Source organism: Asterias rubens, chromosome 16 (assembly GCF_902459465.1).
Source record: "Asterias rubens chromosome 16, eAstRub1.3, whole genome shotgun sequence".
Lineage (NCBI taxonomy): Eukaryota > Metazoa > Echinodermata > Asteroidea > Forcipulatida > Asteriidae > Asterias > Asterias rubens.
Window position 1 is genome coordinate 11,040,000 of NC_047077.1, and position 55,296 is coordinate 11,095,295.

The window sequence follows — 55,296 nt, forward strand, 5'->3', positions numbered from 1 at the left end:
TTTCGAAACCTTCATGTAACAGATGGAAATGTTTTTGTTTTTCTGATCATTGGGTGCAATATTTGGGTGCCAGTTTGGTCAAACTTAACATGTACCAGAAGCAAAAAATGCATCTGTAATAATAATCCAGTAGCCAAGTTTTTAAATCATCAATCTTAACAACAACATTTTCATCTTAAATTTAACAAATTAACCCTTCTTAAATTTAAGATGAAAAATGTTGTTGTTGTGGTTGTGGCTTGGACATTCTGGCTGCAACATTTGGGGCTTAACACTTCCGAGACGCACAAGTGCCGCTGTAAAGTTACGATTCCATTGAGCAGCTCTCTAAACCCCAAATCTTCCCCTTTTCTTAAAATGTAACAGAAAACAAACATTTTTGGGGTTGAACAAAGAATTGACTAGAGTGGGATTCGAACCAACGCCCTCCGAATTAACGTGCCGGCGCTCTACCAACTGAGCTATCTAGCCCTATATTGGCGGTGTCCCTATTTTGTCAATATCTTTGTTCGGGGGTGCCGAAAACAAAACAAAACAAAAAAAATGTGTACAGTTACTTACTTCCAAAGTCTTGGGTCCACATATCATTGTCTGTAGAAGAGGGGGAAATAAAACAAAATATTAGAACATTATTAGCTCTATTACTATTTAACACAAGGACTTGGAAATCGGAAATGCGTTTTAGGACACGTTGATAATTCAAGGCATTTTTGTGTGGGTCATAGTATTATGTAGTGTACTCTTAGAGACTCTTTACAAACACATTCGTTTCATAACTTATTCAATTGTTTGCCTTTTTGCTAAAAAATCATTTATATATTACCTCTTTAAATGTTTTAGCTATAAATGTAAATTATTGTGAGTTCTGAATTGCACACGCTTTTTATAGCATAAAGGGTTAAAAACAAGGCAACGCTCCCTTTGTAATTATGATCAGGGTAACCTATGATAAAGAGAGGACATTGACATCACATTGGAAGGGTGTTCTATACAACTAAAGGCAGTGGACACTATTGGTAATTACTCAAAATAATTATTAGCATACAACCTTACTTTGTAACAAGTAATGGGGAGAGGATGACGGTATAAAACATTGTGAGAAACGGCTCCCTCTGAAGTGCCATAGTTTTCGAGAAAGAAGTTATTTTCCACGAATTTGATTTCGAGACCTCAGATTTAGAACTTGAGGTCTCGAAATCAACCATAACGCACACAACTTCGTGTGACAAGGGTGTTTTTTCTTTCATTATTATCTCGCAAGTTCGATGACCGATTGAGCTCAAATTTTCACAGGTTTGTTATTTTATGCATATGTTGAGATACACCAACTGTGAAGGCTAGTCGTTGACAATTACCAATAGTGTCCACTGCCTTTAAGCATTATGAGCAGGATAAAACCGTCAGGTTTGGTTCAAATCGTTGGTCAATCCTTTTTAAGAAGCTAAGTTCACTGTTCCATTGAAAGGCGTACAACCAACATCCATTTTCAAACAACAACACAAACAAGCTTCCCTTAAAAGAAAATCACATCTGTGAAATAGTTTTAAGAGAATCTATATAGACAACTTGAAACAACATAGGCCTAGATTGACAGCCTATGAACGCAAGAAGAGAAAAACGGTGCAGCGCACCAAATACCAGACATCTGTGTTAATTTGAATGACGTGTAAAAAACAAACAAGATCCACCCATCTCAAGAAATGCCACCAGACGACTGCTTCTTACTTTGCTCTTTAAAACTTACATCCAACTCCATCCAACACCAAGACAAAGAAACAAACATCGCACACAAAAAACCTGAACCAACCACGGGAATAAAGTAGCAGTAACACAAACAAGTTGCAATGGGTTTATAAAATGTGCTGGAGTGTTATGACAGATGTCCGGAGACAAAACTCGGATGCAGCGTCTTGGCAGGTCTCGGTGTACCGTCAAGAATGCTCTCTTTCCGGTATGAGGTAAACGAAGTAGGGAGGTCAGAACCTCGGGCTATTATTGAAAAGGGACGAGAAAAAAAGAAGAAACTAAATGGAGGGATGGATGTTTGGAGAGAGCTCATTGTGAAAAAGTATCCATGGGGTTTGATTTAAATAAGCCGTATAATGAGACTATATAGTATTAGAGCCGTCTGCAACCTTTCATTCATTGCTGCAATTGTGTGATTTGGCATGAAGCAGAAGTTACTTGAAATATTTCTATGCTGAGCAAAATTGAGTGGGACACCCGATACAGAAGCAATGTACAATTTATGTAATTTTTGACGGTAACTTTTCTGCTCAGCAAGTTTTTTGCGGAACTTCTGGACACGCATTGCTACCATCATATCACACAAAAGAACTGGGGCAAAATTCTTAAAGTCTGTAGATACAAATTAACTCTTTCCGTATTCTTTAGTTACTAACGGATGCTAATCTCGTACATAGCGAACTACATAACAAGACCTATATATAGGTCGCCTCGATGCAGTTTCTTGCTCACAAAGTACATGTACAAATAAAATGCGTTGAGAAAAAAAGTTTGCTACATAAATTTGGAAGTCAATTCTTATCTAAGTTAGATGTTGTGACAAGCGCAGTACACTTAACATGTAGGTCTTTAGACGCATAGATCACAATCATTTCAAGGCGTGACTCGACATAATTCCAAACCGTGGCTCTTTCGATCCATACGTCACAATTACCGCCTCATGACCGATGTGTTCTTTTGTTACCGCTTTGTTAATTCGCTCAACACATCCCCTATAAGGTGGTGATACGTCATGGTGTGGCATTTTAGTGGTGAGCTGACTGCATGTTAATGACATAATAAGGGTTGAATTTCGTTCGGCTGCATAAAGCACTTTCATCATTGTCTCTCCAGTTTGGAGTGCAAATTTGATAGGGCTTCCGAACAAAATATAAACCGATCAAAGACAATGACCAAAATACTCAAAATGGAAGACTTCATGAGCACCGAAATGTCTCAAAGATGAGGAGAGCCTATTCAGTCATTTCATTACAATAAAGCTAGGTTAGTTTTATTCGTGTAAAGATAGCAGGGTATTTGTTTGCGACGATCAGCCAGCCAAATGAAGTGGTGCTGCACAGGCGAGGCGTTCAGTATTCAGGCCAGATACTTCACGGAGGCAACGAAGGCGATTGCCTCCATGACCACTGGTGGTCATTGCCTTGGTGCCCTCGAAATGCTCCAGAAGAAATTTACAATTTCCTTAAAAAATTAAAGGGTGCCCTTTAACAAAGAGAAAACGCCTTTGTGCCCTTAGCTTGGCCTTTAACAAAGAATCATACTCGCCCGAGTATTTGTTTAATATGATAGTTTGATGCGAAATTATTAGAGATAATATCAGGATTGGTAGAGCTAACAAAATAGTCACAGACAGTGTTCATGTTTTTCTGTGATCACAAAAAAATACATTCCGTAATTAACCTGTGAAACTGTGAAAACCGTTGTGTGAATCAATAGACAATGGTGAAATAATCTGCAAAATTGTCACCATGAAACACGCGCTGCTTCTTCGGACAGGGTCTTTTGTGGTAAAGTAAGATGTAACCACCTCCATGGATGTACCGGTGTACCGCGGGTAGGAATCATGGAACGGGCGAGTCTAGGCTTTAAAAACATTTCAACCATAACTATAAAGACAGACAATAACAATATTGATAACATCATTTGACAAATTAAGGTATCGTTTGTGTTTGCTTTTAAGCGAAAAATTGTGTTATCTTTAAATAAAACTGCTGTCATTTTCCGTTCTATAAATTCTGCTACTGCGAGACAATTACTTTCAACGCATGAATCCCCACAGCTGGTCGAGATCTGATAAAACCTGGCCAAGTCCACAGTCAGGATTTGACTTATATAAAAACCCAGCCATTTTAGAGGTCAAACATGCAGAAATAAAAAAATAGCGTAAAATGTGGAAATTATTTCCCAACGTAAATGACGTGATGGCGAAGACATGTGGATAATTCCCAGCGCGAACGACGGGGAGGGAAAAGATAAGATTATCTTGAAAAGTGACATTTTCGTTCAGAAAAGCAGGACTTTAGAACCAAGAACAAAGATTGTTTGCACTGATAAATAAAAACAATAAAATTTAGGAATTTTCCATCCGAACACAAAACAAAATGTGGCAATAACTATCTTGTAAAATAACCACTATAACAAAAAAAAACTAGATTTTAAGGAAAATCCGTTAAAATATTTGTTTTACAAATTTTATCCGAAAAAGCTGACTTGTCTTTAAAAAAAAATGGTAATGAAATTTTGTATCTTTTCTGTGCTTCAGCTTGTTCTAAACTCATTTACTAAATACGATTTATCTATTTATTTTTCAAGAATGGAAATTGCAAATATGATTGCGTGGAAGGCTAGTCGCAATTAAAAAGTTAGTTTCTGATTTAAAAAAATATATATATCATTTCACAACCGCTCTTGTCTTGTTTACCTTAGTAGTACCTACCGGTAGGTTCAAGCACACGGTTCAAGTACACTGTGTTTTTTTTATACGATTTGTGTGGCTGCTGAGCGTGGTTGGGATGGGAAGCGTACAGCAGCTCACACACCAGGGATGGGAACAGCTCCATGTGCTTTTTAAAAAAAAGTGGCCAACCGGCGCTCCTTCGTTAGCGCAGTTGAAAAGCGCCTCATTAACAAGATCTTAATAAATTACTGTATAAACACAGTTGAGTCCAATTGGTACAGTCAACAATTCCCGAGAGCCCTCGCTCCTCCTCAAACAGGAAAGGCCCTCAAGTGGCCAATGAATAGCCATCGTTGTCAATTGGTGTTAACTGTTTGGAGAACAATGTGATTATAGCCGACTTCAAGGGCGTGTAAATTGTTATAAATTACCGGTAATTAGAGGGTCCTCAAGCGTGCGGATTTGTTTTCATTGTTGTTGGGTAAACTAGGGGTTCTTTTAATGATGTTTTAAAACAGTCGGGAGTTGGAACATAATTTCCCATAAGTACTTTTTTTCTGGAGAATCCGCATGAAATTAATTAATTTGTGTACATATGTTTCATTTTTAATTCAAGTTCCATTTGCCCCAAACGACACTAAATGACACTCTTGGTGAGAGGCTGCAAGAAAAAACACATTGTGACTTAAATATTGAGTCTTAGAGCCATTGGACCCTTTCGGTAAACAGTGTTGTCCAAGGCCCACACTTTGTGTACCACAACTTCTATATCAAATAACAAACCTGTGAAAATTTAGGCTCAATCGGTCATCGGAGTCGAGAGAAAACAACGGAAAAACCCACCCTTGTTTCCGCGCGTTTCGCCGTGTCATGACATGTGTTTAAAATAAATCCGTAATTCTCGTTAACGAGAATTTATATTGTTTTGCTGTTTTCTCAAAAAGTAAAGCATTTCATGGAATAATATTTCAAGAGAAGTCTTTCACCATTGCCTTCTGTAAACCCTGTAAGTTAATTGTAAATCTGTGAACTTTTTTTTTTTTTCTGAACCGAAAGGGTCCAATGGCTTTAGAGACACTGGACACTATTCATAATTTTTAAAGACCAGTCTTTTCACTGTGTGTATCTCAACATATGCATAAAATAACAAACTTGTGAAAATTTGAGCTCGATTGGTCGTCGGAGTTGCGAGATAACTATGAAAGAAAAAACACCCTTGTCACACGAAGTTGTGTGCTTTCAGATGCTTGATTTCGAGACCTCAACCAAGACATCTAAAATTGGAATGTTTCAAGTCAGCTTAAATTTAATGATTATCCAGTCAAACTCTGGTTTCCTTTCGGTTCACTTCTCAACGGTTTTATTTATCACGACACAAGTTTTCTTTCTTTCCTAATAATACTCTTCAAACAACATCGTCCTCTATTGAAATGGTGCCAGAGTCCACGTTGTCTATGGTTTTGTCTTCGAGGTTAAAGGGAAACGGATTTCTTTATTTTGAAGTGTTCAGTACTTTTCAAGTGTTCAGTACTTTTTTTTTTTTCAATATATACATTGAAACCTTTCTTGAACTCCGAACGATGTTTTCGGTGTTGGTGGCGTGTGTTTGCGAGATAAGGTTTTGTCCTTTATTTCTTTTCTCTTTTTCTTTTTTCTTTTCTTTGGGGGGTCGACATGGAGACCATTGTGCAAGCCTCTATATAGAATAACGTGTGTTTAAAGCACTGGAAACCTTAAGCCGTTACCAACGCGACACCAAAGGGTGTTGTACTTTTGCAGTATCACACTAAAAGTTCATCAGCCTATAGGCATGGTTGCATCTTCATGTATTATGAAACAAAACTAATCTAGGAAATGTAACCTTGTTATTTCCTTCTATTAAACTGAGATTATTCCGTTTTGGGAGATAACTTATCGAGAAAATGCTGAATCTTTGAGTTTTTTAGGACATGTACTGTCGTGCTAATGACCTATCGGCTGTAGTGTCAGTCTGAACGTACTGTAATCGCTTTAAGAAAAATCAAACAAAACTATATATTGGCCTGACGTCTCGACCCTTGCAGGGTCTTTCTCGAACGCTAAAACATACATGAACAGAAAGAAAAGTTTAACATAAGTATGTGGAAACACAAGAAGAGAAAACGATGCAGAAAGCGCACAGAGAAAAAAAAATGGAAGGAATATACATGGTTTGACCGCAAGAAGTTGGAAACACAACGAACAAAATCACCGGGAAGAGAGAGATGAATGGGGCAGGCTAAACTGGAGAATATAGTGAGGATAGAAGGAGAAGGCAAAGACAAAGATGAAAGCTATACAGACAAATTGAAACAAATGGGTTTGTTTTCTTATTTTGATGTGGGAAACATTGTTCTCCAAGCTTGTTCCAAATCCGAGAAGAAAATAAAATCAAACGGACACGTCGTAACCTTCGAAATTTGATCGTTAAACATTTTTGCTGGAAACTGTAAAACAAAATTTGTGTATGACCTATACGTGTACATGGTTTTAACAGACTCGTTTTTCATGAAAGTTCGAGTGAGTGTTTTCTCTTACAATAACGAATGCCGATGTATATTAAACGAATCAATGCCACCATCACTTAATTTATATGTTGAGGTACGGCCTAAGTTTCCTTCCTCCATGGCCTAAGTACCGTTTTCAACATGTGAAAAAGAACTGTAAAAGTAAGCTTACATCAGATGCATTACCGACTCCGTTTGAACAAACCACGCCCTGTCCACGCTTGTTCCCCCTAATCTAGCTATATCGCAATAAGTAATTAAATTCGACATTCATCAAACAAGCCACACAAAAATCACAGTGATTTAATTAACAATACTATCTCTATACAGTCAATGAGGCCATCGCAGCAATCGCACTCGCACCACAAAATACACCACAACGGGGCCCGTGTATCAATATAGTGACATTTCAACTGTTTTATCAAAAAAATTTACATACACTTTATCTGTGCATTATCTGGGCAAGTTTGCCTTAACATAAGGACATGGATATGTTTTGTTCCGAGTTCACCGACTACATGACTCTTATCGAAAAGTCTGAGATAAAAACCCCAAAAGGGACTCTCTAGGTTAGGCCCTCTCGTAGATACGTGTTACCCCTCGAGAGTTGTACTACGTCAACCACCCATCCCGTGCCCCCCCCCCCCCCCCCCCCCGCCGCAAGTGAGAAAAATGATGTCTTGGTGACGGTATAAACAAGAATATATTGTGGACATTGTTGTGCCGTGTGTTTGTAAAAAGCACTGAAAACTAACTTGATAACGAGAAATGGAGAGCTGGTGATATAATATAAAACAATGTGAGAAACGGCTCCCTCTGAAGTAACATATAGTTTTTTAGAAAAAGTACTTTCTCGCTGAAATGTTAAAAGAATTCAGGCCTGAAGCCTTATGTTAATATAATAGGCATCTGAAATCACACAACGTTTTGCAACAAGGGTGTTGTTCTCTTTGCTTTTTCTCGTGTAACTTCGAAGACCTAATGAGTCCAAATGTTATTTTATGCAAATGTTGGGATAGGTCGATACCAAGTGAGAATACTGACGTTTGACAATTACCAAAGGTGTCCAGTGCATTAAACAATATTACCGAGTTTGCTTAAAGTGCAACATGCTTAGTTTTTCCCTTTTCCTTTGATTTTCCTTAACTTTTGGAGAAATTGAAACAAAAACTATCAATACGGGAAATGCCACTTAATTTGGAGTTCATAAGCGAAAGTGAAAGGACGATATGGATATTTAATTGTGATTTGTATTTTATTTTTTTTTATTTTTTATAAATGAACATGGGATTATGTTTGGTTGAGGCGTGGGCTTCATCTTTCAATTTCAAAGAGAGGAATAAGAAAATAAACATCAAGAAATGAAAACATATAAACAAAGAGAGTTTAATTTAAACTTGATGAGTAATCTGGTCAAATAATCATAACGAAATGTAATACAAAGATTCTTTGCAGAAAGTCAAACCGAAAATTGCGAAAGAATCACTTCAGAATACCAAAATACAAAAAAGGGGGGAAACTTGGTGTATCACTTAAAGGAACATGTTGCCTTGGATCGGTCGAGTTGGTCTTTAAAAAGCGTTTGTAACCGTTTGTTATAAAAAGCATATGATTGGAAAGATATTTTTTAAGTAGAATATAATGATCCACACAAGTAACACTCGAAATTGCGTGGTTTTCCTTTTACCTCGTCGACTAACACGGTCCGCCATTTATGGGAGTCAAATTTTTGACTCCCATATATGGCCGACCGTTTTAGTTCGCAAAGTAAAAGCAAAACCACGCAATTTCGAGGCAAACTTGTGTGGATCAATTGTATTCTACTTTTAAAACATCTTTCCAACCATATGCATTTTATAACAAACGGTTACAAACGCTTTTCAAAGACCAACTCGACCGATCCAAGGCAACGTGTTCCTTTAAGAGAATACCCCAAAAGGAAATTGGCGACCACAGAAGGCGTGTTCCGGACTGGAGCAGGAGTTCGCTCAATCCTGTGATCGTGTCTGAATCCGGGTGTTCCGACAAAGCGAGGACATCCTCCCCAAAGACTTCACAGAGGAAATGCTTCAATTAATGAAAATGCCTACTACAAGCACTGGTGCCCTTGAAATGCTCCAATCGAAATCGTTTACACTAATTCCTCATAGGGTTACCTTTTACCCGGAAGAACATGCCTTGGTGCCCTTGCCCTTTCAAAAATGAAGCTTACATGCCTGTTCCTCGCTTCTCCTTTGTACATACAAAACCAAAGGGGACAATAAGAAAAGTAGATGTCCAAACGAGGTCGACAAGTGTAGGGTGTAGGCCTATAACAACAGTGGTCGTAAATGATAGACCTTTTTATGAGTTTCCGTGCAGTCAAAATGAATAATAATCGTGCACTTACAAATTGATTTTCACTCTCTCCATTATTTACTGTAAATTAATTACAATCACTTCAAACCCAGAAAACAATGCAAAACGGTATTTGAAAGCCTCTGGCCAACCTCAGACCTTGGTCCATGTGTGGTCCCGCATCATAAGACCATCACGGAGTCTCAGCACCGGGGAACAAGGTTGACTGACAACGTCACTCATTGCCTGCAACATCCGGGTAACATCAAGATGGCGACCGCGCACGCTCACTTTTTTTTTCTAGAATACAGGGGACCCTCACACTGAACAGAGTAGTGAGTTCCTCGTTTGTGATTAAAGAACTCATTACAAACACCAATCACGTCACCCATGTTTTTATTTTGTTAATGGTTCCAAACTGAATTCCAATATAACAGTCCTTTCTCTCAGGAGACCAAACCTCGTGATACAAGTATATGTAAGTTCTTCAACCAAAGCCCTCTTGGAAGATTCTTCCAAAGCGATCGATTTCTTGATTTCCTTGTTTTTCTGTTCATTCAATAATTCAGCTGAAGTACTTTACTATTAAACAGAAATGTAAAACGTTTTGGTTGGGTGGGTGCTTGAGAGTGTTGCCATTTTTAACGAACGCTTTCAGAAATTTGTTGTTTGTTGTTTTTTTTCGGCTCGTACACTCTATCCACGAATTCATACTCTAAATTTGAAGCGACTAATATGCGGGTTTCTCCACGTCGTAATAAAAGCAACAGACTAGTTCATGTTTTCATTCATCCATGGTTCACTGTGTACAGAGTTTCTCTACCGATAATCCTCAATTCGATTCGCTAAGTTACGCAGCGTGATGACGTACTGCCCACATGACCAGCAATATGGTTTCACTCAATTCGGAGACAACTTCTCTTCAATGTCAATGTATCTGAAGTGAAAAACAACACCCAGTCTGTGTTCGGACAAACTCTCTCTCCATCCAAAGTGACAGTTGCCATAAAGTGTCTGTCTCTCCCGGCTGGCCATGTTGAAGGCCTCCGTTTGTTCCCAGTCTCCGTGGCGGGCGCCTCCCTGCGGTCGCCCGGCGGTTCCACGGTGCCACGCCACGGTGAAAATATCATCAGTTGCCTGGATCAATCACAGCTCTCCCACTACCCCCTGATAGACAACCAACCCAAGCCAGGGCTGTAAATTAAAACACACTACGCCACTTTCAGCACTAACCACGCGTGCCAAATCATCTTGCAATTAGTCCTTGATTACTAATGGTTTACGAGTGAAACAGAGAGAGAGAAGAAAGATCGCGAAAAGAGACTTTGCAAGTGGCCTAAGCGAGGAATATCCGGACTGTTTATATAACCCTAAAAAGAGAATGATCTAATGCCGGGTTCCAAGCGAAGATAACCCCCGGGCATTCAGAGAGCTTTCCACCCACAAGAATGTCACGGCATGTTTACTTTCAACGCGTGGTTGCGTTTCGTAACAGGAGGTACTAATTTTCATGGGTGGATTGTAACTTTATACTTTTTTATTTGGTCAGAGAGAGTTGCTCAAGAGAGAGCCCAGCCGGTGAGCCCCTGTCCGTAGGTGGAGTGACAGTAGTGTCAGTTTAACACCCTGGAACTGCTAGCCTGATTACTTGTGACTAGAGCACAACACCAAGATAGAAGGAAATTTGATTAAGCTTATCTTAACGAGAGGGTTAGATAACATACTGTACCCAATTGTGCTAATCACAACAGATTAAAATGGGATGCCATTATACGCAATGGACACTTCATTCCAACAAAATCGAATAATAATTGGCACATTCTAAGGACCATGTAGCAGCTAACGGACCTATCATAAAATGACCGAAAATCAAAATTTGTAAACTTCCTGTTTCGTCATTTTTGAGAAAATATAATTAGCTGTTGCAAACTGATTACCGACCAAAAGGACTTGTGGTATACGTGCAAAAAAAATATTTAATGGTCTGACTTTTCGACCGTAGCAGACCTTTCTTTTACCATCTTTTACCCTTCGAGAAAGACTGGGTAGAAACGTCAGGCCAAATAACGTGGGTTTTTTTTACATTCGGCATTTTTTTTTCACGGCCACAGCAGAGTCAATAATATTATACAGAAACACTACACAGAGAATAATTACAGTCGTATATAAAATTTAAAAAAATTATAATTTCAGTTTCTGTTTAACCGGTTAATTAAACCATCACACAACCGAACACAGTGGATTTACAATTACACAACTTGTAAACTTGCAACAGATTTCGTAGATTATGATGATTAAAACAAATAACACTCGAAATTGTTTCAACACTAACAAGGAGAAGTCCAAAAACAGCAACAATGTTGAGAGATTTGAGGGCAATGTGCCAGCCACTTCAATGCCCTTGCTATGTTTTTTTAAAGCACGTTTATTGACAAAAATAGAGGATGTGGTTTGATTCGTTCTTCTTCCACATACACACACCGTTAATTTAAGGGTTTTGATACCTTTTGTAGATCAAATTGTTGACAATGACATGAATCCCTACTAACTGTGAATGAAGATGTATGTCATTTAATTTATCTGTAAAGGTTTCACCTTCATTAGCCGTCAATTTTTTTGGAAAAAAAAATAACAAATCAAAAAGCAATGTTTTCAGAAGAAACGGTCAAACGTAGTCTTTGAGAAAATGGTAATTTCTCACTGAAATTATTCAAAGACTTCAGGCAACTGAAAGCACACAAATCTGTGCAACAAGGGTATTTTGTCTTTCATTATTCTCTCGCAACTTCGGTGACTAGGTCCAAATTTTCACAGGTTTGTCATTTTATGCATCTATGTTGGGCTACATCAAGTGAGAATACTGGGCCCAATTTCATGGAACTGCTAAGCACAAACATTTGCTAAGCATGACATTTCTTCCTTGATAAAAACAAGATTACCATCAAAATGTCCCCGTGATTTTCAGGATAAGCAAGCAATAGCTAAATACCAGTAACAAGCAATATGCAACAAATGGAAATTTGGTTGGTAATCCTGTTTTTTCAGAAGAAATTTCATGCTAAGGAAATTTGTGTGCTTAGCAGCGCTATGAAATTAGCCCCTGGTCTTGGACAGTTTACCAAAGGTGTCCAGTGCCTTTAAGGATAGGCGAGAGCGCCTTCCACGGCCCGTCTTCAATGTCAAGTGTTGCCAAACAAATTACCATCTAATGGAACGATCATGAGATTCTCCAACAACATCTGTCAGTCAAGTCAGAGACGTTGTTTACAACATCCGCCATTATTCACTTCAGAACATTTGACAAGCTCAGAGGCAAAAGAGTCACCGTGCTCAAACCACAAACAATACGGACCGCATACCCGGAAAGTATAGTCTCGAAGACAAAACAAATTATTAGTAGGCGCAATCACTCAAAAATGAAAATTTGAACTTGTACTTGTAGAGTACAGTACACGATCGATGGGCAGTGGATTCCTTCATGTGTAAAATCAACACAGGTGTGATGCACAGCTACAGTAAAGAACATTATTGATCAATTAGTTGTTTTGGTGGTTGGGTTGTTTTGGGGGAAAACATTCTCCTGAGAGTTTGTTTTACATTTTACTTCCTGTTTTGGTCAGCAAAACTTGTACTTCAATAGCTGGTACAAGCGCTTAAAGGCAGTGGACACTATTGGTAATTACTCCAAATAATTATTAGCATAAAACTCTTCTTGGTGACAAGTAATGGGGAGAGGTTGTTGGTATAAAACATTGTGAGAAACAGCTCCCTCTGAAGTGCCACAGTTTTCGAGAAAGAAGTGGTTTTCAACGAATTTTATTTCGAGACCTCAAGTTTAGAATTTGAGGTCTCGAAATCAAGCATCTGAAAGCACACAACTTCGTGTGACAAGGGTGTTTTTTTCTTTCATTATTATCTCGCAATTGTGATGACCGATTGAGCTCAAATTTTCACAGGTTAGTTATTTTATGCATATGTTGAGATACACCAACTGTGAAGGCTATTCTTTGACAATTACCAATAGTGTTCACTGCCTTTAATAGTCCGAAACAAAGCTAAGCAAATTCACCTGCTTGGTAAAAATAATAGCAATGGCTTGACATGTTGTCTTTGAACTCGTGCCCATTTCCTTGTAACTGCTAAAATTTCGACGTCATTATTTTCGCAGCGACAGTTTCGCAGGAGTTGAACAGTTCAGCTGCTGTGAATATTAATATAATTTGTTGCGAATTTGTGACGTCATTCGTATCGTATTTTTGGGAAATAGTGTACTTTAGCTTTACGGTAAAAACCACACCGCAAGCTGGGGACCTTGGTTTCGAAAATGCCTTTGAGTTTATACAATTTTCTGACATGACAAAATGGCCGAGATAATGACACCAATCGGATGTGTCTGGTAACTGACATAAACTATTATTTATTTAATACAAGTGTCTGGCCGTAGTTCACTTAAAGAAAAGGACACACGTCTTAATTATTTGTAAATAATTACAGTACTCGCACGAACAATTTGCTTTCGGGAAAAGAACTTCGGCATTTGCACAGTCAATAATTATAACATCAATAAACAGATCTGATCTCAAAAACTTCAGTAAACATCAACAAGTTTGACTGAAAACAATTTTGGCACACGATTGTCTTTTTCCCCTATGCACGATCAGAAACACAAAAACCCAGTGACCTTTGACCTGAGTAAAGGTTGGCCTTTTAGGAGTTGGACATTGCAGTGTATACTGTAGAGTCCACCGGTGTGTCATTTATTTCAGTGTTGCACAATGGATTCCGCTACTTATAGGTCAACACTGAACGCTTAAACAAACACCTCGAGAAATTAATTTCTAATTTTTAATGACAACACGTCGACTCTGCTGAGAACGCTCTAGAAAACATATTAACCTTTTACTAATAGCCAAGCCGGAGTGACCTGATTTCGCAATAGAGAGAGAACTTCAAACGCAGAAAGAGATAAGACTAAACAATATTGTCTGACAATTCAACTTGTAACATGTCATATAAATTCAGGCATACAACTGAAACTTAAAAAAAAAAAAAGGAAAATCACAAAATGGCAATCATGAGAATATAATATAAAAAAAAGAAAAATTTAGCTGATCCTATGAAAAGTTGCATTCATTTAATTGTATAATGTAGCAGAGTGAGCCCCGGTGTCTTTGTTAATATTACTCATAATAATTGTTACCATAAAAACCTAAAACGAGCAATGGAGAGCTGTTGACAGTTTAAAACATTGTGAGAAACGGCTCCCCCTCTGAAGTTACGTAGTTTTCGAGAGAGAAAAAAGTAATTTATCACTGAACGAGGTTAAGCACCTTAGTTTTTTTCTTCCATCATAAAGATATATACAGTATATTTTGATATAATGTCAGTCAAGTGAGATGCATGTTGCGGTAGGATTGGCAGTGCCCGTAACGTCATCTCGAAGGAGTAGGGGTTAACCCCGGTGTTTCAGGTTGACATAGCAAGCACACTTGTTATCTTGTTATCCATGTTTCTCGAGGCTTGCTAGCAAGGATTAAAGGCAGTGGACACTATTGGTAATTACTTAAAATAATTTGTTTTTGTGCACAATGAATGCAAATAATGAGAAGCAAATGATGATTTTTGATTATTAGCAAAAGAAACATTTTGTTGAGAATTTTGCTCTGCAACATACACTGTAGGGAAATCGTTCACTGTTGAGAGTTTTTTAATACTTCAGCGGGAAATGTTTGGGAAATGTTTGAAAACATTCTTGCGATCACTTTAAACTTACATCACAGTTTCATAATTGTTACTGACATACTTTGACAGCACAGAGAGACGAAGCTATAGCTAAGGGTTCGTTGCACCCGCAGGCAAGGTTAGCGGACGGTGCCCCTTCACTCAAATGTTCTGTCTTTTGGGGGAAAAAAACATAAACATTTTTTGTAAGACATTTGCAAGGGTACCAAAGTGTCACTTTGCAAATCAAGGTGGATATTATCCTCGTACAAAGAATCAAAATAATTAAAGACAGAGACAAAAATGTAGCTTTGGCGCTACCCCAAAGGCGGCTTGGGGCAAATGACCGCCCCCCCCCCCCCCCCCCCCAATACAGTCGCGATGACATCGAATAAAAAAACTGTGAAAATTTGAACTCAAATGGCCGTTGAAATTAATTGGGAAATTGCGTGAAGTGAGAAACTACTTCTTTTGAGCTGTTTCTCACAATGTTGTATACTATCAACACAGCTCTCCATTGCTCTTTTCCAAGTAAGTTTTGCTAACAATTATTTTTTGAGAAACATTGATGTAATTTTGAGTAATATACCAATAATATCCAGTGCCTTAAAGCTCGTCGAAGAATCGTGGTGCTAAAGGGGGCGTTATGGTGCCCTGCATGCATGGAACCCCGGGATCCAGGGGTCAGAATTTGAACTCAGCAAACAATCACCCAGGGGTTAATTTAGAAAAAACAGGGGGTCGCGCCTGCCACCAAGGTTTTTAAGGATTATAAATGACTGTTACTCCCATCAGGAAATATTGACTCAAAATGTTTGTCACAAAAAAAATATGGGGCGTTGGTAAATAGAGTACACACAGAGCAAGTAAAATGGCTACATTTCTAAAGCGGTGTTGCTGTTGTGTTCACCCTGACTGATGATGGTTGCACATAATACAAAGTTAGGTGTATAATGCCGCTGGTAAATGCCGCTACCTTCTCGCTGTATTTACTCTTGATTCGGGATGAGATAATAAAAAGGTTTTAGGGATGTTAAGCCTGGACTTGAGCAAACTTTGAGGCCGATAAAAGAGGTTTTTATCAGGCAATTCGGCCATGGGAATGGGGGATTAAGCTGTAATGCTGTGTGTCTATAGTCATTAATCCTGGAGATGGATTAAATATGGTGATTAGAGGGGAGGACTTGGGGGTATAATCGCCCGAAACAATGGACTTTGCGTGAAGGATTTTACCAACTTTATAAATAGTCTTTAATTTTTAAAATTATTTTTTCAAAGGTGCAACGAAAAATTATCACGAGGTTTGCAGATACCTGAAAATCTTTGAAAAGCAAACAGTTACAAATTAATTGTTGATGATTCTTTTGTTTTGGAAAAATCCGGGAATGTCAAATTCTTTTAGCACACTTGTTGTTCCTATACTGAAGCAAAACAGTATAGTTTTGCTAATAGAATAGATATTCAAATTGATAGAAACATTTAAACTGTTAAATCTTATGAAATTGAGGGTACAATATATACTTCGGAATAATGGTTAAAAGGTACTCTTTTTTGCAGTATGCTATGTTGTGCAAATTTGTATAGTATAGCGGTATATCTCAATATAAGTGATTATTATTTATCAATACTATTCTTGATATACCTCAATTATCAGTGCTATTCTAATGGTATCTTCAGTAGCTCATTATATCTTCTTGTTTAGTGATAAAATCTACCGTACTCAAGTGTAGTTAATATACCATTTATAACTACATGATATCCCTATACGTATAAATCGTTATTAGCGTTACTCGCTCATGTTGAGATTATAATTATTTTGGAGTCTGGTGCCTTTTGATGTTTCAAGACATCAGTTACTTATTTCATTTATCTTAATATGTACCTCGTTGTGTGGTTGTTATTAGCAGGAGGGGCACTTGTGGGGCAATGATTCTGAGTAAGGGCTGCTGCCCCTGCCCCTGGTTTTACGCCATTACCGATTTGGGAGATCTTCAATTCAAATGCCATTTTATCATCTGATAAAACAAACTGATCAAAATCCTTTATTATTCCTAATAATTTAACTACGAAAATAGAATAAGCTGTTGGAAACTTCACTTACCAACCAAAAGTTCATTAATCAAAACATAGTTAATGACCTGACCCGCGATCTTTCTCCAATACTTTTTGTTTTATTACAATACCAAATACATGTTGGGTTTCAGTGTAAAGTTAAAGACAGTGGACACTATTGGTAATTGTCAAAGACCAGTCTCACCACTTGCTGTATCTCAACATATGCATAAAATAACAAACCTGTGAAAATTTGAGCTTGATTGGGCGTTGGAGTTGCGAGATAACTATGAAAGAAAAAACACGAAGTTGTGTGCTCAAAATCGTGGAAAATTACTTCTTTCTCGAAAACTACGTCACTTCAGAGGGAGCCGTTTTTCACGATGTTTTATACTATCAACCTCTCCCAATTACTCGTTATACCAAGTGAGGTTTTATGCTAATAATTATTTTGAGTAATAACTAATAGTGTCCACTGCCTTTAAATTGGAAAGCTTTAGGACGATTGGTTTCACAAAAACCCTCTTCACAAAATCATCTTCTGAATCAAAGTCCATTGTATAGTTTCCCTATACTGAACACCTTTAAACTGAAACTAAATTGTGCCTTTTGTGGACATTTTATGTATGCATGTAAACATGGATACTCTAGCACTGGGAACATTTTATTATACGTGTTGTAAAATAATCCCTCAACAAACTCTAGACATCATTCTTCCACCATGAAATGTGTCAGACATTTTTATTACAGACCTAAAAAAAGTATTAACATTATTTTACAGGATTTTTGTAGTCATAACTGAAACAGAATTCGAGGTTTTTTGTCTAGAAGATCATAAATCATTTTTTTCATAACACATCGATTTTTTCGCGGTATTGTAGTTATACGATCCTATAAGCTTAAATATAGTCCGTGGGATAATCATCAAAAAAGGGTCTAATGAGTTTTGTAGTCAACCCTCTGCAACTATACCTGAATTTTCCCCACAGATGTACTTATGGTAGTCCTGAATAACATGTCAAAGTCGTCAAGGGCAAAACTTGCACAGTAATGAGTAATTTTAATTAGAAAATAATTGTAGGAAACTATAGTCCCAGCTAATGTTCTATACCCTCCGCCCAGGTAGTTGTTATAAAGCAGGACAGTTCTTTTCAGAACTGAGAAGTCTCCCGAACATCCGATAAATCTACTCCGCGGTAGTAGAATAAAGAATGACAGTTCTCCAAGCACAAATTTTAACACAAGCAATGTATACAAAATTTAATGTTTACTGAAACAAAATGAAAAATTGTGTTCACGTTTCGACCATCTCCTATTATATACAGAGTCTTTACAGCTTGCACTTGTCGATATGTTCATGGAAGTATGGACATAAGTGAGTATCGTATAACAATTGAAAAGAAGAAAACAAAAGCTATTAAACCAAAAGTCGAAACGCAAGTTCCTTCACCATTCTTGCATTTCTATCATATAGGATGGCAACAGCTATAAACTCGTTTTTGTTGTGGACTAAATAAAAACGAAATAAACATGAAATATGAAAATCCAATATTCAAACACAAGGATGGCTAACTGTTGGTCTTTAATCAATCGATTTGGCGATCAAATGTAAACAGCAGAACATGTGGTTTCGTTTTAGACATCCAACTCATTGTATGTTCCCCTGCACGTGTAATATCGATCGAGGTTGCCCATTATCGCATCTCATAATCACAAATCGCGACCAATCACAGTTTTATTGTTTTGTATGAGATATATCATCAAAGGGAAGTATACATAGGCTAGACGTTACTGCTATTATTCAGTCTAGATCTTTGACCAAATTTCATATCATGTCATATCAATGATATGAAGAACCTAATCGTTTGGGTCTTTAAATTGTGATTTATCGGTCAATAACCAACTGAGTGCGCCAATAAGTGTCACTTATAAGTATGGCATAGTATTGTTTGTAATGATGCAAATCATGTATAGGTATCCAATCAAAGCACATGGATGAAATACTATTTGGAAGTCAATTAACAAAACATACCAGAAAAGGATAACGGCAGGTGTAAATAACAGCAACAAACAAACAGCATATAATATAGGCATAATAATCAAAATCGGATTGTGTATTCATATTTTAAGTCTTCCTGTGTGCGTGGACAATTCGCTCCGGATTTTCGGCCAAATCTCAAAAACGCGATCACATTTTTTTAAATTAAATGTTCCCTTGTTAGTTTTACTGAATGCCTATATCTAAAAATTAACATATCAAAACAATGGGTTTTAAACAAAACGAAGGCTTTAATAAGCCCATCGCAGTAGAGTACTTATATTCAGCCATAAACATGTGACCAAGCACCAAGTGGTTTAAAGTAATGTCAAAGCCTTCATTGTGTAAAGCCTGAAACAAGCAACTGAATGAATCGTCAAGTACTCTTAGCAAATAATACAGCAGTTATTTCCCTACTAAGTTAAGTTCGAGTACATTAAAGGGGCATTCCATCCGCCAAAAATAAACCAACTCTCGAGAACGCCAATATACACACAAAAATGTGCAGAGATGTGAGTATCGGTTAAACAACAAAGACTCTAACCCTATCCATTACCAAGCTGACTAATTCAACCCCAAAATAAACTGGTTATAGTTTCGGCTTTGACGAAACACGGATGGAAATTTACACATCCGAGCCCGAGCGACTCGGGTAAGCCCGTTACAAACATTCGCTCATTAGAGTAGGCTATATAATCAACGGGGAAATCCGTACAAAATGAAACTAGCACGGGACCAACAACATAACATTTTCCCTTAAAGGCAGTGGACACTATTGGTAAGTGTCAAAGACTAGCCTTCACAGTTGGTGTATCTCAACATAATATGCATAAAATACCAAACCTGTGAAAATTTGAGCTCAATCGGTCATCGAAGTTGCGAGATAACAATGAAAGAAAAATAACAATTGTCACACGAAGTTGCGTGTGCCTTTTAGATGGTTGGTTTCGAGACCTCAAGTTCTAAATCTGAGGTCTCACATCAAATTCGTGTAAAATTGCATCTTCCTCGAAAACTATGGCACTTCAGAGGGAGCCGTTTCTCATAATGTTTTATACCATCAACCTCTCCCCATTACTCGTCACCAAGAAAGGTTTTATGCCAATAATTATGTTGAGTAAAATACCAATAGTGTCCACTGCCTTCAACACTAACCATGGAGGCAATGCACTAGCAGCGGCCCGCTGCTGGCCGAATGCTAGTTAAAACAGCCGGGGACCAGTCAGAACTCTCTCAAAGTGGTCCGGATGGACATAGTTTGAAAATTATTTGTTGAAAAGCTGCGATATTTCATATTTCCAACAGGCTGTTGGCTATTGTGAAATGACAAACTATACTCGCTGGTCCTAATTGGCTGTTCACTAAAAAAAAAAAAAACGAGTTAAGGGCAAGCCCTGACGCAATGGCAAACCATGAGAAAAGAGGGAACCATGCACATTCAGTACATGGACTTAGTTATACGTGCAGTCCGGGTACTAAAACAGTCCGAGAACTATATCTTACATTACATGCAATTTGTTGTTTTCATGTTTTGGTTTAGAAAACTGTTGTTAGCAAATAATAATAACTTAGTTCTAAATGCACCCCTAACCTTCCCGAATAATTTCATCAATATGCAAGTTAAGGATTCTGTAACAACCTAACCACTCCCTCGTACACTTTCCTTGACTACATAATAACCATCTTGAACCACAGTCGACCTCTCCCTGTCTGTCTCTCTCTATTTCCAATCAATTAGGACACAGGTGTGTCTGCAATAACCCTGTGATATTGATAGCCATGTGAAAAGTCACAAACAATGCACTTCTTGGACAAGTTCCAATTGCTCTTTAGGAACAAATCAAAGTTTTTTGTTTCTCTCCAAAACAAGCCCTTGAAAAGGCAGTCCATTGAACCGCTAGCCAGCCAGGCTGGTTCACCGACCCCAAAGGCCATGTGGTCTGGATATCATCGTAAAGGTAAAACAAAATATTCAAACCAAAGGTTATGGACAATGGATAGCCACCGCAGGGCTGTAAAGTCCTCTGGACAATGGGCAGACTAACAAGAAAGTCATGTTGACCATCATGATCAGCATACTTGCATAGTAGATGGTCAAATTGAATGTGGGGGATTGACCACTTGGTCATGTAAACCATACGAAACGAGACGGACCATGGGCCTAATTTTATAGAGCAGAAAACAGGCCTAAATTTTCATCTTTAAAAAAGGGCAAGGCCATTTTAATTTTGCAGAGGGCACTTTCATTGAATAATCTTGTAAGTCAATAGGGAACCTTTGAAGGGGCACCAAAGCCAAGACCGTGTAAATTCCAGGTCAGAGAAAATATTGCCTAAACATTGTCGACAGTATCAGAAAAGCAAACAAGCAAGTTACCAGTCAAAGATACCCCACGTGAAATGGTATTTTACTTGGTAAAAGTCGTCTTCTGATAAGCATAATTTTGTTCTGCTTAGCTAGGTTTTTTTTCGGGCTAAACAGCTCTATACAATTCGACCAGATCTCACCTTCACTGCAGTTGTCTTCATGAGGTATCACAATTTGTATAACTTCTATTCTAGGCTACGACCAGCAGACGTTCGTGGACAATACAAGTTTGCTTAGCTAATCCAAGCCGGCTAAGTGCGAAGTGCCCAGCTTAGCGGCACTCCACCCTTTGAGTGTTGGTTACTACTATACAAGCACCGTGACTTCACGACATACCGCTAAGACCTTAATCCAACTGTTCAGTAACCAAGACATGTATTTAATTCTATTGTGTGTCTTTCTTAAAGGTCCTTGCTTCAAGCTGACTTCTTACTTAACGAGGTGAGGCCTGGGGAGGCGACCCAAAGAAACCGCCTTGTAAAAAGAAACGGGACTTAAAATGTGTGAAATGGCCATGTATTGCCGTCTTACGTTGACATAGTATTTAAGTTCCAAATCAATAACATTCTCTTTGAAAAAAAATCACAACAACAACAGTTTAAGAGCAGGTTAAACACGGTACGTTGTCATCAAACATTTTTAACATCCACAACCTTCGTTGTTATTACTTTTATTGCACTTTGAGCAAAGACGAAATGTTAGCTCGATAGAAGATGAGCCGAACAAGAAAGAGAAAGACACTGGACACTATTGGTAATTGTCAGAGACCAGTCTTCTCGCTCGGTGTTTCTCAATACATGCGTTAAACAACAAGTCTGTGAACATTTGAGCTCAATTGGTCCTCAAAGCTGCGAGATAAAATGAAAGAAAAAAACACCCTTGTCACACGAAGTTGTGTGCTTTCAGATGCTTGATTTCGGGACCTCAAAATCTAATTCTGAGGTCTCGAAATCAAATTCGTGGAAAATTCCTTCTTTCTCGAAAACTATGTCACTTCGGAGGGAGCCATTTCTCACAATGTTTTATACTATCAACCTCTCTCCATTACTTGTTACCAAGTAAGGTTTTATGCTAATAATGTTTTCGAGTAATTACCAATAGTATCCACTACCTTTAAGAGTTACTGGTTACCCTCAGTAGTTTGTAGAAAAAGCCAGGGTCTTATAGTCGAACCCTTTCGATATGGACTCATTAAAACAACCAAGCATAACATTACCAAGAACTGCATGTAGCGTGTAAAAACTTTCGAATCTCCCGGGCCGTGATTGGTCCGGATCCCAGGAACCTTGAGCCAAGTTCCGGGTCCGGTTTTAACCGGATTCTGGGTCATTTTTGTACTTCAATTCCGCGTTAGATTGACCCAGAAATGGGCCAGGTATTATGCAACGGACGTTTTTTAGAGTGTGTATTTGGACAAGATTTTACAAGGGTCCTTGGACACTACAAACATGGTTGTATTTTCACACTAGCAAGGGTCCCTTGCTAAACTGCACTCGTTTAAAATAAAAGGGGCTTATGAGTGAGGGTACATGACAACAGGAGAAATCTGCTGATTCGAAATTGAATGAAGTTTAATTTTTTGTTTTCCTCCACGGTTAAAATTAATGTCAGGTGTTTAAAAGACAGTGTTAAGAATTGCTGGGGAAAAAGTTGGCGGTTTTGATGATTTTTGAAGAATATTTATTTTATTAGTAACATCATAAATGTCTCCTTGGTCTGTGTTTATTTGTGTTTGTATGGAATTTTGATTTGAGCTTTGGGTAAATTGAGACTTTCTTCTTACCTGGACTGGGGCGTCTTGCGATCATGTTGGGGTGTAATGCCACGGAGCTATCGAAAGGAGCCGACCAGGAGGCGATCTCAGGGCTCACATAGTACGCACCAAGGCCATTATGGGCCGTGGCAGCATGCCGTGCCGTCAGGGGGCTCCCCGTCGAGGTGATCGGCGGGCTGGGTGGGAAGGCGAACCGCTGACCCACGGGTGGATGCGAGGTGGTCGTGGCGGCATACCCACCGTCTGTTTGTTGGCTCCACACGGCAGCTGCGGCGTGGCTGCCTCCCTGGATGGCTTGCTGAGGGGAACCAGCCGGGGCTGTGGCCTGGAGGTACTGGGAGTGTGCGTGAGGCATCGAGAGCACAGCTGGGCGGGTTGTAGGTACGTAGACCGGACTACCGGCTGAGTGCAAGAAAGCCGAGTTGTCGTAGGAGTGCTGTATGCCTCCTGCTGAGACACTCGGGAGGTTGGTCATCTGGGACTGATACATCATGGAGGTGTTGTAGTGTGAGTCCTGGTGGTGGTGATGATGAGGGTTAATAACAGTCTGGGGTTCGGGGATAGCTGGAGGAGGGTTCTCGCTCCTCAGGAGGTTCTGCTGAGGTTGGTTATTCGGTGAGGGCTGGCGATCGAGGTGACTGAAGAAAACCTCAACGTCTTCGCTGTGAAGGAGCTCAGATGGCTCTGCAAGGCAAGCTGAGGCGCCTCGGTACAAGTCAGCGTTGGAGGAGGCACTCGTCAAGAGGTTGTGGTTTGAGGGGATTTCGGGAGGGGTTGCTGATCCTGGTTGTTGAGAGGGAGGCGTGGGTGATGGGGTAGCGCAAGAGGCACCACTGACGGAGCTGTGACGATCGCCTCGCGATGAAGAGACAGATCCGGGACTCCGGTCAACCTCGTCCCCGCTCGATCGAGATTCACCCCCGGAACACTCGCTCTCTGTTTTCACTACTCCTAGGTATGGCTGCTCTACGAAGAGAGACTTGGTGCTAAGTGCTCCTTGATGGGGCCAGGAGGGGTCAGTTTGTTCCATGAACATCCATAAGGGGAACGATGCACACCCGTAGAATAAATGGTCTGGCTAAATGATCAGTGCTGAGGAGCTAGTGTGTAGCGTCCGAGTGCCTGCAAATCCAAAAAGGAAAAACAATAAACTTTTAGAATAAGATAACAGGCACGATACTTCATAGAGGCAACATGCAGAGGCAATTGCCTCCATACCCACTGGTCATTGCCTCATGGTGGCCTTTACCAAGGGAAACTGCCTAGGTGCCCTTTCCCCTTCAAAAACGAAGCATATACAGGCCTGAAACATACACCAGTGAAACCTCACTTTTCATACAAAGTTGTCGCTAAATCACACTCGTGCAAGTTTGAGTACATCACTATCTTTTTATAAGAGTATTAAAAGTCGTCGGGATTTTATGATTTAATTTTTAAAAAGTGAGTTAGAGTTGCCTGGGAACGCTCCCCCTGCAGATTCTTTGTAAAATTGACCGCACTGCAGCCTTTGGGTGCAAATGCCATTTTTTATTACAATAAACCATTTCAAATCAAACCAAAAATCAGACTGCAGCATTCATCAAAAAAGAAAGACCCCCTTGATCAGGCCTGCTGTCACGACCCTCAAACACACCTTACATGATAGTTGACACTGAAGTAACCTATAACATCACCCATTGACACCCTGAATAACCCATAACATCACCCATTGACCCCTCTCACACCCGACTCTTGAGCCCTAACCCACATGGGGACAGGTATCGGTATGCCTTTAAGTTGTTTTTGTTGCTCGATGTTCATAATCAATTAATTTCGTTTTCTTTTTCATCAAAGATTACAACTTCATAAACAGGGCAGTTTAAGATTGCCCGGACATTTATTTAATATGTACTTTTTCCCAGTACGACTTCTGTGTGTGTCCCCCCTACCCCCCCCCCCCCCCCCGCCCTTCCCTAGTACTCCCATCTCCTCTCTACAAGAACCTTCATCCGTGTGGCAGAAAATAAAACACGTCTCCAACACGAGCAAAGTCACAACACCGCGGAGTTTGAGCAAAGCCATACTGCTCCGTGTCGCGCGAGAGACTCCAGCGGGTATTAACGCCTCTCTCCCCCGGGGTCCATCGGCTCGACAGTGATGAGATTAACCCCGTTGAACCGAGGGGTTGGCCCCCATCGACACTTGACTAATGCAGGCTCTCGACCAACGTAAACTTTGTCTTATTTCGGACTACTAAAATATAAAGGGGCCACAATTGTGGTGTTTTTAAAGGCACTGGACACGTTTGGTAATTGTCAGGACCAGTATTCTCACTTAGTGTATCCCAACATATGCATCAAATAACCGAATCAAATCTGTACAAAATTTGACTCAACTGGTCATCAAACTTGCAAGTGAATAATGAAAGAAAAACACCCTTGTTGAACTCTTGGTGCTTTCAGATGCCCCAAAAAGGCTTCAGATCTCAAATCCTTTATTATTTGAGTGAGAAATTACCTCTTTCTTAAAAAACTACATCACTTCAGGTGGAGCCGTTTCTCACAATGTTTTATACTATCAACAGCTCTCTGTAGCTCATTACCTAGTAAGTGTTACGCTAATATTTATTTTGAGTAGACCAGTCACCAACAGTGTCCAGTGCCTTTAATTGTGGTGTCTTTAAGACGTTGCGACAGTGACTTTCGGATGAAAACCATGCGTTAAGGGCTTGTCAGAAAACAAGGCATGAGACACAAGGAACTATTAGTCCACTTCAAATATGTCTTAAATGGTTACAGACCCGCTCTGAGCTTCTAGGAATAACATACTCAAGTGGGTCTCAAGTTTTTACACAAACTAAAATAGTTTACAATGCCGTAAATAACTCAGATTCTGTTATGTTCCGAGGACACCAAATGATTCAAGCCACTCGCGAGAAATGGAATACAAGTGAGCACGAGAAACATAAATGTTTTTAGTTAGTGCGCGGTGTTTCCCAATAAGGTGTGATTCTTTAAAAAATAAATCTTAATACCAATTTCAATCAAGTGCAGTTTTAAAGGACATTATTATACCAAAGATTGTGGAAACCGGAACTGTGAATGGATGAGAAGGGTTTTCTTTTAAAGGCAGTGGACACTATTGGTAATTACTCAAAATAATTATTAGCATAACACTTTATTTGGTGATGAGTAATGGGGAGAGGTTGGTAGTAAAAACATTGTGGGAAACGGCTCCCTCTGAAGTAACATGGTTTTCGAGAAAGAAGTAATTTTCCACGAATTTGATTTCGAGACCTCAAGTTTAGAATTTGAGGTTTCGAAATCAAGCATCTGAAAGCACACAACTCATTGTGACAAGGGTGTTTTTTCTTTCATTATAATCTCGCAACTTCGACGCCCAATTGAGCTCAAGTTTTCACAGGTTTGTTATTTTATGCATAATGTTGAGATACACCAAGTGAGAAGACTGGTCGTTTACAATTACCAATAGTGTCCAGTGTCTTTAAGCAGGAAAATAAATCATAATTAACAAACAACACATTTGTAATTCTAAATGGTGCTTAACTCCAGAGTACATCACGGTCAAATTGTCATTTTTTTCTATACAGTAGCTTCATGTTATCTTTTTGCAGAAAGGCCTTACACATGTGTTTTTATGTACGGTTTGAAGTCCAACTATGGATGACCTTCTTTTAATGTTCGGATCCCAAAAGTGAATAACAGATAAGTGAACAAAAATGTTTAAATACTAACCGAAAGAGCCCGGTTCATTGTCGTTCGACTGATAGTTATGTACATAAGGTAAATAATCTACGTGCTCCGCCCTTCACACGATGACAATGTACCCATCTTTGCACCCCAAATTTACCGAGCATTGACGATTTTGATAATCACAAAATAGTGGCAGACAGTGGTCATGTTTTGTGTGATCACTCATATACAATGGAATAAAAAGAAAATGTGAAAATGTTGGCTTAACTCGTTTGGCAAGTCAGGAGAAAATAACTAAAGTTAAAACCATGTGAACTTGTCAGCGTGTATAAACACAACGCCCATTCATTCTCACTTGGTGCATCCAAACGTGTGCATGAAACAATAAATCTGTGGAAATTTTTACTCATATGGTCATGGAAGTTACTAGAGATTAATGTAAGAAAGTACAACCTTGTTGCCAAAATGTGTGTGCTTTCAGAATCTGATGCATAAAAAGGCTTTAGACTTATTTCAGTGAGAAATTACCTCTTTCTCAAAAAACTACGTTACTTCAGAGATGGAGAGAGCGTTATTTTTTTCACAATGTTTTACACTATCATAGCGTATGACACTATCAACAGCTCTTCATTGCTCGTAGTTACCAAGTAAGTTTTCATGCTAATAATTTTCAAGTAATTACCAAACGTGTCCAGTGCCTCAAATGGTCATTTGACTAAAATGCCACTTCAAAATCATCGGGGAAGTTGTTTCACAGGATATTCCAAATTTGATGTTTTCCCCAAAACACAAAAACATTTCCACTTCATTTTGAGGTCATCTTACCACCATCCCGCGCGTCAGCAGAATGAACAGCCAAAGTGGATGTTATTACATAACATCATCCGTAGTGGACAGGATAAACGTCCGGACACAGACGGATGCAATTCACACAATGCTGTAGAGATCACGCTGTGACACTTAATTATGAGGAAATGTCGACCATGAATTGTAACAAAGGGATGCATTGTTGTAATAAAACAAAACAATATTTCCTTATCTTGTTCTACCATACAATACAACACAATACAATTGACTACAAGGAACGCTTATATCATCCAGCACTTTTGCTTTAGCAAATAACTTGGACAAATTTTGTGCAAACTGAATGCCAATATTGAGTAGTAAATTTATGATTTTTTAGTAGCAACTGAAATATTTTGCATAACATTTTGCTCTGCTGTACAGTAAAATACAAATATGTTTTATGTACCGCCATTTCATCAAGATCACAGCCGTGTCAAACAATGTATTATACTTAACTATCAACAGCTCTCAAATGCTCGTTACCAAGTCAGTTTTTAAGTTAATTTGTTTTGAGTTATTACTAAACGTGTACCTTCCCTTTACGCAGCATTTTGTTTGTGTTAAGCTCCATGAACTTCAACCCCGAAACTTACTTATAATCACAAAACTGGTATATGGACATGTAAAATAACACGGGGGTTATCATCTGTGCCTCCCGACTGGTACACTAAAAAAAAAATCACCCATAATGTTGCTGGCTTTAACTCCGTGTAAACTGGTCAACAAAATATTAATACAAAATATTGACAAAGCTGTAAGTTATTTTTTTTTTTTTTTTTTATTCTTCTTGGGTTAAGTTTACCCAGCACTCAATGGGAGGAGACTTGGATCTTTTCGTACGGTTTGACCACTCCACTCTGATCAAACACAAATTCTATGTCATGAACCATGGAGCATGAACCAAGCGCAACCGGTGGACCCGTATTAGTACAATGCCCCACATCGTGGTTGTGTGTTTGTTCCCCAACAAAAGAGCTGAAAATAACGAGTGTAACGTGATATCCTAAAGAGTCAACACCAGTTCACTTATTTTGAAGAACAGCAAAATTGAAATCAGTTTTATCTTTAACCTTGACAAATTTGTCAAGAATTTTTTGTTAGGTTTGTGAAGTGATACTTGTACATAAAGAAACCCCCACAACAAGGGAACTTTAATGTAACTGGATGTCTGATCGGGGTTTTTGTGTTGCGACTTTGATGTGGAGGGGGAGGATTTATGGGCGGGGCAGGGGGTGGGTGCTAGTTTTGGGGATGCCGGGGCCTATATTAGAGAAAGTATGGGTTAGGTGTCTTGGGGGCGTGGGTTTAGTCTTAACCCTTGAAATATACCTTAAAGTGTCATTGTTTTTGCTTAATATCTATAAATGCTAATTTTAGGCACCAATAAATGGTTTGTTTGTCAATCATGTTTGGCAAGTCATCTGCTTGAGCATGAAAGGGTACAACTGATCTTGAAATTTCGAAATAAATATTTTGATTTCGATGGGTGAACAACAAAACAAACGCAAACCTCCGCCAAAAAGGTGGCCGCAAAGATGCCGAAGCTGGTAAAAAAAAAAGTCCAACAAGTGGGGAATTTTACCGAGAGCAGACGTAACCACACAACCGTCCAGTGCAGGCATTCGACGGCCCAGTCATCCCGGCACCGCTAAGTAAACCCCGCACCGGCTGCGCCCGGGCCTGTGGTTGGTTAGAAACACACATTTTGGGATACCGTTCTGTGCCGCTCTGCTCTACACGAGTCCACAAGTCAAGTGGTTTGGTCTACCCCCCCCCCCCCCCCCTCGTGGGGCTTGACGAGAGAGAAAAAATGCTAGCAATTAGGGTACATTATTTATGAGGTATAATATATTGTTGCATTAAGTATACAGTGGGAGGGGCGTTGTAGTTGTAAAGGTGTAGTGATAAAAAAAAAATGGTTAGGCAGAAGTTTGGCTGTAACAAAATTTACGGGGAAGAGATAAGAGCGTGTATGAACCGCAACAACCCCGGTGCACACAGTCCCTCTGGGCACCTCTGGGCATTATAGCACACGCTGCTTGTGCCGGGTTTTCGAAATAATTCTATCCCGTTGATAGACGTGTTTAAAGGAGTGTTTTGCAGATGTGTTTTACTTACGAGGAACTTTATCCGTGCTAAGAAAAATTGACACAACTTGTTTTGATCCTTGCTGGATATTTAGACGGAGTGTATGTATTAAAGGTATTGACAAAGGGGTTCTGTGTTTACCCACGGAGCTATGGTTAGCAATATTGTCGTTGATTTCAAGTGATTCTACTATAATTACTTCGAGCTAAGAAAGTTATTGCGTCTAAGGCATCCGTATGTGGTGATCTGTTGGTGAAAATAACAAAACCCAAGTTGTATCAAACCTCTGGTTTGAAATTGGTGTTGTAGTATCACGTATATAGCTCGCTTATAATGCATAAACATTCGAGTACTTCGTATAACAAATCCAGATTCTCACTCGCCTTGCAAGGCAACAGGGAACAAACCGTTTACCTACTTTGACTTTGAAATAAACTTATTGCCATATTGCCGAGTTTCACGATCTCCAACATTGTGAGCACCATTGGAAACAAACTATATGACTACAGTGGAAATGAAGACGAAGCGATATGAATGAATGCACTCTTCCAAAAACAAATCCACTTTCGAACATGTTGATGTAAGAACCCCTTCTCTCCCCACCCCAAAAAAAAATAAAAATAAAAATGTGTTTTTTTTTCCAGTTAAAACAGTTCAGGACCGGTCCAAAATCTATCAAATAGTACCGCTTGTAGCTCTGTGTTTTAAAGGATAAAAACTACAACACCTCAGCAAGTAATATTTTCAGGGAAGCTTTCTACCATCAGTATCCTAAAACTGTGTGAGTTTAATGTTAATCTGTGGACATTGTGTTTTTTGTTCTACAAAAAGTACCCAGAACCTTTAAAAAGTATCATTCACATAATCATGAATAGGATTTAAGGCATTGCATGGCGAGGTATCAATATTCAACTTGAAGTAGTATAACACCATGCGTATAACGGTGTGTATATTTCTAAAGTCTTGCTTCAATTTTGAGATATTGGAAAAAAGCTGCGGGTGGACAAGGGATTTGTGATTTGCCCAGTGAACTGACTGGTAACAATTAAAGGATGGACTTATAAAAGGCTTACATCCAGAAATTTGTTGAGCGTAAAACCTTCACTAGCTGCATTAACGAAAACAAACATTTCGTCAAAAACACGTCGAACGATAATCTCCGTATAAGTCAAGAACCAATCTGACAGACGAAAGAACAGAGGAAGGAATCTAATTTGAAGTGCAAGACGCTACGCCCGGTTTGTTTAGATGAAGTGTAACGGAGTGGAGATGATTTGGGTGGATGTGTGGGGCCCCCAAACTCGGATCCAGCCGGCTAAATTGTCCAAATTGCCGTCATTGTTATGTTTAGTGTTTAGTATCCCCACCGTGCGCGGCTTGCATGCAGCTTTGTCAATATACACGCAACACCTTAAGTCAGAAATGTTAAGACTAAAAAGAAGTGTATGAGTCGATACTTAATAATATTCATTGTTTTCGTTGTGTAAAACATGAATGTAACAGCTCGCCGCCTCTCAGAAGTTCACTTAACATCATCCACGGGGACAGCATTTGAAGAAAAAAAAACATCTATATAAGTTGCTTTGACCATAACTGCCTAAATCGAAAAACGAAAAAATTAATAATGTAGGCCTATCCTGGAAAAAACGTCAACTGTTTTTTGTTCTTCATAAAGGTAGCAACACCTACCTTCATGGTTCTTTCCACTTAAAATGAATGATTTAACTTTACGAACTATTCACATAATTTGGACGGATGGTGTGTTTGCTGAAAATAAGACGGTAATACTTCGGCTACACTCGTTCAAAATTTCGTATTATACACGGTAAAGTCATTGCTAGATCAAAACTTCGCTAAGCCGAGAATCAAGTTATTGATGCAGTGAGGCCTTTCCAGTGGCTGATGCCATGTTCTTTGGCTGAACACCATTCGTCTAACTTTCAAAAGAAACTTCACCTCCAAAAGAATGATAAACACAAAAAGCCAGTAATCCTTTTGTTTCAGATTTGTCCTTCTCCTTTAAGTTATAATAATTGGTAGAAAAAGAAAACTCGCACAAAATTTTCCAAATTTTAAGCCAGTTTCAGGCACCGAAAAGCCAGGCACCGAAGACCGTTTCAAACCCTCAAATAAATAGTTGAAGAAAGTCTGCAATAATGAGGGCCTTCTAGGAGTGCTGCAATGGTTTTTGAATCGTCAAGATTTATTATATATAAATACTTTTTTTTAATGATAAAAATTACAGATGTTAGTTTTAAAATGTAGTATGAAATTCAGTATTTTTTTTTAAACAGACCGCAAAGTGTTTTTCTGCGTGACTTATACAATAAAAATTAGATCATTACCATATACTGTTTAGGAGGGTCTTGCACCCGAGCTACAACGTAAAATGTTACCAAAAATTTTCATTTGGAATCAGAATGACAAAATTTAGAATTTTCGTAACTTTTGCTTTTGTTGTCTATAACTTTTCTTTAAGTAAATACAACCAAATAGCCCTTTTCAAAATCAACGTCAATAAAATTACAGATTGTGCTTTTTAAAACTTTTGCATACTTTACATTATTCTTTTAAAAACCCATTGACGAAGAAAATACACATACGTTATAAAAAGTACAATAAGTGACGTTTGAAGCTTTGCATTGACTAAGAATTTACTATTAATAATTATTATGTGTAGTTAATTCTTAAAGACAATGGACACTATTGGTAATTGTCAAAGACCAGTCTTCTCACTTGGTGTATCTCAACATGTGCGTAAAATAACAAACCTGTGAAAATTTGAGCTCAATTGGTCGTCGAAGTTGCGAGATAATAATGAAAGAAAAAACAGCCTTGTCACACGAAGTGGTGTGCTTACAGATGCTTGATTTCGAGACTTCAAATTCTAAATCTGAGGTCTCGAAATCGAATTCCTTGAAAGTTACTTCTCTCTCGAAAACTACTCCACTTCAGAGGAAGCCGTTTCTCACAATGTGTTATACTATCAACAGCTCTCCATTACTCGTAATCAAGTAAGGTTTTATGCTAATAATTATTTTGAGTAATTACCAATAGTGTCCACTGCCTTAAAGTACAATACACAAACTGGTTATAAATCAACCGGTAAAAAACGGTCTGAAAGGCATTGAGAAGATCGAGAGAGCAGAAGAAATTGAGATCGACTGCTCAAAAACTTTGAAAGTATCAGATTATTTCTGACTAAAATCACATCATCTTTGGAACAAAAAGTCTGATTTATTTTTCATCTCCCAATAATGGAAATATCAGAAGAAACAGAAGAAAAACTATAATCTTTTCAAGCCTCGAACGAAGATTTTTACAACATACTTTCAAGACATGCTTCTGAAAAATCCTGAATTTGAATGAATGATGCACACTTTGAAAACGATTCTTATTATGTAGTGTCCGTATGGCTTTGTTTCTACCTGCATGCGACGGAAGACAAAATGTTTGCTAGTTTTCAAGAACGAGCTATTAAAACGAGCGTTACAGTTCATGTAACACAAGTTGTCAAGAGTTCAGGCCTAGCAGTATGAACAACCATAGAGAAAGGACCATGGAACAACCAAATAGATTGGAATGTTGGCCCAGCAAAATTTTGTTACAAAAATCCCGTAATCTATTTTTATCTTTTTGTTTTGCAAAGAAAAGATAAAAGAAATATGGTTATCCTACTGGACGTTAAAAACTTTTAATTTGTAAATAAACTCCTTCGACACAAATCAAGTGAATAAATAATAAATTGTGAATGATAATGTCAAAAATACTTCTCTTGTTACTTGTAAGTATATTTTGTATATTCCTACCGCCAGAGAGAAGTGTAACTTTTTAAAACAGTCTAGAGTGTTTGACAACTACTTTGGTTTTGAGATAAAGTCTTCGATTGGAAGCTGTCTATAGAGTGGAGGGTTTGAATGAGCTTGAAGTTCCAAGAGGGCAACGCACGCACTATTTTGAGGACAAAAGTTGTGGTATCTTCCAATTCTAAACATCCACTTGGCTATCTAGTGATAAAACCACCACCAAGGAGGTTGATGATAAGCACCGTGCGGAAGTACGCCCGGCCCACCGGCACTGTAGCAGCGAGTCGCGCGTGCTTGCTAATAACCCCAGAGATTACGGTGTATTTTAAGGGACTATAGACTCCGTGTGTGTGTGTGTACCAAAGACTCGCAACCATTGCCCGAGTCTCGCTCTATCACGGCCTCGTATCTCATCTTGTCTATAGATCCCAATGGCCCATAAAGATCCACCGATACCAAAACCGATATCTCAAAATAAAGGTACTTACAAATTTACGAATGTCAGATAGCTGGATAATAGAGTCGGACGTCGGGAGCTAGCAGTAGGCAGGGCGATCCGGCACAGGTTCCACTCACTTCAGGAGAATGAAGAAACTAATACAACCGTCTGACTTTTTTTTTTGCGTAAAAAAAGTGAGTGCTGATGGAAAAATACTTGTTGAACTTGGAGTTATTATTCTCTCGTGACCGCTTGTAGGGCTATCTCTAAAGTTAATGCGAAAAGTGTGTACTGGGTACAGCTGGCATGTTCCTACTTGATAATTTATACACACAAGTCACCGGTGCATGAGCAATCCGCAATTGAATAAACATTACACCGTGTACCGCTTGTCACTGCACGCAAAGAGGGCTTGGGGTGGGGGGATCTGCCAGTGCCAGCAACTGGTTGAACAATCGTCGCTGGTAGCCGAGGTATGATCGCTGGTGCACGTTGAGGTCACCAGCCACTGACCACGACTGGGTTAGAGCGGTGATGAACTCGGCATCCGATTGGTTAATTTGGGGATTGGTTGCTCAATAAAGCAACCGAACGCAGGACTACGGTTTGTAAGTGCTCATAACCACAATAGAAAGGGCAGGCACTCATGTCAAACTTGTCCGCCTGCAAGAAGAACGTACGTTACTAGCTCTATGCACTGTGGTTGTAGTACAATCATGGAGCTATGGTTCAACCATAGAGAAAGGACAAAACTAAAATAATATAGCTCCATACTTGGTGTATTGAGAAAGGAAAATACATAGGCCTATGAATATGTACTTTCCTTCCTCCCATGGTGTAAAAGGCATTCTAGCAATGTGTAACTGTAAGGATCATTGAGTTTTTGCTTTGATAAGTTGGTAATTCATTTAGCAGGAAGGTTGCATTACAGCTGATTCCTTTCTTCATATACTTATTGTTGGTGAAAGATGAAAGTTTGATTGAGTTGAATGCATAAATGAAGAGTAGCCAACGCGAAAACAGTTTTTTAAGGCACTGGACACTATTGGTAATTACTCAAAATCATTGTTAGCGTTACTTGGTTACGAGCAACGGAGAGCTGTTGATATATAATTATAGTAGTTTTTGAGAAGGAAGTAATTTCTCACTAAAATATTTGAAATGACGCAATAACTAACTGGGGCACATTTTCCAGTGCCTCTAATTGCGATTCCAGCGTGCCCTGATCCGATGGCTCCGCCCGGGCCTGAGTCATTCCACACGGTCGAACCATGGAGGTCTCAAATACCCATAGTCCCCGGACGAGTACTGAACGAAGTCCACTTTTTAGGACCCTCCGAGTTCAATTGTTCCCCTCTCTCTGTTTGAATGCTTTAGTAGATCATTAAATTATTAACCTGTCCTTATATGGTCTAATTCGCCAACCACAGAGGGGACTGGGTCGGATTAGGCACCACGTGACCACCCGGGGCCATGTTTGAGGTGACGTAAGATTGTTTATTGCCACCCCAGCAATGCTTGCTCCATGCTTCTCCCAAGCTCAGCTAAATCAAAATGCATTATCGGTGTTTTGACATGCTGAATGGAGACAGTTTGCCCAAACCCATTATGGGTCATAAAGTGGTAAAGGGGGCGGTACAAGCTACATACAGGTGTAACCAGGGTGTGAAGGGGGCATGCATTATAACCCCCCCCCCCCCGCGTATTAATTCACCATTGAAGATAACGTTGTATTCCACCACCGGTGTTACACCCACTCCCCACTCCCCTCAAACTTCATGGTGTATTTCAACTTATGCATAACATTATCAAAATATTTAAAGACAGTGGACACTATTGGTAAATGTCAAAGACCAGTCTTTTCACTTGGTGTATCTCAACATATGCATAAAAATAACAAACCTGGGAAAATTTGAGCTCAATTGGTTGTCGAAGTTGCGAGATAACTATGAAAAAACAAAAACCCTATAATTATGTCAGACGAAGTTGTGTGCTTTCAGATGCTTGATTTCGAGACCTCAAGTTCTAAATCTGAGGTCTAGAAATCAAATTCGTGGAAAATTACTTCTTTCTGGAAAACTACTTCACTTCAGAGGGAGCCGTTTTTCGCAATGTTTTATACTATCAAACTCTCCCCATTATTCGTTACCAAGAAAGGTTTGATGCTAATAATTATTTTGAGTAATTACCAACAGTGTCCGTTGCCTTTACCCTGTGAAAATTTGAACTCAACATGAGCCGTCGAAGTTGCGCGAGAATAAGGAAAGAAAAACACCTTTGATTGTCCCACAAATTTGTTTGCATTCAGATGCTTGCTTAATTTAGTCAGACATTTTAGTACAAATTTACTCGGTAACGAGCAATGGAGAGCTGTTGATCATTAAAACATTGTGAGAAACGGCTCAATCTGAAGTAACGTAGTTTTTGAGAAAGAGGTTTCCTCACTCAAATACTAAAAAAAAACTTCAGGCGTTAAGCCTTTTACCGGGCATCTGAAAGCACACACTATTGTGCAACAAGGATGTTTTTCCTGTATTGTATTCCCTTGCAACTTCGATCACCAATTGAGTCCAAACGTTCACCTATTTGTTATCTTATCCACCAAGTGAGAAAACTGGTTTTTGACAACTACCAAAGGGGCCTTTAATGTCATCCATATCTAAAGCGAATGTTATTAAAATGTCAAAATATGAGACAGTCAATTCGCCCTCCGGTTAGAGTCAGACACAAACATCATGTCACTTATCATTGCAAATCATTCTGGACGTTGTGCTTTTAGACCCGTGTAACACCCTTCTGATGTAAGTGAGACGTAAGCAAAGAGCCCATTTAAATTATTGCCATTAAAAGTTTAGACTGATCTTCCTGTCGCGCCTAAAACGTTTAATGTTTTAAGACACTAGACACCTTTCGGTTATTTTCAAAGACCAGTCTTTTCACTTGGTGTATCTCAACATAATATATGTACCAAATGACTAACCTGTGAAAATTTGAACTCAAATTGGACGTCAAAGTTGCGAGATAATAATCGAAGAAAAAAACACCCTTGTCACACGAAGTTGTGTGCTTTCAGATGCTTGAATTAGAGACCTCAGCTGAGGTATTGAGTTTAACTGATTTTAGGGAGAAATTACTTCTTTCTAAAAACTATGTGATTCAGAGGGTGTCGTTTCTCACAATGTATTATACTACCAACAGCTCTCCATTGCTCGTTTGGGTAAGTTTTGATGCTAATTATTTTGAGTAATATTATTTCCAAATGTGTCCAGTGCCTCCAAAACAAAATGGAAGAAAGTCTGCCTTTTTTGTTTAAAGGCAGTGGACACTATTGGTAATTGTCAAAAACTATCCTTCTCATTTGGTGTATCTCAACATATGCATAAAAAAACAAATCTGTGAAAATTTGAGCTCAATCTGGCATGGAACTGGCGAGATAATAATGGGGGAAAACACTTTTGTCACACGAAGTTGTGTGCGTTTAGAAATCAAATTCGTCAGAAAGGTTTTGTGCTAATAATTATTTTGAGCAATTACCAAAAGTAGTGTCCACTGCCTTTAAAAGGTAAATGTTGAATCATGGAGTCGGTGTTGACAGCATAATGCTGATTTACAAGCAAAATGATCCTGCAACTTCATGTGAATGTTTCAGCTCTTAGTTTAGAAATAAACGCGGTATATTTCCTTAGAATGTCGATTCCCGCATTCTGGTTGCAGCATTCAGACGGACATCATGAACATTTGAAATTACAATCAACCCTATCAGAAATCTGTTTGGATATTAAAAGCAAATACATGTATCTAGGTTCGTAGAGCGCCTGGCCAGAACGGCGTCGGTTCTAGTCCCGCTGTGGGTAATTTTTTCTTTGCACAACCTATCTTTTATTTCAGAGATTCAATAAGCCACCAGTTTCACATGTGGTTAAAGCCATTTGACCCTTTCGGTACAGAAACAGAAAAAAAAGTTCACAGATTTACAAATAACTTACAGTGTTTACAGAAGGTAGTGGTGAAAGACTTCTCTTAAAATATTAGTCCATGAAATGCTTTAGTTTTTGAGAAAACAGTAAAACAATATCAATTCTCGATAGCGAGAATTACGGATTTATTTTAAACACATGTCATGACACGGCGAAACGTGTGGATACAAGGATGGGTTTTCCCGTTATTTTCTCCCGACTCCGATGAGCCTAAATTTCCACAGGTTTGTTATTTTGTATAGAAGTTGTGATACACGAAGTGTGGGCCTTGGAAAATACTGTTTACCGAAAGGGTCCAATGGCTTTAAAGTACCTTGTGCGAGTTTTCAAAAGAAAAGAAAAACAAGTTACTGGAACTACCTACCCTTAAAGGCAGTGGACACTATTGGTAATTACTCAAAATAATTATAAGCATAAAACCTTACTTGGTATCGAGTAATGGTGAGCTGTTGATAGTATAAAACATTGTGACAAGTGGCTCCCTCTGAAGTGACGTAGTTTTCGAGAAAGAAGTAATTTTCTGCAAATTTGATTTCGAGACCTCAGATTTAGATTTTGAGGTCTCGAAATCAAGCATCTGAAAGTGCACAACTCCGTGTGACAAGGCTGTTTTTTTCTTTCAACTATTTTTGTGTGCACTGTATACTTTCATTTTTAACAAGGAGCGTGGGTGGCTGATAAAATAAATGCGGGAGTCAATGCGGTGGTATAAACCCATCCACAAGCTCATTTCGATTCGATGAAATCAACCACTTCACTTGTTTAAACACTTATATAAGACTCTTCACATCCATAAACATCAATGAACTTGGAAGTAATAATGAATAGCATCGTAAACATGCTATCTTTAAATATCAGTAACTTCAGGGTGGAAAAGCAACGCGCAAACACCGCCCAATAAAACGGTTCAATTTGTTCAAACACTTTTATAACTCTCACATGGTGTCCACGCTAACTACACATTAATGAACTCGGCCGAAATAATGGAAATCATCATAAAAAATGCTATCTACATATACCAGTAACTTCAAGGTGAGAAAGTAAAGCATGGACATCGCCCAATAAACTGGTTATGTCAAGTGCACGCTCTGGAACCTGTTCGGCGCAATGTCTCATCGCATCGAAACAAAATTCAAGAAGAAGAAGAACAAAAACAATGTACTTGAAAGACAATCAGCATGGACAGGTACCCGGATAACGTCATTGCTTCTCACGGAGGATAAAAGAACAGAGAATAGTGCATGGGCAAGACAAAAGGCTGGAGGAAAAGTGTAAATAGAAGTATCTCTGATTGCGTGTGAAAATTCTACGATTTCTTTATTTTTTGTTATGTTGGAGAACGGGAGCATAAAGTGCTGGTTGTGTGAAAGTTGTGGCACCGTGTGTTGAACGTTTGTGTCTGAGATAAGGTATCTGGTTTAAGCAAATAGACTCAAAAACCTGACAAAAACAAGGAGAAAGTTTTTGTTTGCTTCACCTCCAAAAACTCAATGTCAGTTTTGATAAGTCAGCTAGGGTTTTGTATCCTTTTTAGATCAAGTTTTGTGTCAGAACATGAATCCCTACTCAAGATGTACGATGTATATATGTAATGTAATATCATTTATCTGGTAGAAATTTCAGCTGCATAATACTATTAATCGTTAAGTTTTTTGAGGAAAAAGTTTGGAACAAGTTTGTCAGGAGAGTTGCGTCAACCCGTTGTGCGAGCTAAAAATATAATTTACGTGAAGTTGTTTTTAATATTTTCTCAAAAACTACAGCACCTCAGAAAGAAATATTTTAAGGGGCGCTTTCTACCATCATTATCTACAAACCGTCAAGCTTAATGTAAATCTGTGGACTTTTGTACTTCAGACATGTTTGAATATCTCCACCAAACTTCAATAAATCTTTAAAAACACGACAACATCATCAATCTATAGAAATCTTAAAATAAGTCCCAACGACAGGGCCATAAGATAGGACAAATCCAAGGACAAGACAGGGCAACAAGACAGTTCCAAAGACAGTGCCATAAGACAGTTCCAAAGGCATGGCTATAAGACAGTTCCATAAGCATTTCCATAAGACTTGTCCAAAAAACAAGTCCATATACAACAGGTCCATAAGATAGTTCCAAAGACAGGTCATAAAGACAGTTCCAAAGACAGTGCCATAAGACAGTTCCAAAGGCATGGCTATAAGACAGTTCCATAAGCATTTCCATAAGACTTGTCCAAAAAACAAGTCCATATACAACAGGTCCATAAGATAGTTCCAAAGACAGGTCATAAATACAGTTCCATAAGACAGGTCCATAAGACAGTTCCAAATACAGGTCATTAAGACAGTTCCATAAGACAGGTCCATAAGACAGTTCCAACGACAGGGCCATAAGACAGTTCCAAAGACAGGTCATAAAGACAGTTCCAAAGACAGGTCATTAAGACAGTTCCAAAGACAGGTCATTAAGACAGTTCCATAAGACAGGTCCATAAGACAGTTCCAACGACAGGGCCATAAGACAGTTCCAAGGACAGGTCCATAAGACAGTTCCGAAGACAGGTCGTTAAGACAGTTCCATAAGACAGGTCCATAAGACAGTTCCAAAGACAGGGCCATAAGACAGTTCCAAAAGACAGGTCATTAAAACAGTTCCAAAGACAGGTCATTAAGACAGTTCCATAAGGACAGGTCATTAAGACAGTTCCATAAGATGGGTCATTAAGACAGGTCCAAAGACAGGGCCAGAAGACAATTCAAAAGACATGGCCATAAAACAGTTCCAAAGACAGGTCATTAAGACAGGTCATTAAGACAGTTACATAAGACAGGTCCATAAGAAAGGTCATTAAGACAGTTCCATAAAAGACAGGTCCATAAGAAAGGTCCATAAGACAGGTCCACAAAACAGGTCCATAAGAAAGGTCCATAAGACAGGTCAAAAAAGACACGTTAAAAAAGGCAAATCTGCTAAATTAAAATCGTCTTACTAATTTATCGGTGAAATGTTAATTCACATTTTTAACTCCTCTCATTAAAATTAATTTGCTTTTCGACCTGACGTGTGTCCTTGATCTGGTTCGTGAGAAGCATGTCTACTGAGCGCGATAAGAAGGGTGAGATACGTCTGGGAACTAGATAAGACTATGACGTTGATCATCACACGGGGTTGGAATTGACAAAAGGGACGGGCTGGCGTGTTGCCTTATCTCACACTGATGTCAATAGGACACAGAGTGATGGATTACTCCGTTCACAGTTTACGAGCACATAGGTTGTCTTACACTTTAAAGACCGTATACACTATTGGTAATTGTCAAAGACAAGTCTTCTCACTTGGTGTATCTCAACATACGCATAAAATAACAAACCTGTCAAAATTTGAGCTCGATTGGTCGTCAGAATTGCGAGATAACTATGAAAGAAAAAAACACCCTTGTCACACAAATTGTGTGCTTTTAGATGCTTGATTTCGATACGTCAAATTCTAAAGTAGAGGTCTCGAAATCAAATTTGTGAAAAAAAATACTTCTTTCTCCAAAACTACGTTTCTTTAGAGGGAGCCGTTTCTCACAATGTTTTATACATCAACTTCTCCCCATTACTTGTTACCAAGTAAGGTTTTATGCCGATAATTATTTTGAGTAATTACCAATAGTGTCCACAGCCTTTTAAACTCGAAGAAAATGGGGATGTAACCTACTCATTAGGAAGGTACTATACAGGATTTGCAGAGTTGGCAAAAAAAAAATCATGTTTTGTGAAATAATGAACTGTAAAATTTTGGACTTGATCCATTGTGTGAGTCAAGGGAAAATCGTGAAAACCTTTCGCAGTTTTCAGTATGTAAACATTGTCCTTAAAGGCAGTGGACACTATTGGTAGTTATAAAAAATAATTATATGCATAAAACCATACTTGGTAACGAGTAATGGGGAGAGGTTGGTAGTATAAAACATTGCGAGAAACAGCTCCCTCTGAAGTAACTTAGTTTTCCAGAAAAAAAGTAATTTTCCACGAATTTGATTTCGAGACCTCAGATTTAGAATTTGAGGTCTCGAAATCAAGCAGAAAGCACACAACTTAGTGTGACAAGGGTGTTTTTTCTTCTATTATTATCATGCAACTTCGATGACCGATTGAGCTCAAATTTTCACAGGTTTGATGTTGAGATACTCTAAGTGAGAAGACTGGTCTCTGACAACTACCAATAGTGTCCAGTGTCTTAAAATGTTATTATAATGTAAATAAATAATCCGTTAACCATTACGCAAATGGGAAATTTATTCTATATGGACAATTGCTCATAATTGTCATTATCAAGTTTGTTTGTTTACAGTAACTATAATACAACCAATCTAAATACATGGAACCCCTATAAACGGGGCAGATCAAAACATAATACATGACAAATATTAAGAATTTGCATTCATCAAATTATTTCTTTCGTTCACTCGAAATAACTTTTCGTTCTCTCGTGCAATAATTGGTGAAATATTTTCACTTGCTCTAATTTTGCATTTCTTAACCTGTGTCCATTGAGAGGCGCCGTATTGCAGTATATACAAAAATAAGTGAAGACATTCCACTATCATGACTAATTGATTATTACAGCAATCCTTATAATTAGTGGAGTAATTGTACAAATGCGCGTGTCTTAATGACTTGTTATCTGAGTCTGTGGAGCTCTAATGAGGACGAACCCCCAGCCCACTCCAGAAAGATAGGAAGCCCGGGGATCTCTTATCTCTCTCAAACCATGAGAAATTGACCAAATGCGACGTTGTATCCTGCACCATGTGCACTCCATCACACACACACACACGCGCGAATGCATCTCAAAAACATGCATCCCTGTGAAGGCATCGTTTGTTCTTTCCATTGTCTCTAAACTTAAAGGCACTGGCCACTATTGGTAATTACTCAAAATAATTATTAGCATGAAACCATACTTGGTAACGAGCAATTGAGAGCTGTTGGTAGTATAAAACTTTGTGAGAAACGGCTCCCTTTGAAGTAACGTAGTTTTTTTTTAAAAGAAGGAGTTTCTCAGAAAAATATATGAAATGCTTTCGAGACCCACGCGTGAGGTCTCGAAAATAAGCACTGAAAGCACATAACTTCGTGTGACAAGGGTGTTTTTTCTTCCATTATTATCTCGCAACTTCGGTGACCAATTGAGTTTAAATTTTCACAAGTTTGTTATTTTCACAGTTTTTTTTTTTTTTTTTACAATTACCAAACGTGTCCATTGTCTTAAATATATTTTTCCAAAGACTTTGTACACAAAATTATTTGTGGACCACCCCTTTCTTATAGGCAGTGGACACTATTGGTGTAACTCAACATATGCATAAAATAACTAATCTGTGAAAATTTGAGCTCAATCGGTCATCGAAGTTGCGAGATAATAGTGAAAGAAAAAAAAACCTTGTCACACGAAGTTGCGTGCGTTTAAATGGTTGAGTTCGAGACCTCAAGTTCTAAATTTAAGGTCTCGAAATCAAATTCGTGGAAATGTACTTCTTTCTCAAAAACTATGGCACTTCAGAGCCGTTTCTCATAATGTTTTATACCATCAACCTCTCCCCACTACTCGTCACCAAGAAAGGTTTTGTGCTAATAATTATTTTGAGTCAATACCAATACCAATTTAAGAGTTTCCCAATGGAGATTTAAATTTTGTTCTTATTTGTTTTAATTTATCCTTTTCCTTTTGTTATGCGCTGTGATCATATCTTGAAAAAGCGCAGAATAAATGCCTATTATTATTCCACTATAATTCATGGGGTCCTTTTATTTTTTCCCTATTTTGTTTTGACCTTGGTCTCCCAAAAGGTACCGAATAAAATCAAGAGTACACCCGGGGCCTGCCGCGTCGGACGCCCCCACGACGTACGATAGCTGTCCACGCTCTCATCACGTTGCATTCAGTGTTTGCTTTACTATCGTGTGAAGTCTGCAGCTCGCGCTGTGTATATAACAAGATCTACTTCAGTACTTGGGATGACTAAATTGTTTTTTAAATGTTTCGTAGCTACTTTATTTCCTGTTGCCGTTGGGCATGAGAGTGTTGCCTGAAGTGGATTGAATCAATTAGTGTGCCACTACAAGAGTGGTTATTGGTATTAAAGGTATTGATGAGTACTGTGCATCATGTACACTTTATTGGTTTAGGTATTTATTTATTTATTTATTTATCTATTTATTTATTTACTTGTTTGTTGGTTGATTATATGTTAAGCAGGATAATTAGCATAAATATAAATACGATGAGTAGGAAACGAAATGTTCAGTTTTTACATGTGAGAGGAAAACTCTAATGGGTGAAACCCACGCAATTCGTACAGGGACTGAAAACCCAATCATAGAGCTGCTTAAGCACAAAATTTTGCTTAAGCAAAATAATCCTTGCTACGTAAAATCAGATTACCAGCCAAGACTCCACTCAATTGTTATGCTAAGTAAACAACAGCTAAATACCAGTCACAAGCAATGTATATGGCATGAAATTTTGGACAGTAATATGTGTAAAATAAGCGAGCTATTTTCGTGCTTAAGCAATTTTTTTTTGCTTAAGCAGCTCTATGAAATTGGCCCCTGGTGTGAGGTGGGATTCGAACCGGGGACCACAGAGGGGAAGACACTGCTGAGCCAACCTGGGGCCAATTTTATAGCGCCGCTAAGCACAAAAATTTGCTTAGTATGAAATTTTGGCCTCGATAAAAACAAAATAACCAACCTAATTTCCGCGTGGTTTTGAGGATAAACAAACAACAGTTGAATACAAGTTACAAGCAATATTTATGCAAAAAATGGAAATATGGTTGGTAATCCTGTTTTTATCAAGGAAGAAATTTCATGCTTAGCAAATTTGTGTGCTTAGCAGCGCTATGAAATTGGACCCTGATCCACTTATTTGATACAGAAGCCTAGAGTCAGAGCCGGTTTCCAACCACAAAATCAGGTTACAATTTCGAAGAGCTGCTCAAGCAGATTGCTTAACCCTGCTTAGCAAGGTTAATGCTGCTTAGCAATTAAATATTAATTAAGCAGAGTATAAGCCACAGTTTGTATATAGGGCTTATGTGACACATGGTATTTTAGCTGGTAACCTTACCTGGTAAGCATCATTTTATTGTGCTTAAGGCAACTTGTTGTGCTTAAGCAGCTCGATGCAATTTATACAGAGTTCCACTTCATGGTGTCCTTGAGGAGACATCAAATAATTTGAAAGAATAAATTGACACCAATAAATAACAACATTACGTCAGACAAAATTCATGAATACTGCTCTCAAGTAAAATAATTCTTTGATTGGCCATTCTTTGGCATTTTTCATTTTCTTTTTGAACCTTTACCTTGTAAAAAAAAAACATAGTTTAATTTTGTGTGATGGATTTTGTAAGTTTTAGTATTTTTTTATAATAAATCCAACCGTATGTGGTTGCAAATAAAATGAACCTTACCTTAGTTCCGACAAAAAAATATTGTAATAAATATCGTCAAAATTCTAACGACTCGGGCCTAAGTCATGAATTTTGACGTATTCGTCAATTTGTACGACTTTAGGCACAAGTCGGGAATTTTTCTTCGTCTTTTTTTGAAATATTGGCGTCAACATTTGTGTCAATTCTTTGACAGTGTGTGTGCTTAGATTGTCCCCCTGCACTGTGGTGCTCTCTACCTCGACCTTACATCATACGAGGTCCCTGTTCCCATGTATACCAACATTGATTTGTAACGTATCATTTCTTGTTATCATACAGATTAATGTGGATCCATCTATTGTTTTATCATTTCTACGTGCATGGTTTTACCCTTGCTCTTAGGGTTTTACCAATCTACTCAGGAACCCATCAGCTCATAACACGGTCTGATCATGGAGCAAGGACACACGGAGACCCAGCTACCAACTCGACCCATTTCTATACCTCCATGGTTTGACCAATCTTTACAAAGAACCTCATCAGATACACGGTCAGTCTATGCATGGAGCAAGCCCTTCAGTCTGACCATGGAGCAAGGACACGGAGAGACCCATGGATACCAACTCGACCTTGCTAGTACCTCGGCTGCCAAGAGGACTGACCGGCGAGTGCAACAGGGCAACGGGGCGATGCGGCGCGGTTCACGGCGGAGATATCCACCACTAATCCCGGTATGCAAACCCGGACTATTTGCGTATTAAGTGGGGATTCTTTACACCACGGCGCCGCCAAAAACACACTAAGTAGCACTTTAACTTAATTAAAGCACCGGCAATTGTCACAAATAGCTAGAGTCAACAGTGTCGTTACATTTTTCGTTAATAATTGATGCATTGGTTTAGATAAGCTCGCACAGGGACAGAATGGAAAAATACAAAATAATAATGGCATGAAAAAACGGCCCCTATAATATCATGCCGTTGGTTTTAGGTGACATGATAAATTACTTGTTAAATACACACCACGCAAAGTTGTGGTTATATTAGAATATGGAGTGGAGTCAATTTGAGGTACTGTGAACATTAAATCAACATTATTGTTGAACAGGAAACAAATTAAAAGACATAATAATATCTTAATGCCTGCTGGTAAATAGTGGTCAAAATTTGATCGTCATATTTTATTGGCTTTTTTTATTTGAAAACACATGCAACAGTTGATGTTCAGTATTTTTAAAATGCAACTGATGACACAGTGGTATACATCGAACAACCAAGAACGACAATTTTTTAAGTCAGTTTTTTTGGATGAAAGATTGACTTGAGCATGAATGTCCACGTGGAAAACATTCAATCAGTAATAGTAAATTTTGTTTTCCAAAATGACGGTACTAAAATTACAAACCAAGTTTTCTCTAGTCATTTCATGTGAATTTAAAGTCCGGTTTGTTCATACAAAGTTGCTTACAGCAAAAACAGTTGTCGTTTGTATAGCAGGAACAGGTATGGCATAGCAGAAACATGAGCAACAGTACAGCAGAAACTGGATTATCAGCCAAAATACTGTGAAAACTACATTACATAACTGGTTCCCTCCTTATGCTTCCTAAGTGAATCAACTTGTTGAACACCAGTTTCATGGAAAAGGGTTAGTGCCAACCTTCAATTAAAAATATAATACCAAGAAACACCCTCTATACTTTTCACATCCCACTTCCAGATTTTGTTCTTTCGTTTGCTGAACAATGAATAACATTATGCTGTGACGTATTTGGCGCTTTTTGATTCATTACGTAATAAAGGATGTGGCCTGACTTTATTGAACCGTTGCAGGTTGAAGGCACTATAAACCCTTCAGTGAAATTGACTTGATTTATTGAGACATCTTCTTTCGTAAACGTTTTGTGTTTTGCAGTTTTAGTTTTTTGTTTATTTAATGTTATATAATTATATGATGTTTTATTGGGCTATGCCAGATGAATATCCGACATCATCATGTTTCAAAGACCAGAGAAGCGTTTTCGTTCATACTGCAAAATGGGGGATGTAAAATCGGACGTCATTGGTGTTGTCACATAATTATTATAGATATCCCTAAAAGAAGCAAAAGTGACACAAAATCAAGAGTATTCAAATATTATTTCTGCCCAAACATTCATATTTGCGTTATTTAGCCCTGTTTTTTGTACGCTCTTCGGTATTTCGTTGAGCTCCTCAATCATTCAGACTAACGAAACCATACACACTGTTTTCAGACGTCAAATTCGCCATATCAACATAAATTTGTATTTAAAGACCTTTGACACTTTTGGTAATTGTCAAAGACCAGTCCTCACTTGGTGTATCTCAACATGTGCATGAAATAACAAGCCTGTGTAAACTTGAACTCAATCAAATTGGTCGTCGAAGTTGCGAGATAATAATGAAAGAAAAAGCACCCTTGTCTTACGAATAAGTTGTGTGCTTTCAGATGCATGATTTCGAGACGTCAAAATCTAATTCTAAGACTGGTCTTTGACAAAGACAAACGGTTTCCAGTGCCTTTGAAGCAGCTGCAGGGATTTCTCGAATAGTTTCCAGCCCAGGATATTTTCTCTCACATAAAATAAAGATGTAACAAAATACACCGGGCATATAGATTTCGTTTTGACATGTGAAATTAAGCGCAGGACGTTTCAGCCAAAACAAGCTCGTAAAAAAATGGGAAAAAAGAAAAACAAGTAAAACAAGGTTGAGGTGGGGTCATAGAAACTCAGACGATAAACATTAGGTGCACGGAGTAGTTATTTTGTAAATCAACCTGGTGTAGGGAGATAACAGCACGGTTTGGATTTCCACATGTGTTGGTGTCTCCCTGCCAGGGAAGATGTTATGGGTGATTGCCACCAAATAGTTTGTATTGAACTTCAACCCCAAGCCGAGCAAAATATTTATAGAAAATACCGAAGAAATGGCGGGTCTGGACGCGTATTGTTCTTCTAGAAACAGGTGTCGTCCTCTCAAAGTGCTATTCACACGACGTCAAAGTAACTGGGGTCCCTTGCTTAATTTTAGCATGGTTGTAAAATAAAGCAATGTTTGACAAGATTTTGGAAGGAAACTTTACATCCATGCTACAACCATGCTACAACTTAGCAATGGACCCCTGCTTAATTGCTCTCGTTATCCCCCTCTCTAGCTGCATCAACTGACCCCGTACACCCCTCTCAACCTTGAGCCATCCAGAAACGCGAATGATTTAAATCATGCGCCCTCCTTGTTCAACGTAGTGCAAAAAGTATACAGCATAATTTATTTAGTGAGAAAATACTTCTTTCTCAAAAACTACGTTACTTTCTCAAAGTGTTTTATGTCAACAGTTCTCCATTGTTCGTTACCATGTAAGATTTTACGCTAACAATTATTTTGAGTATAAATTACCAATAGTGTCCATCCAGTGCCTTTAAAGGAACACGTTGCCTTGGATCGGACGAGTTGGTGTATAAAAAGCGTTTGAAACCGTTTGTTATAAAATGCATATGGTTAGAGAGATGTTGTAAAAGTAGAATACAATGATCCACACAAACATGCCTCGAAATTGCACGGTTTTCCTTTTACCTGCGCCTTGAACACCCAGCAGGGTGGATATGTGCGCATTACAAGTCTTATTATTATTATTATTATTATTATTATTATTATTATTATTATTATTATTATTATTATTATTATTATTATTATTATTATTATTATTATTATTATTATTATTATTATTATTATTATTATTATTATTATTATTATTATTATTATTATTATTATTATTATTATTATTATTATTATTATTATTATTATTATTATTATTAGTATTAGTATTAGTATTAGTATTAGTATTATTATTATTATTATTATTATTAGTATTATTATTATTATTATTATTATTATTATTATTATTATTATTATTATTATTATTATTATTATTATTATTATTATTATTATTATTATTATTATTATTATTATTATTATTATTATTATTATTATTATTATTATTATTATTATTATTATTATTATTATTATTATTATTATTATTATTATTATTATTATTATTATTATTATTATTATCATTATTATTATTATTACCTCGTCGAACAACACGGTGGCCATTTATGGGAGTCAAATTTTGGACTCCCATAAATGGCCGACCGTGTTAGTTCGCACAGTAAAAGGAAAACCACGCATTTTCGAAGCAAATTTGTGTGGATCATTGTATTCTACTTTTGAAAACTCTTTCCAATCATATACATTTTATAACAAACGGTTACAAACACTTTTTAAAGACCAACTCGTCCAATCCAATGCAACGTGTTCCTTTAAAGTTTTCATTATCCATGTGGGCCGCCCTATTGGCTTTGAACACGTCTCCTCCTCTTTACAAATTACGCTTGGGAGAAAATCCCTTTAGACGTATGTATCATTATCATTCTGGTTGGATAGACCACAAGTGGTTAAATCACACCCTAAAGTTGACAAAAGATAATAATATGGGAAATAATAACAGTGTCAATTATATCACACTCTGGTTTATAATCAGCTAAGGACTTGATATCCCGATGTGATTTCAGGGTCTAGCCTTGTTCTATAACTTTTATCGTTCTGTTATCCAAGAACAAGTTTTCGAAACTATTTAATTGGCCCACAAAAATGATAAGGTTATGATTGTGAGCCACGTTTTGAAGTGTCAGTGGGGGTGCACGTATATACATACTGTCATAACACTCATTGTAGTCATAGAGGCATGGCTACCATGCAACAAGGACACACAACTAACATGTTGTTTACTTCAGACATGTAGGAATAAATTTATTATTTTATTCCTCCATGCTTCAGACAAGGATAATGGGGCTATTCACACGACAGCAAGTTAACCGTGGTTCCTTGCTTCATTTTAGCATGGTAGTATAAAGATTAATTGACAACATTTGCAAGAGAACTTGGACAGTCGAAACAAAGTTTTATCCTTTCACATGGGGTACGTTTTGAAAATTGTACAACCATGCTCAAATATAGCAAGGTACCTTTGCTGAATTTCTCGCTGTGAAAAAAAATATATTGTAGCTTTTTTTCACAGAGAGCAATTCAGCAAGGTCCAATCAATTCAAATATTTTAGTGAGAAATGACTTCTTTCTCAAAAACTATACGTTACTTCAGAGCATGGAGCCGGGGTGCCGTTTTCCCGCTCTTTATTGCCCGTTTCAAAAACTGTACGTTACTTCAAAGCAAGGAGGTAGAAAGGGTGCCGTTTCTCACAATGTTTTAAACTACCAATATCAACCGCTCTTTATTGCCCGTTACCTTACCAAGTAAGTTTTTATGCTATAAATTATTTTGAGAAAATATTACAAATAGTGTCCCAATGCCTTTACCTTATGTATGCATTGAGAGAGAGAAGAGGACGGTAGTTTCTGCCCCACTTCGTCGTGTGATACCACTCTAGTTTTATTATATCTAACAACAACAAACTATGCCACGCGACCCATCACTATTATCTTGAAAATTGTTTTCTCGACGTTTCTTATCTTTCTAGAGTCTTGAGAATGAGCAGCGAAGGAATTTCTTCTTATCAGTGGTCACCATGTATGGTGGTGTGGCATGGAGTCCACTGCATATTGGACACTTCAAAACTCATTACGTTTTCAAGACACGCGGGTTTTTTTCTGAGTAGAAAAGACAGGCTTCACAAAATAATGATGACTGGTGTGAACAAAGGTTCCTGACTTCACCGTGCGCCCTGCTTCCAAGACTACGTGATGGAGTTACACAATATTTAAAGGCACCGGACACGTTTGGTAGTTTTCAAAGACACGTATTTTCACTTGGCGATCCCAACATAATTGTATACATTTTATAGTAAGACATCTGTGACTTGGCGAATTAATCAAGAGAATAATGAAAGACAAACATCTTTGATGCAAAATATTAGCTTGTGTGCATTCAGGTGCACACAGTAGGGGCTTTACATGCCTGAAGTCTGTTATCATTTGAGTGAGAAATTACCTCTTTCTCAAAAGCTGAAAGAAAAAATAGTATAAAACATTTAATAAGAAATGGCAAACTTTTTTTTCTTTTTCTAACTCAAATGTTTGAATTGAATTCGAGATCTCAGCTGTTGAGGTCTCGAATTCAAGGCATCTGAAAGCTTATGTGAACAGTTTTTTTTTTCCTCTTTCATTATTCTCTTTTGCAACTTCGACCACCAATATTGAGTCCAAATTTTCACAGGTTTGTTATTTTGAGCATATGGTGAAAATACACAATAGAGCTAGGTATACACAAAGTGAGGAGAATACCAAAAGCGTGTCCATTGCCTTTAAGAAATGGCAGTGCTTCAAACCATCAAACTGGCTTTGCGGTGTTTTTCACTTTTTACCCATTATGTCTATAAAACATAAATTAAAAAACTAACAACATAGTTTATTAAAAGGAAAATGCCAATTTGACAAAAATTGTATAGTGACGGTTATTTAGTCAGTGGACCTTAAAACAAACCTAATCACACTTAACGCCTTTGTGCTCTTTATATCCATAGCGGTGTCCTTTGATCTCCAAATACACCTGTTGTGTTATATATATTACGGGGTGGGTTTGTTTCTCGACGTATTGTTTCGGTTGATCTGTTTGTAAGAGGGATTTGCGATTTGTAGCCAAACCAGTTTTACATGCTGCGGTTATAAATGTAAGCGGTGATTTATCAACTTCAAAGTGTTTATAATTGCAATTAGGAAAGAGCAATTTCAAGCCCAATTTGTTTTTAATTGAACCGTAATCAAGAGTCATGCATGATGACGACCTGAATAGCAAGCGGCGCTCGTAAAATTTAGAGGGAGTGAGAATTTTCCGTCTGATGACGGAAAACGTTTGAACGTAAACAAACCGAAATATTAGTTGTTGTTTACAGCCCCAGTGATGTCTGTATTTGGGTCGGGTCTACTTGAAAAGGAGGCCATTAGAGTGGGGACCTTGCTCTATATTTGGCCAGAGTATAATTGACAAGGGGGGCTTTATGAGAGGGGGTGGCAGCAGGGAGGTGAAATTGTGCCAGCAAGGAATTTGGCACACAATCAGTTGCTTCGGTAAGTGTATTATGAGAAAGATATTTGGCTATAGTAGAAGGCCATATTTCACAAAGATAAATCAGTGTTTAACAAAGAAAGGTTGAAATTCAAGCAATGATTTCAAATTATCAAAATGGCTGCTGCCTTTGCTTGTTGGTTATGCCCACAATTTTACAGGATGCCTAATTCTGGTGCCGAAGTCAAAGAAGAAGATTACAATAGTCAACGTATGTATTGTCGTGTACAGTGGATTTTCACAAGGTGGCGCTATGACACAACTTCGGCAAAGCTAGCCAATGATAATTAAGGGTGTGTTTAGAAAAAAACACAAGTTTAACACATGTTACATTCACCCTTTTTAGCCAGTCCAGCTGCTACGGCAAGAGGACCATCAAATTGGCCCCATTTGGTTCCATGCGTCCACCACACTAAGCCCGTGGTCATCAGTAGGCCCTGGTGGTCATGACCCAAAATGGATAGCACTGTTGTATTTTCAAATCAAAGAGACCAGGCTGTCTTTTCCTTCCAACCTCGGTTTGGTTACGTTTTATTGAATAAAAATAAAGCAAGATGGCCACATACTCCATGCTATGATAAAGGTCAACACTCCAAAAAGGAAACAATGAACTGCGACCATGAGTCAATAGATCACTTCGACTGTATAGTTAACTTTAAAGGGCGCCCTCACACAATTTGCACTTGTTCATATTCAACGTAAAGTGGCGGTCTTTATTACTAGTGTGTTCACCAAGCTCCCCGTAGCAATCAATTAATGTTAATTCAAAAATACTAAACACATTATTTTAAAGTCCCTCTGTCTTATTTGTTTAAAGACACTGGACACTATTGTAATCGTCAAAGACTAGTCTCCTCACTTGGTGTATCTCAACATTATGCATAAAATAACAAACCTGTGAAAATTTGAGCTCGATTGGTCGTCGAAGTTGCGAGATAGGCCTAATAATGGGGGGAAAAAAAAACCTTGTCACACGAAGTTGTGTGCTTTCAGATGCTTGATTTCGAGACCTCAAATTCTAAACTTGAGGTCTCGAAATCAAATTCGTGGAAAATTACTTCTTTCTCGAAACTACTCCACTTCAGAGGGAGCCGTTTCTCACAATGTTTTATACTATTACTCGTCTCCAAGAAATGTTTTATGCTAATCATTATTTTGAGTAATTAACAATAGTGTCCACTGCCTTTAACTACTCCTCATACATGTATATCTTTTTTAAGTTTCTTAGGTTAAAGTCACCTGGAAGTGGTATTTTGTCAAAATAAAGCTTTTGTCACTAAAATATGTGTTTTGATGAGTGGAATATGAATAAACAATTAACTAAGGTTTAAAAAAAAATGTTTCCATGTTATTTACAAATTTGAAAAAAGCCCGACCCGAGAGGGCGCTGTTCGTGACGTCAATCGAGGCGCGATGAATCGCATGCAGTGCCAAAACAACATAGTGACGCTTGGCGCAAGCTAAAAACATGCCCTCAAAGTTGAAACAATACCTGATTTTTTTTTACGTTAGGCAAATGCTCCTTTTGGTTCGTTACGTCTTTCAGGTACCTGCTTTGACTTCCCACCTTGTTGGGATGGCGTCATGTTTTAGAAAAGAACTGTTCTCTTCATGCGTAGTGTATTCCGGATTATCGAAGCACGACGGCTCGAAGTGTTTGCTGCACAGCGCTGGCTAAGACTTGCAAACTGACCCCATCTTGAGTTGTTTTGCTGCATCCAGCAGCAATACACCTGGTCGACATTGCCGGAAAAATGCAAGAAAACCACTTTTTCAAAACGTACAAACTAACGACTAGGACTTGAATGTACTTGCCCGTACGTGTGTTCGATCGAGGCAAAGTCTTCCTCGATTGACGTCACAAAAGGGGTAGGCGGAGTCACCCCCCACACAACTTTATTTAATTTTTTAAACTTATAAATCGTTAAAAACAATTACTCAAAAAATTATTTTATTGTTCAGGAATAATATATACTCTAATGTTTGAAGAAAAACAAATTATATTTCCAGGTGCCTTTAAACGTTTGGCTTCTGAGCTAGGTTCGTCCAAGATCAAATGTTTAACACTCAATGCCTTCTAGGCGGCATTCAGGAGGGAATGAACCATCTAGCTCACAGGCATTCTACTTTGTAAACCGCACTATACACTATATATTATATTCTGCATAAATGAGATTTATTTTATCTGCCTGCGCACAAATTTGGACAGCGCACGCACCAACCTCACAGTGCGTTTTCTTCATACCATGAAGACTGACTTTTACTTGTAAGAAGAAAAACACACTTAAACAGCTAAACTGGCGAGACTCCACCTTGGAGAAAAAATAACTGACACATTTCAGCAAAATATGACAATTTTCAGGGGGCTATTTTAACCCCCAAATGCTCCAGGTTAAAAATCAACAACTATATGATAACAAAAAGAGTCTAAACAGAAGTGCAACCAACCTCCTAGTTTAACCTTCAAGACTGCAAGAAGGAGCAACCCACTGGAGACTGAAGTACATGTTTTATTAATTTGAACAACGCCAGCGATTGCTAAAAAACTGAACATCACAATGAACCTAATTTTGTTAAACCATATGATTTTATTTCTTCATATTTATATCTCCCTTACCATTTACATCATTAAAACCCGTTCTTTATAATACAAAATATTATTCCGCTTTGGCATCCACCATTTTCAACTCTACAA

At 38.2% G+C, this 55,296-nt stretch overlaps 1 protein-coding gene across 1 annotated transcript; it reads right to left on the reverse strand.

The window, feature by feature from the left end:
• Positions 1-553: 553 nt before the first annotated feature.
• Positions 554-24,353, reverse strand: LOC117301112 (atrophin-1-like). The gene is made up of 2 exons (XM_033784999.1): positions 23,247-24,353; positions 554-591 (listed from the first exon to the last, which is right to left on the reverse strand). The coding sequence occupies exons 1-2, from the start codon at positions 24,271-24,273 to the stop codon at positions 554-556; spliced, it is 1,065 nt and encodes a 354-aa protein (XP_033640890.1). The 5' UTR covers positions 24,274-24,353.
• Between the last annotated feature and the right edge of the window lie 30,943 nt (positions 24,354-55,296).

What these genes read in the sequence shown, in the direction of transcription:
- LOC117301112 (XM_033784999.1), bottom strand. Translation starts at nt 24,273, where the DNA reads ATGTTCATGGAACAAACTGACCCCTCCTGGCCCCATCAAGGAGCACTT. An exon ending in CGCAAGACGCCCCAGTCCAG is followed by an intron (nt 592 to 23,246) that starts GTAAGAAGAAAG and finishes CCTCTTCTACAG; the next exon opens with ACAATGATATGTGGACCCAA.